The following is a 60430-nucleotide window of genomic DNA, read 5'->3' as shown; positions in this document are numbered from 1 at the left end:
TTAGCCGATTTCCCAAGCTCAACCGGAGCACTTCCAAATCACTTATCCACAAGCTCTCATGGCCACCTCCAAGAACAGATTTTTCACCACCAAATCCCTTTTTAAGCTTTTCAAAATCACCAATCAAGCTCCAATATTCACATATACACAACCTAAGCCACAATCATCATACCCATACACAACATCTCAATACCCAAACATCATAGAACAACAAAATTACACTAGGGCTGAGAATCTTACCACACCCAAGGTCCAAGGAGACAAGATTAACCTTCTCCTTCAAGAGAGTTGGGTCCTATAACATCAAAGAACCCAAAATCTCAACATTTTACCCATAAAACTCGAAAATAAGGGCTGGAATTTTGAACAGCAACACGTGGCTTACCTCAAGATTGATTGTATGGGTTTTGTAGAGCTCTCCGCGGTGAACGCGTGGCCACAAACGGAGCGGCAATCGGAGCTCTAGATCAAAAGTTATGGTGGTTTGAAGATCAAGTGAGAGAAAGAACTTGAGAGAGTGTTCTTCCCTCCATAGCCTCCATTTTCAGCATGTGAGTGTGTTTAGTGAGGAGAGAGAATGCTGAAAACTAGGGTTTTGGTTTAGTTATGTTGGGCTAAGGGCCCACTTTGGGTCCGGTTGGCCCGGTTTGGCCCGTTCGGTCCAATCTTGGTCCGATTTCTATAAAATTGGTACCGAAATTCTCGTCTCAATCTCCTCTATCACATTTAGCCATAAAAATAACATTTTTGGCTTTCTAGAATAAATTCTCATTTATGGGTTAATTAGCCGTTAATTAACCGGGTTTTACAACGATCTCCCCACACTTAAAAGTTTACACCGTCCTCGGTGCACTAAATGAGCAAGGGGGTACGGCGACTCTCTGAGTTGCCACCTTCATCTAGTAGGTCAACCGGTTGCTGCGAGTTCTTCCTCCCGCTTCCATTTTTGCTTATGGTGTATCGATCATGAAAAACAAAATAAACACCGTAAGATGAGAAAATACAAAAGCAAGGAAACGTGAATTGTTGGAATGAGGTAAGAACCACTAAAATGGAGTGAGTGAATTAGTATGACATTGATAAAAAATAAGTTTGTGGGTTCTAAAATTGCACGCGGTTTAGAATACACACACTAGTACAAAAAGTTATATCACAATTACACAAAAGAAAACATGCACTTCACTCATTCTAGTGTGCTTGAGATACTTCAAAAGACTTGTAGGCTAAAACAACCCAACAAGTAGTGAAGAGGCATAAAAGAATTCAAGCAAAAATCAAGCAATTGTGAAATTGGATAATGCATGGACATTGATTGATGTGTAAGTAAATTTGATGAACAAAATGGTATAGAGAGCTCACACATCAAACAATGACACATATTAAAGTTGTTGCAACACCTAAGTGACATAGAGGTGAAACACATGGATGCTATGGAACTTAGGACAAAGGATATAGAAGTCAAAAATCAATCACATAGCAAGCATGATCCACAAAGCTTGAAAAGCTAAAAAATACGTCACTAGGTAAGCTTTCGATCCAATTTCACAATTCCACAATCTCGATGCATGAAATAGGTGATGATCAATTAGAACAAGCTTCCTTAAAAAAATGTATTGATAATATACAATTGCCTAGCAATGGATGATGAATGCATGGTGGCCAAAACATGCAATTCAAAGAGTTAAGATGCATGAAGGCAATGTAACATGTACTTGGCGTTCACAAGCATTAAGCATGAAAAGTTCTGAACCAAGTATCCAAATACAATCCTCAAAAAAAAAAGAAATCCAACAATGACAATTAACAACAATGATGTTAAACAAACATCATATCAGTAATAAGCAGCAGTGAACAGTAAACAAGATTAGTAATCCAACACTTATAATGGAAAACAAAAATTAAACAAAAATTAAACTTAACTAACTAACTAAAAGGAAAATGGTGTTATATGATGTTTGGTAGTGTTGGATGATGTTTGAAGGGTGGAAAGAAAAGAAGAGAAGAGAGAAGAAGGAAAGAAAAGGAAAGAGGAGAAGAAAAGAAGATGAGTAAAACAGGGCAATCCACGCGTTCGCGTCATGTACGCGTAAGCGTGGATTGATGAAATGGCAACGACGCGTATGCGTGAGGTACGCGTACGCGTCGGTGGGTTATTTCGAGATCGACGCGTACGCGTGAGGTGCGCATACGTGTGCATAGCTTTACGCGAGAGGCACAAAACGCGCACAGTGCAAGCACAACTCTTGGGAAAAATGGCTGAGAAGTGGAAAAATTCAATCCACGCGTACGCGTGCATGACGTGTGCGCGCGCATGGCCGAAAATACTTAGGTCACGCGTACGCGTGAAGCATGCGTGCGCGTGGATGATGCTCTGTTTTTCAAAATTTTTCTATGTTTTTGTACCAATCCAAGCATTCCAAACCTCCAAACAGCTACCAAAATATCATAAAACCTTATTTAACCAACTAGACTCCTAATTAAACTCAACTAACTAGACAAAACATGAAATTAAACTAATTTTACCAATATTTACAAAAGAGAAAAGGGAAAGATTTTACCATGGTGGGGTGCCTCCCACCTAGCACTTTTGTTTATTGTCGTTAAGTTGGACTTATGGGGAGCTCCTCATCAAGGTGGCTTGTGCTTGAATCCATCCTTGAACATCCACCAATGCTTGGACTTCCATTGTGCTTCATCATTCAAAGTTAAGAACTTCAAACTTTGATGGAGTTCTTCACAAACCATTGGCTCCCAAAGTTGATCTTCCTTGTGCGATCCGGGATCCCACACTTTGTTTTCACACCTGTCCTTGAGTTGATCATGGTGATTTCCTCCGGGTGGCAAGAGAGATGAATTCTCATGGAAGCACCAAACTATTCTCTTAGACCCATTCAATTGAGCACTACACCAATCCATGCTCCTCAATTTTGAGCTTCCAACCATAATGAGCCTAGACTTACAACGCCAACCACTAAACATCCTCTTCTTACGCTTAATTCCACAAAGCGTCCTAAGTTGGTCATCCGTCTCAAGAAAACCATATTCAAATGGGATAATAAAGCTAAGAGTTAGAAGTTTTACCCACTCAAATGAAGGATTAGATGACAACCTAGGTGGAGGAGTTTCCAACGGTCTTGACAAAGCATGCTCCACTCCCGTCCACCCTCTTCTAGAGACATCCACCACTTGGCAAGGTTCTTCAAGCTCTACCTCTTGCCAAGCTTTCTCAAGTTCACATTCTTCTTCACCAAATTCTTCCATCTCTTCTCCATCACTCAAATCATAAATAGGAGGTTTAGTGAAATCTACTTCATCATCAATTCCAAGTCCAATGGGGAAGGATTCTTCAAACTCAAAAGGATCACATGTTGATGCGGAATCATTATAAATAGGAGGACCTATTTCTTGGGTCACTTCTTCCAATTCTTCAATCACATTATGCCTTGGAGGTTGTGCACTCTCCTCCTCAACATCAACTTCAAATTCTATGGAAGAAGGCTCTTCAACTTGTGATTCCTCTATGTACCCAACATATCCTAAGGTGTCAACCACTACTTCCTTTGGTTCAATCATCTCTACCTTCTCCTCTTGTTGCACTTTTTGCTTTGACTCCTCTTCTTCACCTTGGAGCTTCAAGTTCACTCCCTAACTAAGCTCTTTGGTTGCCTTTCCACATTCAACAATGGGAGTGCTTTGATCGCGCAAGCTTAGGCGGGATGAGACTATGTTGCTAATGGCTTCTACCATGATAACCATTTTTGCTCTTAACTCCGCAAACTTCTTTTCATCTTCCTCTTATCGCCTTAAGATATGAGATTCAAGATCTCTCAATTCCTGCATGGAGGTTTCATTGGAAGGTGATGGTGGAAGAGAGGGTTCATTGTTTGAGGGAAGGTTGTTGTAATTGGAAGGTGGTTCATATTGGTAAAATTCTTGAGGTGGTGTTTATGCACTTTATGGTTCATGGGAGTATTGGTATTGGAATGGTGGTGGTTCTAGAGATGGTTCATATGGTGGTTGGTATGGTGGATATGGGTTAGGATCATATGGAGGTGGATGATGGTATGAGGCTTGTGAGTATGGTGGAAGGCCATATTGGGGAAGGGGTTCATATGCATATAATGATTGTGGTTGACAACCACAATGAGGGTCATCACACACATTAGATTGGTATGCATTAGGATTTGGATTATACCCATAAGAGTTCGGAGAGTAATCATGTTGGGGTGGCGCTTGAACGGCTTCGATGGAATAAAATGCCTTTCGTTCCTCGCGCATCTCCGTGAGGAGAGTAGTCATGTCCCCAAGCACTCTTGTCAAACTCGATTCAGAAGGAGGTTGTTGCCAAGAAGGTTGTCCATAAGCCTGGGGCTCCTCCCTCCTTTGATCTCCAAATCCTTGATGCACATCCCTATTGAAGCTTCCATTTCCTACAATATAATTGTAACCATGCTCATAGCCAAAGGGTGAGAATTCATAGTGAAAGAGAAAATAAAACAAAAGCTAACAAGAAACAAAGAGAACAAAATCCTACAACTAGCAAAAACTAACAAACAAACAAAAAATCAAGCTATTTATAATATATACAATAGCCAATAACATAGCACCATTGCAATCCCCGGCAACGGCACCATTAATTTGATAGCGAGAATCGTGTTGGTTAGGAATTTCTCTTATAGAAAGAAGAATTTCGTTGTAAGCATAGCTCCAAACCAACAAACAACTCTCACATCAAATTAAATTTGGTTTTCTCACATGTACAAACCCCAATGAAAATTAACCGAAGTATTTAGACTCCGGGTCGTCTCACGAGGAATTGCAATGAAGTGTATACTTATTGGCTATGAAGGAACAAGGGGGTTTGATTTATAAGGGGCGGAAAATAAATGGCAAGAAAAGGTAAATCAAGCAAGCAATTAAAGAAAGCAAGGTAAAGAACTCTTGGCTAAGACATGGAAAATTGAGATTACCATCCTTGTCAACAATCAAATATTGATAGTTATGAGATGCCAAACCATTAGGTCTACTTCCCACAACCCTTAAGTACGTAAGCTCTACTCCTAAGCTTGAAGTACGTCAAATAGATTTGATCACATCAATCCATAAGTCCCAACATATCTACTAATTGACTTAGTAGTAGGTTAGTATCAATGGGTGTCAAATTGATCACCAAGGGTTCTCAAGTCACCAAATTCATTATACCCAATGACTCAAGTTTAGCCAATCCCCTTAACTTAGGCCAAGAGCAAAGAGAACTACTCAAAAACTAAAGAGAACATTTCATCCAATATGTAGAATGCAATAAAAGTAAACATCACAAATTGCAAGAGTAATAAAATCTATCAACTACCAATTGCAAGGAAGGTAAAATCTCAACTCAAATCAACAATAAAAGAACATCAAACATTAAATTGCATTAAAGAAAATATCCAAATCCAACAAGAGTTCATCATCACAAAAGATAGCAAAAAGGGGAATTAACATGAAAACTAAGAGGAATCAAGAATAGAAACATGAAATTGTAGAGAAAACAAGATGAGAACATGAAATTTGAACTAGATCTAAGATGAAATTAACCTAATCTACCCTAATTCTAGAGAGAAAAGGGAGCTTCTCTCTCTAGAAGCTACACTACATGATGCTAATGCTACAATCAATTGCTCTTCCCTTTGCTTGGGCTTCAATTCTGCATGAAATACATTCAGAAACAGGTTGGAATTGGGCCTGGGCTGCTCAGAAATTGCCCCCAGCATTTTGCCTTTAAGTGAGTCATGTGCGAGTATCGGCGCGTACGCGCCATGTGCACATGAGCGTCGATTGGCTATTTCTTCATCCGCGCAGACGCGTTATGTACGCGTGTGCGTCTCTATGCGAAATCACTTTTGCGCGTGCGCACCTTGTACGCGTGCGCGCCCATCGATGTATTCCCAATTCTTGTTTCCTCACGCATTCTCTACTTTGCATGCTTTTCTCCTCATTTTTTCCATCCAATACTTGCCTTATGAATCTGAAATCACTCAACAAACACATCAAGGCATCGAATGGAATTAAAGTGAGTTAAAATCACTAATTTAAGGGCCTAAAAAGCATGTTTTTACACTTAAGTACAATTCAAGGGAGAATTACAAAACCATGCTATTTTATTGAATAAATGTGGGAAAAGGTGAATAAATTCCCTAAAATAAGCATAAGATAAACCACAAAATCGGAGTTTATCAATGGTCCTAGAATCCTACCCCGCCTCGCCTAACTGCGGGCTGGCGGGCTAAGCCCGCCAAAGCTCCACTTTTTTTTTTTACTATTAACTACTAAATGATATATATAATTTCAAAATCATAGGAATAAATTTATAATTTTTAAAGGCATAAAAAATTATATTTTTTATATTCATAAATATTAAAATCTTTGTAATTATAAATATCTAATAAACATAATTATAAACTAAGTTTTTATCCAAAACATATGTATAAATATTCTCTCCAAAGCAAAATAAACATAATTTAAAACATAATTATAAATATTATCTCCAAAGTAACATAAACATAATCCAAACTACTCAATTTTTATCTTCATACTCTTGTAAATTAGGTTGGAGGAAGTTAGGTTTTGGCCAAAAAATTATAAAAATACCCCCTCACTAAAAAAACACTAAGCCCGGCGGGTAAGCCCGCCTCGTCCCGCCAAAGCCCACGGTTTAAGCAGTGCGGGTTAAGCGGGCTTTTGCTATTTGGCGGTCCCAATTTTCCGGTCCGACCTGCCTTTTTTGGTGGGTTACGCGGACCGACCCGGCGAGTTTTGGCCCGTTTGCCACCCCTACATTTTAGAATATAGTTATCCTAGAACAAGTAATAATAGGACCATTACTATGTTAGAAGAAGATAAGTTAAAAGAACATAACAACAAAGGGTATAACTTTATCTATATAGGATTAATACAAGTAGCAGTAAAACCCAATTTTAGAATAGGAATAAATGTTTCAATATTTTTAACATTAAGAGATACAAGATTTCCAAAATTTAATGACTCGTTAATAGGAGTATTAGAAAGTAACTGTCATGATGGACCAATTTTCTTTGATTATTATCCAAATTATGCTATGAATCTAAAAAATGAGTATACTTAGCATGCTTTAAAATTGCATATCCAATCTGATGAAAAAATTATAAATAAAAAATATGATCTATTTGAAATAATCTATAGAATATATTGTAAAATTACTAAGTTTAATTATAACTTTAAAGCATTAAGACAATCTTCAAAAGAAAACACAGTAATTATGCATGTAAATCTTAAGAGATCTAATATACAAACACCAAAAAAATTAAGGCTGGAAGAATTATTAAGAAAGATGTGTGAAGAATGGGTAATTTCTGATATTATTGAAGAACTACAAATAAAAAATATTGAATTAAGAGAAATTATAAAAGAAAGAATAGATATTAGGATCAGAATGAATAGATCACAGTCTATAAGAATTTCAAATATTAGAGAAACAATTAATCATAGAAATTCTATAAAAAATTCGTCTCTAGAAAATATAGAGAATATTATAGGGATCGACAGCACAAGACCATATATAGCTATTCCCAAATTTGAAATAGATTCTAATTATTCTCCAACTAGATCACAGATATTAGGAATAATCATTAAGGAAGAACCATTTGAAATTGATAAAAAAATGGATAAAATAAGATTTTATTGCTGAATAATTTTTTTTTTGGTGACTTAATGCTGAATATAATAAACCATGATATTTTACAAACCATTCGAAAAAAGAAGTTATTAACATCAGAGAAACCTTTTATTATTATACAAAAGAAAATAGAATTAACCTATATTTCTTTGATTGGTACATTAATTATTATTCTAAAAATAATAAGAAATTATGTCCATTAACAGAAATAACTGTTATATAGAAAATTAGTTCGAAATCAATAATAAAATCTGAATACCTTTCTAAAGAAACTATTAAAATACTAGTTAAAAAATATTTAGAAGTTGAAGCAACACCCTATAAAGATAATAACACAGAAGAAAACATAGAAAAAAGATATATTAAAAAATTACATCAACAGTTAAACTTTACCAATACCATATTAGATATAATGAAAAACCAATTAAGAAGAATGAAAAATATGAAAAAATCAATTAAAATAGAAAAACTTATATATAAATTACAAAGCTTAAATAATATTAGTTTAAAATCAAAAGTAGAAGCAGAAGATGATAAATTAAAAAAAAAACTTAGAAGTATTAGCCTAAAAAAAATAACAATTAATACATTAAAAATGGAAGAAGAATTAGAAATAAATAAAATTGACTCATAAAATAAATTATCCTAAAACTAAAAATTATTATTCCAGATCATCGCCAACAGATGTAGGCTTAGAAGAAAGAACACAATTAGTACAAAATAGTTTTTTTGGATTAGATTTAGTAAAATGGAACATAGATGGATTAAGTGAACAAGTCATTTTAGATCAAATATGTAGTATGACTATGACCACAACTGCTTTTAATATGAGAAAGTTTTCTGATAAAGAGACAGCAATTATGTTAACCCAAGGATTTACAGGTTAATTAAAAAAATGGTGGTGGGATAACTTTCTTAATATCCAAGAAAAAAATTAATTATTAATAGCATTAAACAAGAAGATCAGTTACAAGAAGCTACATTCACATTAATTTATGCCATTATTAAAAATTTTGTACGAGATCCAAGTACTTTCAAAGATAGGATAAGAACTCAATTAATGAATTTAAGATGTGCAACCATGTCAGATTATAAATGGTATAAAGATGTTATTATGTCAAAAATTATAAGAAGAGATGATGCACATGCACCTTTCTAGAAAGAAAGATTCATGACAGTTTTACCAAAATTATTCTCTAAAAATTTTTTACAAAAATTACAAACTCAGTTTGGAACACAAATTTCTTACAATTTATTAACTTTTGGACAACTACATAACATACTAGTACAAACAGGTATAAAAATATCTACAGATACTAAGATACAACAAAAAATGAAACAAAAAACTATTACAAGAAAAAGAGAACTAGAAACATTCTATTATCAATATGGAATAATTCCAAAAAAATATCCAGTAGTCAAAACAAAATTATAAAAATTTTTTTTATAAAAGACAAAATAAATATAAAACAGAAAAAACTCCCTATTACAAAAAGAAACATTATAAAAAATCTTATAAAAATCTTAAAGGAAAATTCAAATCCTTTAATAAGAAAAAACAAGTAACATGTTAAGAATATAAAAAAAAGGTCATTACACTAATAAATGTACGATAAAATAAAAAATAAACAAAATAGAAAATAAAAAATTAAACAAACTTTAATAGCCATATTAATTAATTTAGAATTAGAAGAAGAATCAATTTATGAGGACTCTTCTAAAATTGAAGATTATTTTATACAAAAATTAGACTTTAGGTCAAAAGATAAAACTTAAAAAGAAAATAGCGAAAATGATGAGCAAAATAATTGTTTAGGAATAGAATTATGTAATTGTAAAAATTTTGAAAAGACTATAAATGTTTTAACCAAGGATCAAACTTCTACCTTAATAAAAATAAGGTTTAATTATTCTATTGGTCCTTATAGTTTCGCAAAATTTTCAATTAAGTCCCTATACTTTTTTTCTTTTTAGTTGGGTCTCTATACTTTTTTTTCTTTTATTTAGGTCCCTATATCAATTCTTTTTTTTAGTTGGGTCCCTATAAAATTCAGCCAATTACTACTAAGAAGGACTTAATTGAAAAAAAATTTAGTGCAGGGACTCAATTAAAAAGAAAAAAAAAGTATAGAGACCTAATTGGAAATTTCACGAAATTATAGGGACCAACAGAGTAATTAAACTTAAAAATAATTAAGAAATTAAAAAATACACCTTTAAAAGATGAATTTATTAATCAACTGACAGAATTAGTTAAAAAAGAAGAAGAAAGTAATAAAGAAATAAGACCAGTAAAAATAAAAGAGATTTATAACCGTTTTAAAAACCCACAAGAAGAAATTTCCCTTAATTCACTTCGAGATGAAATAAAAATTTAAAAAAAAATTCAGAATTAAAGCAATAAAATATTAATATGGATTACAAATTATTAAAAATAGAAGGAGAAAATATAATAAAAATCTAAGAGAAAATTTCACAAAAAAGTACTAATAATATAGAGGGAAATAGTAATATAATAATTCTAGAAAATTATATTAACATGAGTCCAGAAAATTATATAGGTGTATTAACTCTATTAGTAAACTAGAAATGGTACACTACCATAACCATAATAATAGGAGAAAAAAAATATGATTTTATAGTCATGGTAGACTTAAGTGCTGATGTTAATTGTATATAAGAAAGACTAATACCTATAAAATATTATGAAAAAACTAAAGAAAAAGTTTATAAAGCTAAAAATGATAGAATGAATATAAACTATAAATTATCTAAAGCAAAAAACTGCAAAAATCGAGTATATTTTTTTAGTACATTTTTTTTAGCAAAGAACATATCTCATCAAGTCATATTAGAAAATTCATTTACATTATTATTATATCCCTTTAATGTCGATATTGATGGAATAACTTTTTTACGCATTTCAAATCATCCTATTCATTTTGAATTTATTAATAAGACAAAAACTTTTTATTACAAAAAATTACATGAGATATCTTTACCATATGAAAATGGATTCAATGAAAAAGATATACTAACAAAAACAAAATCTATACATATAAACAAAGAGTATCTATAATATTGTAAAAAAATATAAGAATATCTAGATAAGGGATTAATAAGGCCTTCAAAGTCACAAAGAGCTGTACAGCTTCTATGTGATGAAAGCATCTGAAATAGAAAGAGGTGCTCCAAAATTAGTTATCAATTATAAACCTCTTAATAAGGTACTGAAATGGATTAAGTATCATTTACCAAATAAAAGTGATTTAATTAAAAGATTAAATAAAGCAAATATCTTTTCAAAATTTGATCTAAATCAGGATTGTCAAATCATAGCAAAAGAGGAAAATAGATATAAAACAACTTTTATAGTACCCTTTGGCCATTACAAATGGAACGTAATACCTTAAAGATTAAAAAATGCTCAGAGTGAGTTTAAAAAAATAATGAATAATATATTTTATCCTCATATAGAATTTACTATAATATATCTTGATGATGTATTAGTATATTCAAAAAGAATAAATCAACATATATATTATCTAAAAAAATTTATAGATATTATGAAAGAACAGGGATTAGTTTTATCAAAAAAAAAATGAAAATTTTCATAACTAAAGTAAGATTTTTAGGATATGAAATGTATCAAATGATTATAGTGCCTATTAAAAGAGCCATTGAATTTGCAGATAAATTTTCAAATGAAATAACTGACAAAAAAATAATTACAAAGACTTTTAGGATGTTTAAATTATATAGCCAAACTATTACCAAGAATAAGAATCACATGTGAACCTCTTTATAAGAGATTAAGAAAAAATCCACCTCCATAAACAAATGAAATGACTTCCATAATAATAAAGATAAAAGATTTAGTAAAAAAAATTCCATGTACAAGCATATTAGATCCATTAGCATCCTTAATAGTAGAAATAGATGTCTCAGAACTAGGATATGGAGGAATTCTTAAATAAGTACCTCCTAATAGCTCAAAAGAACAAGTTGTAAAATATCACTTAGGTGTGTAGAATAATACACAAAAAAATTATGCAACCGTCACAAAAGAAATATTAGCTATTGTATTATGTGTCTAGGGGTGACAAGAGTACCTGAACCCATGGGTACCCAACCCGCCCCTACCCGATCGGGTTAAAGATTAGGGTTTTTAAGTGCCTCCACCAACCATCAGACCCCAACTCCAAATCGTATTCTTCTTCTTCATAGAACCAAAGTTCCTTGCTGCTTAGCTCAGCCTCTCATCCCCTCTCCGCAATTGCCTCGTCTCCACAGCTCGTTGACGTCACCGCAGCATGTTGCCGTTGCCGCAACTCCTTGGTGCCACCACTTAGTCCCGCTGCTCCTCGCCGTCGCTGCTCACCTCCCGCCAGCCTCGCTGCTCAGTCACACAACTCCTCATCGTCACTGCTCAGTCGCGCAACTCCTTGCCGTCGCTTATTAGCTCGCAGAGCTCTGTAAGTTCCTCTCTCTCTTGCTCTCTCTCGCGCTCTCTGTCTCTCCATCATTGTGAGATCTAAGTTCTTCTCTTGTTCTTCCACAGATTTATCGCTCGGTCGCCATTGCTGTGAGCTTGACCGTCGCCGTTGCATGTGAGCCTGTCACCGGAGCCATTTCTCGGTCTCTAACCACCGGTAAGTCTCTGAGCCCCTCTATCTTTGTAGATTTTCCATCCCACAAGCATGCTCTACCATCTTTGGTGAAAAATACAGGAAGCTCACTTTGAAATAACTATAAAATAAACTGGACTAAAAATTTTGACAAATAATGGCAAATAATGAACAACAACCTATAACCAAAAAAATCTGATCTATCAATTATTATTTGAAGAATATGCTTACATATTTATCATGTGAACACAATTGAATTAAGTGTATATATGGCATTTCATGATTTTGCTTTTGCTGTGAAACTAGTCTTATGCTGAAGATAATTTTTAATTAATTATTCTTGTGTGCATACTGTTATCAATTTAATTTGGCTACCATTAAAGAGTGCTTCTGTTGAGTTTCTTAAGTCTATTGCACCTTTTATTTTGATACGCATTGTTAATTACTTCTGTAGGATACACAATATTGATTAATTTAAGGATATGTGATTGGTTGAATTATTATTCTTTGCATAATCTGATTTGTTGATTTGATGTACCAAGTGCAAACTATAGGAATGAGTTCTACAAAGAGTGTCTTAAAGCTTTAAAAGGTGGGTTAATATTGTTGAGAAAGATTTCAAAGCCATTAAAGAAGTATTAGAGGAAGTATTTGCCATAGTGATGTCAAGTTGTTGAAATGGTAAAGCAAATAAACTAGTCTACAAAGTAGGAAATCTACAAAATGTATCTAATTGAATTGGTTTCCATATTGGTATGATTCAATTGAAGGTTTAGACAATATTTCATTTTTTAAAGGCTTGAAATGAATTAGGCGCAACAGCAACTGCAGTGTTCATAAGGGACAATATGCTGCTCAATTCGCACATTGGTGACTCATTTGTGGTATGAACTATGTATTATCAATTTTTCAATAAGTTTTTAATGCAGAGTATTCTGTTTTTATTTTTGATATAGAACTTCTTAATTTGGTAACAATTAAATTGCTATCTCTTTTGATTTTCATGTTTGAATCTTACCTTTAAACCTTTAATGATGATGAAGATGTGAAAGGTGATCAAGAATAAGTATTGAAGACTTTTATATTTAATGATGCAATTTTTTTATTATGATGTTAATTTTTTAAGGATCAAACATTAACTTTTTTTATTTAAGTTATTTGATATTGTATGAATTTTATGTTTTTATTTTAATTTAGGTATGAATTTTAAATTTTTATCTTAATTTATATATGAATATGTAAAACTTAAAATGTTATTTATTTTTTATAGGGGCGGGTAGGGGCGGGGCGGGTACCCGTATGTGTCACCAACTTTCAAGAAGATTTATTCAATAAAACATTTATAATAAGAACAGATTGTAAAGCAGCTCCTAAAATTTTAAAAAATGATGTTAAAAATCTGGTTTCAAAACAAATATTTAGCAGATGGCAAGCTATTCTATCATGTTTTGATTTTACCATTAAACACATAAAAGGTAAATTAAATTCATTCCCTGACATTCTTACTAGAGAGTTTTTACAGGAAAAGAATGGATAAAAAATAGCCTCCAGTAAAGATTATGGTCAATTTTTTGATCAAATAAAAGAGAAAAAATTACCAATTACTCCTGTACCAGCAAAAACAATATCATTAAGACCTTTGATTATGTCACAGGTTGTAAAAACGTCATCATCATCATCATCATTACCTTTTAAGAGCTCTTTAATTACTACCAGCAATAAATTTACATTACTATAACCATCAGACCTTCAGAGTACTTAATCCTTAAAAGAAATATTTTTATATTATGAAAAATCAAACCCTACCAAAATATTAGCCATAAAAAAATAGTTCAAAAAGGATAGAAAAACACTATATAAAACCATTTTTCCAAACATTTTTTATTACATTTTTATAAACTTACAAAAAAACCCAAAAATTTTATGAATTTATATTAGTAGATACATGATCTATTAGACTAACCTATTATAGAGATCCTAATACTAAACAGCATGTTTTTTCAAAGATAAAAATTTTCAAAATACTATCTTTACAACACTAGGAACTACCCTCTTAGTCTAAAATTTTCTCATTAAAATTTGAACATCGAAATTATACTTATTATGATTACTAAGAAGCATAGAATCATATATTATTTCTAACACCAAGTCCCTATTTCTGGTTCATTTGGTTCTGGAAAAGGATATCATTATAATTTCTATAATGGTTCCAATCATGGTTCCAAACCTTTGGACCATTAGAAGCTTTCTTTTCGAAAGAAGCCAGCTTAACCTATGAATATTTTAAAAGTAAGTCATCATTTTTGCAAGAATATAAATTCATTTCGTTCATAGCAGTTACGAGAATAAATTGGATTATGACCTAAGAATATGATTTAGCAGCTTATGAATAATGTCCAAGTAAGAGTAATAAAAATAAAATAGTAGAATAAATACGATCTAAATTTACTAAAAAAAAAACAGCTATTGACCAATGGTTGATAGCATCACAAAAGCATCCAGCAATAACAGCCTCAAGTACTACTAATGAACAAATATCATATAAAAAAGAGACCCAATTTTTAGCTCAGAAGAGACAAATTATGGCTTCCCTAGTAGCAATAACATCAGAAGAAGATATCCAAAACTCATTACAAGCAATCCAGACCGTACCTCCTGGAGAAGATGAAGAAGTCCAATCTAGTCTGGCCTATTACGTTCAAGACTCTCAAGACCCATTTGAAATGTAATAGAATAGCAATAAGAACCGTATATGAAATCAATGTAAAAGGCCAATTACAAAGAAAATAATTTTTGTAAAAAAAAGAGCAAACAGTAAAAGTCGGTAAAATAGTAAAAGCAAACAGTACTGTCGGAAGTCGGCACAACAATAAAAGCAAATAATACTGTTGGCAAATAGTAAAAGGCTAGCAAAATAGTAATCACTTGAGACCTATAAATACTGAAGGTCTCATTCATTTTAAGACATCAAAAACTTTAAAACTCAAAATATCTCTCTACTCTCATACACTCTTACTCAAAAAACTCTCTAAAATACACTCTTACTCAAAAAACTCTCTAAAATATTTATAATCATCTCCAAGATTGTATTATCCATACAACACATAATAATACAAGTCCATTTCTGTAAGTATTATACATCTCTTAAATTTCTTTATTATTTTAGTCTGTTATTTTTATAATATTATTATTATTATTATTATTATTATTATTTATTTTTTGAGAAAAAGACAAATAGGTCCCTGACTTTTCAAATTTTTGACAAATACATCCCTGACAAAATTTAAATACAAAAAAGTCCCTGACTTTAACAAACGAAGGACAATTTAGTCCTTCCGTCTATTTGCCTCTCATACACCTAACGGAACTGGCTGACGTGACTGAAACGGTGTCCAGGTGTCCGTTACGGTGCCACGTTGGAAGGGGAAAAAAGTTTGAAAGACAACTAAGTCCTTGACGTTATTTTACAAATAAAGTTCGAAGGACAAATAGGTCATTGAGAATTTTTTTTCAAAATTAATAAATTCATTTCCTAAATTCTCTCATCTACCTCTCTCCATTTTTATATTTCTCTCTACTATTTTTACTCTATATATAATTATATTTTATATTAGTAATTTGACAAATCAAAATATGTCATTCGATATTTTTTTACAATTAAAATATTTTAAATGTAAAATTATACACATTAAATTATTTTAAATTTTAGATAACGAATGTTAAAATTAATTACTAATAAAAAATTAGACTTTTTATATAAAAATAATAACTAAAAATCTTATTATTTAATTTTTTATCTGCAGATATCTTGGTCTTCTTAGTCAAAAACTTTTGTCAACTTACGACTTTTTTGTAAAAATAGTTTGATTTTATAAATTTTTTTGTGTCATGCATAATTTATACTGTTAGAACAAAGTGAACTATAATTAAAAAAATATATATTCTCGTAATGTTATTATGCATAAAAATACTAGTTCTAATATAATACACAAATGCACTAATGCTAACTTAATACATGAATGATGCACAAATGAACTAATGCTAACTTGATGCATAAATGAACTGATGCTAACTAATGCCACTGGTATGATGAAAACTGAACTAATGCAATTCAACAAATTCTAATATAATACACAAATGCACTAAAATTAAACTAATGCAATTTAAGAAAAAGAGTAGAAACATAACAAGCCCAATTTCTACAATTTTAATACAAATAATTTAAATTATAGAATAAAACAAGTTAACTAGATTTCAAAATACAAGCATAATTTTATCAGAAATTATTTTTAATATAGAAAGAAAATTGGTGTTTTAGTTGAATATTGACATTTGAAGTGTATTACAATATTGTGAAAATTATTCAACACGCCTCACGTGTTGGCCAGAATGATGCCACGTGTTCAACACGCCCCCCACGTGTTGGCCAGAATGATGCCACGTGTTCAACACGCCCCCCACGTGTTGGCCAGAATGATGCCACGTGTTGGCCAGAATGATGCCACGTGTTCAACACGCCCCCCACGTGTTGGCCAAAATGATGCCACGTGTTCACCACGCCCCCCACGTGTTGACTTCCCAGTGTTGACTTCCCACAAAAAAAATCCACCCATCTATAATTACACTACATTCTCCCATTTTCAACAAAAACACCAATATTTTTTTCATACAAAAAAAATTAGCCTAATTTTATAAACTAAATTCTCATAATAGAAGCATAATAGAAGTATAATGAAAAAAATTCTCAAGGATCTATTTGTCCTTCGAACTTTATTTGTAAAATGACGTCAAGGACTTATTTGTCCTTCGATCTTTTTTCCCCTTCCAACGTGGCACCGTAACAGACACCTGTACACCGTTTCAGCCACGTCAGCCAGTTCCGTTAAGTGTATGAGAGGCAAATAGACGGAAGGACTAAATTGTCCTCCGTTTGTTAAAGTCAAGGACTTTTTTGTATTTAAATTTTGTCAGAGATGTATTTGTCAAAAGTTTGAAAAGTCAGGGACCTATCTGTCTTTTTCCCTTATATTTTTAAGTTGTGTGTTTTTCCCCTTTGGTTTATTGCTTACTTAGTTACCACTTAGACCCAGTTTGGGTAACTAACTTAATTAAGCTCCTTTTGATAAAATAACTTAAACAATAAATAACTCTATTAAAAGTAACTTATAAATAAGTTATTTTATGTTTGGATTTTTAACTCTAAAAGTACTTATTTTATAGAAATGTAATGAAAAGTAGAAGTATTATGAGAGAAGTTATTTTTTTTAACTTCTCTATAAACTCCAAAATAGCTTCTTAGAAAATTGCAATTTGATTTTAAAAATTACACCAAATATTAATACTACTACTTTCCATAAGTTAAAAGTTAAAAAAAGTTACTTCTAGAGTTTTCCAAACGGGCCTTAGTCACTTACCGAACCCATCACGTGCTTTATCTGCGGAACGATACCGATAAAAAGGAAAAGACTTTCGTTTTCGCTTTCGTTTCTATGCGCGATCACTTTGAGACACTACACAGAATCTTTGGTGCCTTTTGACCTTAACTGAATTCCCATTTTGGTAAGTTAAGTAAATTCTCTGTGTGCTTGTGTTCCTTTCTGTGGTCCTTTGATCATGTATAATTTGACCAAGTTTTACTTTTGATTTCACGTCCTTAATTTACCACATGATGCATGATGTACTAAATTTGCTTGCTGCTTTCGTCGGGTGATGTTGTTAATGGTAGGATTAGTAAATTAATTGCGGATTATGCACTCATTCATAACCTTGACCTTGTTTTTTATTGGATTATTGTGGTGATTGTTTGGTAATTCAGAAACCCTTAACAAGCCATGTCAAGGTAGCTTATGTTCTTGAAATGGGGTGTGTGATTAGCCGAGAGGTGCAATCGGGGATTGTCTCTGAGGTGAAGGAGGAGAAGGGTTTGAGTGCTGAGTTGAGCAGGAAGGTTGGTGATGTGTCTACAAGCAATATTGATGTAGGCGAGGTGGAGATTCAGAATGGCGAGAAGCAGAGGGAAAAAGAAGAGAATGGTAGCAATGATGAGCAGCCTCGGAAAGCGAGGGGCGAAAGAAGAAGATCAAAGCCAAACCCAAGGATGAGTAATCCCCCTAAGAATTTGAGGGGGGAGCAAGTAGCAGCTGGGTGGCCACCGTGGCTTACGGCAGTTTGTGGGGAAGCACTCAGTGGCTGGATTCCTCGAAAGGCTGACACATTTGAGAAAATTGATAAGGTGGATTTGTTTACAAATTTACTTGGATTTTATTTTATTTTCTTATTTATTTATTGGTTTTTGAATTTTTGCTGTCTTCTTGGTGCATTCGTAGCATTAAACTTGATAGGAAATTCAGTTAATGAATCATGCCATATTAAGGATATATGGATGTGGCTTGAACTTCATTTGTTATGCAGATAATCATTGATGTTGTGAAATTGTGATATTGTTGTCTAGGATCTTCATGCATGATGGTTGCAAACATAGTGTTGAATCTCTTGTTTGCTTCTTCTAACTATAGTTCTTCTCTTCTCATACTTTCCCTTTTAATTTTCCCTTATATTAGATTGGTCAAGGAACATATAGTAATGTGTACAAAGCTAAGGACATGTTGACTGGTAAGATCGTTGCATTGAAGAAGGTCCGATTTGACAATTTGGAACCTGAGAGTGTCAAATTCATGGCAAGGGAGATTATTATTTTGCGAAGATTGGATCACCCCAACGTTGTAAAGCTAGAAGGTTTAGTTACATCAAGAATGTCCTTGAGTTTGTATCTCGTTTTTGATTACATGGTGCATGATTTAGCTGGTCTTGCTGCAAGCCCTGAAATAAAGTTTACAGAACCTCAGGTTAGACCAAGTTTATTTGAATAATTTAAAAAATCAAATAGATATTCATCGCTACATGTACTTTTCAAGTGGCTGCATTTGATGTTTTTAAGTACTTTGTGTCTCCTATGGCAGGTCAAATGTTACATGCATCAATTGTTATCAGGTCTTGAGCACTGTCATAATCGAAATGTGCTTCACCGTGATATTAAAGGATCAAATCTACTTATCGACAATGATGGAGTACTTAAGATTGCTGATTTTGGTCTTGCATCATTCTTTGATCCGAACCGCAAGCAACCCATGACTAATCGTGTAGTAACCCTTTGGTATAGACCTCCGGAGTTGCTTCTTGGTGCCACAGATTATGGTGTGGGCATTGACCTTTGGAGTGCTGGTTGCATTCTAGGAGAGCTATTGGCTGGGAAACCTATTATGCCTGGTCGTACAGAGGTAAAACTTGAAATGCCTCACATTGATTTATTGGATTTTTTTTCGTTCCCTGACTGTCTTCCTAACTATTAAGATTGTATAATGTGATTTCATTCATGAGATTGAATTGAATATTTACATTGAGTTCTCTATTATGGAAGAGCTTATTGGCTGTTATTATATATCAGAAAGATGTTATTATTATCCAGTAGTCTAGAAAACAACCTAACTAACATTTTTGATCTAATAATTTATTTGTTTGAGTCTTCTTTGTAACTTGATCCTCAAACTATCTATTATGATGTTCCTTCATATTAACAGTTAATGTGGCAGAATTTTTCATTTCCTTGAATATCTTCCCCACATTTACTGTAGTATGACATCAGTGAGTTTTCTGTTCTAAAACACACAAAGCGAAGAATTAATGAAAGGTTGAGTTACTGCATGATTTGATAAACTATTTTACTACATAATACATGCACAACCATATATGCTTCTGTTGAGCTTCAGAACATTTTTGGTGACGGGAATAAATCTACTACTAGTTTAGATAATGTAAAAGTCAGAAGATGGAACGGGGTTTTAGTTTTTACTACTAGTAACATTTATAAGCTATCAAACCAATATGGTAATTGCTTTGTTTGTCCTTCTCAAAGAGTAATTGCTTTCCATTGTAGCATATGCAGTATTAGAGAAGTGATAGCTTTAGAGAATTCAGAGGGAAGAGATAGTGATCTGAATTGTGTAATGTGTATTATTACCAAGCTAAAATGATCAAATGGTATTAGAATTTCTTTGATCAAATGGTTTGGAGTTTGATCCTTGTCCCCGTACTAAAATAAAGAAGAATTTTATGTATAAAGCAAACAAAAAGAAATAAGATCTATGCACAATTCACGTCAACGCCAAAAGGAGACTTGCATGAAGGGGCGTGTTAGATATATAAACCAGTCATGTGCTTCTACCAAATAGCTTAAGCATTTGGGATAAATGGTTCCATGACATGAGGAAATTTGCATGCATTAAGAATTAGTTATTGATATCTATATTTATATTCAATGACCCTTTTCTTGAATACTTGTGTAGGTGGAACAATTGCATAAGATATACAAACTTTGCGGTTCACCTTCTGATGAGTATTGGAAGAAATCAAAGTTGCCTAATGCTACCTTGTTTAAACCTAGAGAGCCATATAGGAGATGCATAAGAGAGACATTTAAAGATTTTCCACCTTCTACACTAGCCCTTATTGACACTCTTCTTGCAATTGATCCCGCTGAACGGAAGACTGCCTCATATGCTTTAAGAAGTGAGGTGCGCTTTTTGAAACCCCTTTTCTTTATGTCATTAAAATGTTATGGTATCATTTTGATTCTGTACTGCCCTATTATTGAGATTACTGATTCATGCCAGTTACACTATCCTAATCTCTTGGTTCCTAATTTATTATTGCTTCAAAAGACTTTTCTCGTACACATACATTAGTCTCTCGTGAATATAGTAAATGATGTGGATTCTTCCAGTGCCTATTTTTATACGTAACTAGTTCTATTAGGGAGTAGTATGCTTAACTACAATGATTGCTGGTGGATGTTTTGATGTTGATAACTGATCTTCTAAGATTCTGGTTCTCCAGCGTCTTTTTTTAAGGAAATGATACTTTGTCATTTGAAATTTGTCCCGTTTGACAACTATTAGTTTGTAACTTGTACAATTAGTTTAAAACCTTGGTGTAAAATGTTTGAAAAAAAATCATCTAAAAAACGAGGAGATTGGTAAATTAATAGAGTGAGAGGTTAATCATCATTGAATTTGGAACTTTTATCATGTTTGAGACCCACTACTTTGATTTAAGGGTGATTAGAATTACCGACTTCCTCACTTTAGAAGATTTTGTTCCAGAAAGTTTATAACTTCTGAAAGAGTTTGCAAATTTTGAGGAAAAATAACAGAAACATAAATAGAAGAGATATGTGTGGGCTTGACTCCTTTAACACTCTCTATAAACGTAGTCCAATAACTCAGAAGTTGTTGATGTAGCATTCTTGTTTCTCTTAGATTTCTTGTCCAGAAAAGATAGCTTGAATGCTATAAATGCTTCTTTAGCAATAGGCCCTCAGATCTTGAATGCTTTCTGAGGAAAACTAGCCAGACGATGTCTCTCATTCTCTCTTGAACTTGGTCTTCCTCATCAGATATGTAGCCCTCCTTTGAATAGGATCAGGAAGTTTGACTTGATACAATATCATGGTTGCATGGCTTACCTTGGAAGTCAGTATGCTATGTCTTCTTCGCGTTGGAATAATATGTAAATAATGTCCCTAATCCTAAATGATTGGAATGAATAGCATGTTTTAAATAATCATGATAAATTACGTGGACCTTCCAAAATTAATGTATAAGTTTATAAATTATAAAACAAAATTTGTTTGATTTAAAGGTTATCTTTTTCAAATGTCAAAGTTAATTTTCATTTCTAAACCAAACCCTTTTATACTTCACTTTGCTTGTCTAACCTATCATTTCGCAGTTCTTTACCACAGAACCTTATGCTTGTGATCCTTCTTGTCTTCCAAAATATCCCCCGACCAAGGAAATGGATGCTAAACGACGGGATGATGAAGCAAGGAGGTATTTTTCTCTGTGCTCTAAGTTGGTCTTTTGGATACTAGAAGTGTGACATATTACTGCAAATATTTTAAAAGTTAACAGTTTTACTTTTTTAACGAAAAATGTGATTGTGGCAGAGAAAATGGGAGTTAGATAAGGGAAGTCATCTGAAACAACTATATTTTGGTGGATTCTTATGGTGTCAATTGTTAAGTGTTGCTAAAATTAAAATCACACTTTTTAACTCTGTTTTAATCTTGTGACCTGACATCACTAAATTTATGAGCAGACTCGGGCAATTCTGCTTCAACTTACGTGCACTGTCCCAAATACACATTGATGCATGCATTAACATTTATCCATCCTGCTATACATAACCAACACTGAATTACTTGTGAATATGAATGTTCAGATTAAGAGCTGCTGGAAAAGCTCATGGGGATGGTGCAAAGAAGCATCATCGTACACGTGAACGTACTGCAAGAGCTATTGCTGCTCCTGAAGCCAATGCCGAGCTTCAACCCAACATTGATGTATGTAAAACAAAAGTATATTACTTTTGTGGTTGGTTTTTCTCCGGAGGAGGATCTAATTGTATCGTCGCATTTCATTTTCATATTCAAAGACTGAAGCTCTGCTTCCTTTAACTGAAAGTAAAAGCTAATGTTGATTAAAGTTTCGTCTATGTTTTCACGTGTTAACAGCGAAGGCGTCTCATCACTCATGCGAATGCTAAGAGCAAGAGTGAAAAGTTCCCTCCACCTCATGAAGACGGGCAACTTGGATACCCGTTGGGATCTTCAAACCATATTGATCCAGACACTCTCCCTCCTGATGTCTCTTTTGTTTCAACCACATACAACTACACAAAGGAACCATTCCAGGCATGGTCTGGTCCGATCGGTGTGCCAAAGCAGAAGAAACACAATAATGCAGGTGATGCATTGGATTTATCCAAACCACATAAAAGTGCCCTCAAGGACAAGGTTAAAGGAAAGAAAATCATAGTTTAGATTATATTATTTCATACATTCTTATACAAGTCAAATTTAAGAATATGTTCCCTGGTGCCTCAATTTTTTAGTGGATCATAAATTGCTTATCATGGGATGAAATATTTTTTCTCCATTCTCTTTTTCATAGTTTTTTTTATTGCTTTCATTGAGGTAAAGTGTCATTTTTCCTGATTATTCTGTTTGTATGATAAGAAAATTAATATGATGTATATCGTGATTTTGTTTATTTTTCTTTTATTTACAGAAAAAAAGAAAAGAAAACCTCTCTCTTGTTAATATCCGAACTCTGTTGAGAATTGTTGTGTCTTCATTAGGGGGTCAAGGTGTTTGCACTTTTAGTTGTACCAAAATCCAGAAAAATGATTACTCTACTTGTGTCTATTTTGTTCTTGTTTTCATATTAATATTGCTCAATAAAGTTGTTTTATCCTCTCTGATTGTTCTCGCTTCGTAGTTATTTAAACGAGGGGTGAAATTTTTCAGTGAAGAACTAGAAATATGTAATGTATAGAAAGGAGAGTGGTACCATTGTACCAAACTACATTGCAGAGAATATTACCAAACTAAAATTAAGTACTTAAATTATTCTCCAAATGGATCAATATATCATAATTTTGTACTTAAATTTTTTTTCCAAGTATGTTCCTATTATATCATAGGAAGGTTATCAGGTGTACTGAGAACACCGGTGTTCTAGTTGTTTTAACCGTTGATCTGAATTAAAAAAAAATATATAATATATATTAATTAAAATCAACGGTTAAAATAACTGGAACACCGATGTTCCCGGGTACACCTGATAATTTTCTTATATCATAATCGGTAATAAAGATGGTTAACATGTTAGTGACATATATTTATATACTAGTAAGATGTACCACCCTTATTATCAGAATGTCAAGCTTCTGGCTGTGTCAGTCTAATAGTAAAAGGTATGATGACAACTTCATATATTTAATAATAAATTAGGAGTCTTTGACTTGAAATCATATCGCTGTTTTAAAAAAAAAAAAACGAAAATACTTTTTCTTGAAAACAAACAAGCATATACATATATACAAAACTTCTTACTCAAACAATTTACAAATATTATATACATACATGTCATTACAGTCAGGCTCCTATCCCTCTTATAAGAATATAATAATAAAGGCGAGGAAAATCTATAACATATGTATACAAACAAAAATAACATATCTAAGAAATTAACAAAAACTCCGCAAACTTTCTCGTTCGTCCTGAAAAGAGAAGTCTATAGGAGGTGAGAACATCATCCTTGCTGGTTCTCAGTAGAGAATTTTTAAGAATTGTCGTAAGAAGATATTTTAAATAAAACTATTTTCAATTGCAGTGATTGTCAGTTCATTATCCAAATTTAAAACTCATATTTTTCTTGTAAAAGTTTCATGTAAATAACATTCCATACATTTCATTACTTACTAAGAAATTATTTAAATCAAAACATACCACTGATCCAACCAACCACGACTTCTGACCCAAATCACATCAACTTAGCCTCCGACTCAAATTAAATCAACTCTCGGCCTCCGACCCAACAAAATCCATCACCGCTATCAACAATCCACCACCAGATACTCAAAACAGAAATCAACCACAAGCACAAACAAATACAAGGCAAACATATTTAAAGAACAAGTTACAGCAAGTATCACAGTTACCAGTTAAACAGAATTCATCAGATAGACAATCTAAAACACTTAAGCACACCTAAACAAAGCAAACAAACGCAACATGATTTATTCCTGTCCTACTGACCTTGAGCTTACGTGTCGGTTACTTTGTCAAAACCCGACACATCCGGTAGCTACTCCGGATATCGTCCTCTTGAAAACCGGTTGGTAGTACACCACCACAATCCCCACCTGGTGAGCAGTACGCCACCACAATTTTCGCCATTGTGAGCGGTACTGATGAATCCACATTTCATGATATTTATTTTCTCTATTTGGGTGGATTTCATCAACTTTGCTCGCACTTATCCATTGAAATAGCATAGTTTCATGATTTCTTCCTAAATTTGCTTGAAAGTGAAAACATGCTTTTTAGACCTTTTAATTGCTAAATTTTATTCACTTTAATCCCATTCGGTGCCTTGATGTATTTGTTAAGTGATTTCAGGTTTCCAAGGCAAGTATGGGTTGAAGAAGTGAGAAAAAGAGCTTGCAAAAGAGAAGAAACCATGAAGAAATAGAGTTTAGAAGATTCAGCAGCCGTGCGTATGCACAGTGATGCGTGCGTATGCTCAGGTGTGAGCTCATGGCGACGCGTACGCGTGACCCATGCATATGCGTGAACCTTGTCACGTGAGCTCATTATTTGCAAATCGTTGGGGGCGAATTCTGGGCCTCCAAAATCCAGTCTAACTCATTTTTGAACCTATTTCAAGCCAAAGTAAAGAGGAATGAAGGGGGGGGGGCTAGAAATTAAGGTTATTATATTAATTTTTTTGTAATTTTTCTTTTTAATTCTTGTTTTCATCTAGTTTCTTTTACCTCTCTTTGTTCTATTGTCTTAATTTCCTTAATTTATCTTGTCATTTTCTCAGTTTTGCCACTTTTATGTATTTGCACTCTTTGTTAATTTTAATTTCTATTAATGCAATTTATGTTTTATGTTCATTTAATGCTTGTTTGAGTTATTGTTATTATTTTCTTGCTTTTGATAGTTAGATTTTATTTTTAATGTAATTTAATATTATTTTATTTTAATGCACACCAAATATTTGATAAAATGCTTGGCTTAGTATTTACCTAGTTTTTCTTCACTCTTGGCTTGGAATTGAGGACTTTGGTGACCCTTGAGTCATTGAGGTCCATTCTTGATTGATATATTAGAGTAGTTAGTTGATTTGGTTTCCACTAACTCTATGTCTTCCATTAATAGAGTTGACTAGGACTTGTAGATTGAAATCAATTATGCCTATTTGATTTATTCTCGATGTAGGGTTGACTAAGTAGGATTAACTCTTCATAATCATCTTGTGTTGTGGTCAATGGCTAGGATAGGTAACCTTAGCTCTCAATCCTTGCCAAGAGGTTTCTTAGCACTTGAATTCCCCTTTCTCTTGATCAATTGCCTTTGATTGCTTTTGATATTTAGTTATTGTTTGCTCATTTACTTTCTTGCTATTTACAATTCTTGCTTCTCTTGCCATTAACCCCCATTTCCCTCGTAGCGAATAATTGAACATTTTATTTGCAACTCCTAGGGAAGATGACCCGGGACTTAAAACTCCCGGTTTATATTTGTTTTGAATTGTGACATCTTTGAATTAAAATTTGATTGATGGTCGACTGTCGGGTTGGGACTATACTTGCAACAGCAATCTTATTTTGAGAAAAATTCCAAACCCGCTTTAGGCCATTACCAAATTTTTGGTGTCGTTGCCGGGGAGTTGCAATAGTGTTATGTTATTGGCTATTGTAAATATGTTAATATGTAAATAGCTTGCTTTTTGGTTGTCTTTTGTTTTTGTTAATGGTTAGGATTGGGATCCTGGAGGACATTGAAAATTCAAGCACTGGTGGGGAAGTCAAGCACAAGCCACCATAGCAAGGGCTCTCCCAATTGTCTAACTTAAAGACAATAAATAAAAGTGTTAGGTGGGAGACACCCCACCTTAGTAACATCTTTCTAACTCTCCCTCTCCTTTAGCATTTGTTCGTTAAATTTTTTCTTCTTTTAGTTAGCTTAGTTTGGTAGAATTTTTGTGTTGATCTTGTACTTTTAAGGTAGAATAAGTTTTAGGGTTGGAAAAGCTATTTTGTATGTCATGTTTGGTGCCTTAGAGCACTAAAAATTTTTTAGAAAAAGAAAGCATGTGCGCGTGCATACACCTGTGCGTACGCACACCTCCCAAAATCTGCATTCTATGCACACGCACCCACCTATACGTACGCACACTCATTAACACTCCCTCTGCTGGGAGCACTCGCACACCTTGTGCATCCGCATTCCCCCACTATTTTCGTTCTTGTGCGTACGCACGGACCTGTGTTCGTACGCACAGATGTCAATCTGGTCGTTAAATTTTGACGTTTCATTTTCCCAAGAAAAAAAATATTTTGCCTTTTTGTGCGTGGGCACAGGCTTGTGCATGGGCACACTTCAAATCAAGGCCCCTACCCGTGGCGTTCGCACACATAGTGTGAACGCATAATCTCTACAATTTTGCCCATCACGTGTACGCGTCCCTCACGTGTACGCGTCACCTTCCATTTTCTCCCTTTCACGTGTACGCCTGCCCCATGCATACGTGTCGATCCCCATTTTTGCAAGCACCATGCACACGTGTCCCCCATGCGTATGCGTGACCCTCCTCCCCTGTTTCACACTATTCTTTTCTCTTCTTCTCTCTACTTCTTTTTTTTGCCTTTTCTCTTCCCCTCTCTTCTTTCTCTTCTTTAATCCCCACCTATCATACTCTCCTTTAGTTGGTTATTTAGTTAGTTAGTTAGTTAGTTAGTTATTTGTTCAATTAGTTAGTTTAATTTTTTGTTTTGGTGCTAAGTTCTGGAATATTGCTTTGATTTGCTGATTCTATTGAGATATTGCTGCTGCTTACTGATAGGATGCTATTTTAGCATCATTGTGTGAATATTCATTGTTGGATTCCTTTATTGAGGTTATAAATTATTGCTTGATATTGAGTTCTTCATGGTTAATTTTGTGCATACCAAGTACTCATAACATTGCCTTTGAGAATGTCTTTGGATTTCTAAATTGCATGTTGTAGCTACCATGTAATTTGACTTCATTATCTATCATTAAGCAATTTGTATGTAGTTGATATATTTTTTTATTAGGTGATGCTTGCTTATGATTGATTTTTATTTAAGTCACCTGTTTGATGCATTAACATTAAGAATTGTGAAATTGGATCATAAGCTTACCTAATGACACTTTTTGAGCTTTTTAAGGTTTGTGGACTATGCTTGACATGTTTTCCACTTCATGTCAATTAAGTGTTGCAAACAAACTTTCTTCTATCATCCAATTCACAATTCCTTGGTTATTGCTTGAATACTTTTATGCTCCTTTATTACTTGTTTATTTATCTTAACCTACAAGTTTTCTTTTTAAAGTATTTCAAGCACACTAGAATGAGTGAAGTGCATACTTCATTGGTGTAATTGGGACATAGCTTTCTTTGCTAGTGTGTGTTCTAAACTACGCAACTTAGAATTCACACACTTGTTTTCATCAATGTCATAAACTAACTCAGTAACTCATTTTTGTGATTCACCACCTCATTCCAACAATCTAAGCTTCCTTATTTTTGCATTTACTCATCTTACGTTGTTATTTTCTATTTTTCATGTATGATTCATCATAAGTAACAAGCAAAGCGGGAAAAGAGCACGCAGCAACCGGTTGATCCACCAGCTGAAGGTGGGAACCCATGAAGTCACCGTACCCTCCTTGCTCACCTTTGGATGCACCACAGATGGTGCAAACTTTTAAGTGTGGGGAGGCTGTCACCGATCAGCAATCTTGAGTGACAATTTCTAATTCCAAACACTTTCACATTTTATTTTTCTTGGTTTGTATATATTTTAGAGCTTTAATTACATTCTTTCTTAGTTTATTGCATGTCTTTGCATACATATAATAAGCTTAATTAAAATAATAAAATTTTCCAAGAAAAACATTCTTGATATGGCAGTGACATCCTAATTGATTTGAGTCGGTATTTGTTTGATTGAAACATGCTTGAAATATATTGTGGAACATGTTTTTTTTAGCTAAGAACACATAAGCATGTGAGTTTTGAGCCTAATTGTGTGGTTACATCATATAACCACTATTTTCATTCTTGTGTGTGTTATTCTCTTTTTATGATTGCAATCTTTGATTTGTTTGATCCTTTATGTCTATTATTAGATGTGTTTATGCATTTATATGATTGAGGCCTTCATTTCAATTAGCTCACTTACCCAAATAGCCTACCCTTTTATCTTCCTTTGTTAACCAACTTTGAGCCTATGTTAATCCCCTTTTTGTTCTTAATTTTAGCACATTACTAGCCTTAAAGCAAAAAACAATAAATGTCCTTCATTTGGATCTTTGATTAGCTTAGGCTAGTGAGAGTGTGTATCATCTAAGTGTGGGAAAGTTTGGGAACTTTGGTTGAGATAAAAGTGAATTTTTGTATTTTTGTTGAAAATCTTGGGAATTGGGTACATACCCATGCATCAATTGCTTAAACCATATGTATTGACACTTTTGTGTATATATTTTAGTTTAAAAGAGAGAGAGAGAGAGAGAGAGAGAGAGAGAGAGAGAGAGAGAGAGAGAGAGAGAGAGAGAGAGAGAAAGAGAGAAAGAGAGAGAGAGAGAGAACAAAGAAAAAAAATTAGAAAAAGAAAAAGAGAAAAAGAAAGCAATAAAAAGGAGACAAAATGTCCCAAAGTAAAGTAACAATAACAATGCATATGAGTTGTGATTAAAAAGAAAATGCATGAGTGTGTAAAAAAAGTAAGGAATGGGTAGTTAGGTTTGCTTTGAGTTGTATAGGTTGTTATGTAGGTTAGGTGAGAGCTTAAATTAGTCAAAGATTCAAATTTTAAGCTCGCTTGACCATATATAACCTTACCTTGACTCTAGCCCCATTACAACCTATGGAAAAGCCCTAATGATATTTGTATGCATACATTGAATAAGTGTTGATTGTTAGATGAAAAACAAATCTTAAAAAGCTTGATTAAAAGAGAAATTCTTGAATTGACCCTATACACTTGAGTAGCTAGAGTGGATACACATCCAGTGAGGGTTCGATTCCTTAATTACATGTTTTCACCTATGATAATCAATTTTCTTGCAAGTTGTTAAACTCTTTTCAATAACTCAATTCAATTGTGGATTTGACTTAATTGAAATTACTTTATCACCTATGTTTATTATATATGTATTCTTGGAGTTTGATTATTTTGACTAAGTGGTTGCATTCATATAGGTAGATTGCATCTAGGTAGTTTTCTTGCTTTGAATAAATGTAATTCCCCTTCTTATTTTCTTTGGTATAGCATGAGGACATGCTATTGTTTAAGTGTAGGGATGTGATGAATCCACATTTCATGATATTTATTTGCTCTATTTGGGTGGATTTCATCAACTTTTCTCGCACTTATCCATTGAAATAGCATAGTTTCATGGTTTCTTTCTAAATTGTGCTTGAAAGTGAAAACATGCTTTTTAGGCCTTTTAATTGCTAAATTTTATTCACTTTAATCCCATTCGGTACCTTGATGTATTTGTTAAGTGATTTCAGGTTTCCAAGGCAAGTATGGGTTGAAGAAGTGAGAAAAAGAGCTTGCAAAAGAGAAGAAACCATGAAGAAATAGAGTTTGGAAGATTCAGTAGCCGTGCGTACGCACAGTGATGTGTGCGAACGCTCAGGTGTGAGCTCATGGCGACGCGTACACGTGACCGATGCGTATGCGTGAACCTTGTCATGTGAGCTCATTAATTGCAAATCGCTGGGGGCAAATTCTGGGCCTCTAAAACCCAGTCATACTAATTTCTGAAGCTATTTCAAGCCAAAGTGAAGAGGAATAAAGGGGGGAGCAATTAGGTTTAGCTTAGTATAATGTTATAGGTCATTCTAAAGAGAGAAGCTCCCCCTTCTCTTTAGAAATTAGAGTTATTAGTTTAATTTCTTTGTAATTTCTCTTTTTAATTCTTGTTTTCATCTAGTTTCTTTTACCTTTCTTTGTTCTATTGTCTTAATTTTCTTAGTTTATCTTGTCATTTTCTCAATTTTGGCACTTTTATGTATTTGCACTCTTTGTTAATTTTAATTTCTATTAATGCAATTTATGTTTTATGTTCATTTAATGCTTGTTTGAGTTATTGTTATTATTTTCTTACTTTTGGTAGTTAGTTTTTATTTTTTATGTAATTTAATATTATTTTATTTTCATACACACCAAGTGTTTGATAAAATGCTTTGCTTAGTATTTACCTAGTTTTTCTTCACTCTTGGCTTGGAATTGAGGACTTTGGTGACCCTTGAGTCATTGAGGTCCATTCTTGATTGATATATTAGAGTAGTTAGTTGATTTGGTATCCACTAACTCTAAGTCTTCCATGAGTAGAGTTGACTAGGACTTGTGGATTAAAATCAATTATGCCTATTTGACTTATCCTCGATGTAGGGTTGATTGAGTAGGATTAACTCTTTATAATCATCATGTGTTTGTGGTCAATGACTAGGATAGGTAACCTTAGCTCTCAATCCTTGCCAAGAGGTTTTCTTAGCACTTGAATTCCCCTTTCTCTTGATCAATTGCATTTGATTGATTTTGATATTTAGTTATTGTTTGCTCATTTACTTTTTTGCTATTTGCAATTCTTGCTTCTCTAGCCATCAACTCCCATCCCCTCATAGCCAATAATTGTGAATTTCATTTGCAACTCCTAGGGAAGACGTTCGGGGACTTAAAGCTCCCAGTTTATATTTGTTTTGAATTGTGACATCTTTGAATTAAGATTTGATTGCTGGTCGATTGTCGGGTTGAGACTATACTTACAATACCAATCTTATTTTGAGAAAAATTCCAAACCCGCTTTAGGCCATTACCAGGTACGTCACTAGGATCCTCGCTAGATTTTCAATTGGAAAACACACCCCTGTAGGCGATAAATAACCACGATCCTCACAAACATTTTCAAAACCTGTGGGCCGTAAATAACCACGATCTCTCTTGTCTAGTGTCGCGATGGACGTGGGGATCGTGGTTGTTTACTGCCCATGGGTTGTGAAATTGTTTGTGGGGATCGTGGTTATTTACCACCCACGAGTGTGTGTTTTTTAATTGAAAATCTTGCGAAGATTGTGGTGGTGTACTGCTCGCAATGGTGGGGATCGTGGTGGTGTACCTCTCACCAGGTTAGCATTGCAGTGGAGTATCACCTACCGGTTTTCAAGAGGATGATATCCGTGGTAGCTACCAGATGTGTCGGGTTCTGACAAAGTAACCGTCATGTTAGCTCATGGCCAGTAGGACAGGCATGCATCATGTTGCATTTGTTTGCTTTGTTTGGGTGTGCTTAAGTGTTTTGGTTTATCTATTTGATGAATTCTCTTTAATTGGTAACTGTGATACTTGCTGTAACTATTTTTTAAATGTATTTGCCTTGTATTTGTTTGTGCTTGTGATTGATTTCTGTTTTGAGTATCTGGTGTTGGATTGATGATAGCGGTGATTGATTTTGTGGGGCCGAAGGCCGAGAGTTGATTTAATTTGGGCTAGAGACTGAGTTGATTTGATTTGGACTGGAGGCCGTGATTGGTTAGATCAGTGGTAAGTTTTTATTAAAATGATTTCTTAGTAAGCGATGAAATGTATGGAATCTTATTTTGCATGAAACGTTTACAAGAAAAATATAAGTTCTAAATTTTGATAATGAACTGATGGTCACCGCGATTGAAAATAGTTTTATTTAAAATATCTTCTTATGACAATTTTTAAAATCCCGCAACTGAGAACCAGCGAGGACGATGCTCTCACCCCCTACAGGCTTCCCTTTTCAGGATGAACGAAGAAACTTGCAGAATTTTTGTTATGTTTTTAGATATATTATTTCTGTTTGTATACATATGTTATAGATTTTTCTCGTCTTTATTATTATATTCTTATAAGCGGGATAGGAGTCGTGACTGTAATGCCATGTACTATATAATATTTGTAAGTTGCTTGAGTAAGAAGTTTATATATATACTTGTCTGTTTTTAAGAAAAAAGTATTTCTATTTTGTTTTTAAAGAAAACAACGATATGGTTACGAGTCAAAGGCTCGTATTTTATTATTAAGTATATGAAGTCGTCGTAATACTTCTCGCTATTAGAGTGGCGCAACCAGAAGTGTGACATTCTGATAGTAAGGGTGTTACACAAGAGGCCCGTGCATACGCGTGGGTGAATGATTGAGTTTGTGCAATTAATAATAAAGATATGAGAGAAACAAATAAAAGTTGGATAATCATATGTTTTTCATATACATATATTGAGCTTAGAAATATTATCACAATGATGTAATTAATAATCTTGAATAATGTATTAAGTAAACATTCTTAATTAATATGAATACATGGCAAGAGAAGAAAGATTGGTTCTCGAAGAAAAAGTGTACATTTTCCATGCCAAAATTTGATAGTTGTGCTGCAATAAATTGAAAAATACCAAGTGAGTTTGCAAATTGATAATGTGTGTAGGATATAGATATAATGATAAGGATAAAGCATGGTTAAAATTTAAAAACAAAATGTTGAGACATAAATAAGGATGAAATAGTCAAAGAAAGAATTCAGAGGAACTTAGAATATGATCCTTACAAATTATGTGTGATACAATATACCAAAATCAACTATTTATGAAAACTTCATATAAACAACATTGTTGGTTTCAATGTAATTGTTTGAATCGTCATGAGAAATAACAATCTTCAATCTATATTTGTTAGTAATTTTGAGACTGCAATATATAGTTGGCCATGTGTGAATACTGGTTGTTTAAGGAGTAACCCAACATAATCAATTAATTATCCTTGACTTTTATTTGTAGTCATGGCATATGAGAGCATCAAAGAAAATTGCTCTTGTTGAAAATTAAAGGACAATTTTGTATTCGAAGGAGTTAATGTCATCTTAGGTATGAAAACTTTTTCACCAATGTTACATCCTGATAAAACTTCTGCTTCAATAACTTTGTTGCCAAGCCTTGTGATAACTATTCTAGTATCATTATAAAGATCTACTGAATGATCAACATTTCTAATAAGTATCATAGGACACCCTTGTTTAAAGTAAAGCTCATGATTTGAAAGTTTGGTGGATTTAATAGTTGCTAAAAATTTTGGAGTATGCATTAATGGCAGACTGCCTGTAGCTCCTTCTTTAAAGAAAAATGAATCTAAGATGAGATAAACTTCTTTTTTTCATTTTCATTTTCATTCAAAACTAGCATATAATCATATGAAGACCACTGATGACATTTTTTGTATATGAAGACCACTGATGAGGTCTTGGATTTGATAGAGATGGTGGCTAACAATCAGTACTTATATTCTTCAGAGAGAATCATGAAGAAAAGTGTCATGGAGTTGGATGTCTTAGATGCTATTTTGGCTTAGAACAAAGCTATGTCTCAGCAGATTAATGCCATCACTCAACATTTGGGAGGTATGCAAGTGTCATCTATTGCTACCCAAAATTCTTCTTTTGACATGAGTTGTGGGGTGTCTCAATTTGGAAGCTTTGGTTATGAGCAACCCCCTCTTGAGCAAGTTAATTACATGAGTAATTCTTCAAGATCGGCTAATAATGATCCCTTTTCCAAGACATATAATCAAAAATAGAGAAATCACCCAAACTTTGGCTAGGAACATTAGAGTAAGAGGCGATCCAACTTCAACGTCAACAATTCTCACCAAAATCATTTTAACCATCAATATCAACCCCCTCAATCTTACAACCCAATTCTGGTTCCTCAGAGGCCTTCAGAATTGGAAGCAGCCTTAGCAGAACTCTCCAAAAACACAAATAGTTTCATACAAAAAATCAGAGCTTCAATTAGAAATTTAGAGGTTCAGATGGGTTAGTTGAACAAGCAAGTTACTGAGAAGCCTACTCATATCCTCCCTAGTGATACAATTTCAAATCCAAGGGAGGAATGTAAGGGAATCAGTCTAAGGAGTGGCAAAGTGGTAGGCATAGAGACTAAGGGTAATAAGGAAGGCACTGAAGAGGCCATGAAGGAAGCCAATCCCTCTGAGAAACACGCCCTTGAGCACACCTCCTCTACCCCAGTTCACATTGAAGTTGAGCCACCTAAGGTGAAGATTTTTATACCCAAATACAAGCCCAAAATTTCATACCCTCAAAAGGCTCCAAAAGGCAATCCAGGATAAGTAGTTTTCAAAATTCTTGGAGATTTTTAAGAAATTACAAATCAATATCCCCTTTGCTGAGGCTCTGGATCAAATGCCTCGCTATTCCAAATTCATGAAGGAGCTCTTGACTAAGAAAAGGGATTCGAAGAAAAGTGAAACTATGGTGCTCACTAAAGAATGCAGTGTAATTATTCAGAAGAACCTCGCGGAAAAGATGAAAGATACGGGGAGCTTTTTAATCCTTTGCACCATTGGGGATGTCATTATAAAATATTAAAAGTTTTTTTCAGATAGTATGAATGAACAACCTATTCGAAGCATAGGTTCATTAAGTCTATGCTGAACCAGTTTGATTTTTCATACTTTACTAAACCACAAACACAAACCAATCATGGCCTCCGGCCCATCACATAATCAATCACGGCCTCATGCCCAAACAACTCAATCAACATCCAATTTATCACAATCCAACCAATTTCAGTCACAAACACAAGTAAAGAGGTTCAAACACAATCAAAGCAATTACATCAAGTATATCAATTAGCATTTAAACATAATTATTCATATAGACAAACCAATTACAATATGCACACCCAAATAATGTCACATAGATGCATATGATGAATGCCTGTCCTATTGGCTGTGATATCACATTGTTGGTTCAACTGCCAACCCGATACATTTCCATGGGAATCTTGCTTTTCGATCATGAATATAAATGGGAATCCCCAAGGATATCGTGTCCGGCACACGGTCCAAGGGATCTAGTGCCTGACACACTCTTGTGATTCTGAAAGGACGCGAATGAGATACTCTACCACGGAGCTCACATTCTTAGCGTAAGCGAGATTAACCACCACCCTTACTTTTACTAGACAACAACTCATCAAAATCGTTCTTGGCCCATTTACTTTCAATAACAAATTCTCAGTTCACATATTGCTAAGAATCACTTTCTTTAAAAATCAATTTCCTTTCAAAACCAAAACCGCTTTTGGTAACATTTTTCAAAAACTCAAACAACTTCAAAATCATATCAAATTGTAAACCTCTTTGAAGGGAATAAAAAATCCTTCACTCTTAAATCATTTGATTAACTTCTTTAAATCGGAGTTATCAATTAACTATCTCTGCAATGTCTCAAGACTTTAAGGGGGAATCTACCAAATCTCAATTTCTTAAATTCATTAAAGATCCTTAAAAGTCATTATTTTCTTAAATTGAATTAATCAAATAAAGTTTCTATATCAAATCAAAACCAAATTATATAAATTAGAAGTTTTAAACCGATTTCAAAACCAAAACCAATCTCAGTTTCATCCTTAAAACCAATTCTTTAACTTTTTCTAAAATATCGCAAAATGAAATCATTAAATCAAAATTCAATTACTTTTAAAATTCGCTATAACTACTCCGAATGAAATTTTTAAGTCAAATTCAAAACATAATCCCTTCTCATATTTAAATTAACCTTAAAATATAATACTTTTCTTAAATAATTTAAAATTGTAAAGTAAATCTTTTCTAAATAAATCGAACTCAAAACAGTATAATTCTTTCCTTACTAAATCAGCCTCAAAACATATACTTTTCTTAATTGCATTAAACTAGAAACATAACTATTTTCTTAATAAATTAAAAATCAAATAATACAATTTCTCAAATCCAATCTTTTTCTAAATAACATTTCAAACAAAGTCTTAAATTTTTATAACAAAATTTCGGCAGCATCTCCCCTAAAACTTGGACTTTGCCACCCTTTTCGAGTCCCAACCAAACCATTTTCCAAGGATTCAACTCATTTCCAAAACTAATTCAACTCATTTCCAAAATAAGTAATTCAATTATAATAAATAGTTATATTCATCCAAATCAGGCCAGACAACTATAAGATTTGCATAATCACCAAAATATGTTTCTCACATCAACATCCATTTATAAAAACTTCAAATTATAAAAATATAGTTTTTAGAAAAATCCCTTCCTCGAAAAGTGGAACCCATAAACCAAACGCATCACGAAAATCTTTTCTCTTAACCCGAAATCATCGAGAGCCGCAATTGTAAGTGCCAAGCTTAATTAATCATTTAATTAAGTAATTAATATTGCCCAAATTAGGTTCCAAGATTTTAGAGTGAGAATTTGAGGATTTAAATGTGATTTTTGGACTCACTAGGTTTTTCTGAGTTAGCAAATGTATTTTCTGTGAAAAATTGGGAAAATCACGAACCAGCAGTTGAACCGATTAAATCGGTTTAAGTCTGCCCGGTACTATGCGAGAAAAAGTGAAAACAATAAAAAAACCTTAGAAAAATATTAGAATTAGAAAACTGAGCGTTAATTTTAAAGGTTTGGCCCAAAGTTGGGCCAAACGAGCTAAAAACACTAACGGGTTGGACCGGGCCCAAGTTGGGCCCAAACCCAACATATATAAGCCAATTAATGAACCCACCAGCCATTAAACACACATACACCAGCTGAGAAGAGAAAGAGAAGAAACCCTCAATTAACACTATTCATCACCATCTTCTCAAGCTCATATCTTGAGCTACAGAGCTCCAATCACCGTACTGTTTGCGGCTACGCGTTCCTCGTGGAGAGCTCTACCAAACCCATCCAAGAAAGTAGTGAGGTAACCACGAAATCTTCTTAGTTCTTCTCTTCAAAAATTTTGAATCCTAGGATTTTTTATTAAGTGAGATTTTGTAATTTTGGGGGTTTAGGTTCACTCTAACTCTTGTTTAGCTTTGAATTTTGGCTAGCAAAACTGTTGGACAAGGTAAGAGGGATTGAACTCTTGTGAAATTTCAATTATGATGAGCCCTAGATTGATTAGTCATGATATATGTGTATTATAGCTTGAGGTTGTGATTGTTGGCAATTATTGGAGCTTGTTGATGCTTGTTGGAGTGGAATTGGTGGCTTGATTATGATTAAAAGCATAGCTTGTGCTCAAATTGGGTTTTTGGCATATAGGGGATCAGCCAAGGTATGATTTCGGTTTTCTCTATGTAGTATATAATATTTATGGACACTTAGGCTAGTGACCCATATGATAGGATTGGATTATACGGTTGTTGATGATGGTTGATGGATGATGTATATTGAATTGATATTGCTATGTTGAGAAATAATGATGTTGAGGTATGATGCTTGATGACTTTGAATGATTTTATATTGTTGGATATTGATAATAAGCATGAATGAGGTTGATGATGAGAATTGATAGTGATAAAATGATGATTGGTGAATGTGTTGGTGGAGAATTGACTTTAGTGTCATATATTTGATGTTTGATGGTTGGGAATGGTGAATTGTGACTCAAGAGGATAGATGGTGCTGCAAATGGAAGTTTGGTATTGTTTTGGTTGGATGTGGTTTGTGAAAGTTGGTTTTTGGTAAACTTTGTATGATCATAATTTATGCCTCAGTTTTCAAAATTAGTTGAAATTTATTTGAAATTAAAGCTTATTGAAAACTCTTCAAATCGATATAAAGTTTGTAAAATTTGGATTTTTGTAGAGGAACTTATGATCATTCAAAGTTTGGTGTTGAAAATCTGAAATTCTGCAAAGTTGCAGAATTTTGTGATTTCTAGTATGTGCGCACGCACAGCCTTGTGCGCACACACACCCCTGCAAAATTTTCAACCTGTGTGCACGCACAAACCTGTGCGTACGCACACATAGAGGCATGCAATCTGTTTAGAGCGCCAGCACATCTTGTGCGCGCATATACCCAATGAACGTTTACAACCTGTGCGCATGCACACGTTGGGAAGGGAAATTCATAGAGGGCGCGAGCACGCCTTGTGCAAGCGAACAGAATTACAAAATTTGGTACTTGTGCATACGCACACCTCTATGCGTACGCACACCTTTTAAAATTCTTTGGGCGTGCACACGCACACCCCTGTGCGTACACACACGCCCTATTTCTCAAATTTAAATTTTGTTTTCAACTATTTCACCTTCCCAACAAGATTGTAAGCTTCTGTGACACTACTTTAAGGCTCTTGGGCTTAATTTTGGGTATGAGAACATGGGAAAGAACCTAACAGTTTTAGTGATATTATTATGCAAAATTAGAAAACAGAGGCTTAGGTTTCGGGTGTACTGAGGATGGGTTTGATGGTATGTGAAGGTAGATTGGTATGTGAAATGAGAACTGATGAACTACTGAGTTCGGAATAAACATGTGAATTGACAGTAGTTGAGATGAGTCAAGGACTCGGAATGGAAATGTTGATTTGGCAGTGGTTGAGATGAGTCGAGGACTCGAATATGCAATGATGAATCATTGATGTATTGAGAATGTTTTCCGAAAAATCACTGAGCTACTGTTTTATATTGAGATTATGAGATGCCATGCGCCCGGCAGGGACGGTGGTTAATCCCACTTACGTTGAGATGTGAGGTCTGAGGCAAGAGTATCCCGCTCACATCTCTTCGGATCAACAGAGTGTGCAGGCACAAAATCTTGGAGGGTGATCCAAGAACCATATCTTGGGAGTTCCCAATGATGATTCCGAAGGGCAACATCTCCATGGAGGTGTGTCGGGTTGGCAGTTGAACCGACAATGTGATATCACAGCCAGTAGGTCAGGTATTCATCATGTGCATTTTCTATCTGTTTGTTTGCTTTGCCGACTTGTAATTACTTGCTTAATTGAATAACATGCCTAATTGCTTACTTGAATTACTTGCCATATATGCTTCTACTTGTGTTTTACTTGCATTGAATTATATGTGTTTTCTACTGGGATTGAGGAGGTTCGGAAGGCGATGGCGATAGGATCGCATGGAGGATAGGTTGGTAGAGGCTGTGGGATAGCGGTGGTTTGTTAGATTAGAAACTCCCTAAGATAGATTACCCTTTTATTGTATTATGGTTTTATATATATGCTCTACTGTTTTAGTATGCCTTAAGATTTAATCTTGTGATGGATATGAAGTCTAGGATTACCTTTGGCGTCCCGGGGTCTTATATCTTACATCACTGCGCACTGTTACCATACTGAGAACCTCCGGTTCTCATACCATATTTCTGTTGTTGCTTTTCAGATGTAGGTCGCAACCCACCTCGGTGAGTTGCTTGGATGGTGACAGAAGCGGAGGATCCTGTTACTCTTAGAGTCTTTTTAATTTATTTTGTGTATAGATCTCTCACTTTTGTATTTTGTTTTTGCCTAGAGGCTTGTATTTAAGAAAGAAAAACCTGTATGAGTTGTTTTAAACTGTTAGTTTCTGTATGGTTTATATATGGCTAGCCGGCTTAAACTCCGCGAGCCGAGGCTAGATATTTACACTATTATACTCTATTATTTTGCTATGTTACATCTATATCTTGTGCTTCAAGTTAGTAGCTTCGTTAGTACGTTTTGTGCTTTTTTTAAATCTTTTTTTTGAGTTATATCTTTCATCGGGCTTCTAGATTATATTATTTCTTCTATATATTATACGTATGAGCTTTAGAACTGTCGTAATCTTTGATTAACCTTTGCTTTACGACGCGAGTTAAAGCTTAGGCTAATTAGGGTGTTACAGCAACCATAGCTCCACTCACTTTTGCAACAGCAGATACAACTTTAATTGCAACATGCAACCTCGGTTATTAAATCCTAAAACATTAATATCGCGGAAAACCTTAAAACATATAACAGAATATTAATGGCGAGCATTCTGAGATAGAGATACTTACTGTGATAAAAGAACAACATAGCAGCAACTCTGAACTTACCCAGCAAAAACTCCGATAGCAGCCAGAAGCTCCGGTGGTTCAGTGATGAATGGATATTTTATACCCTTTTTGGTACTATTTTCTTAGTGTTTTTAGTTATTTTGTTAAGTTTTATTATGTTTTAGTGCAAAAATCACATTTTGGATGCTACTTTGAGTTTTTATAGTTTTTTTATGATTTTAGATGATTTTTGGGTGAAATTGGCAAGTTTTGGCAAAGTTTGGTTCAAAGGCAAAGAAAGGATAGCAGATGTTGTCAAATTCTGACCTCCATGAAATCAAATGAACATTTTTGGAGCTACAAAGGTCCAATTGACACTCTCTTAATGGCGTTGGAAGGCTAACTTTTAGGGCTTTCCAGTAATATATAATAGTCTATACATTTCTTTGGGAATGACTGCCCAAAATAGGCATTCAACGCCCCAGAAAGACCGAGGCCAGCGTTGAACGATGAAAACTGGCGTTCAACGCCACCAAGGGAGCATCAAGGCAGCGTAGACACCCTTTAGTGGGCGTTCAACACCCACTCATCCAAGTTAGACGCCAGCTCAACCTAAACACTCACCAAGTGGGCCCAGAAGTGGATTTTCGCACCTTTCTGCTTGGCTTATTTCATTTTTTATAATTTTTAATTATTAGATTAGTATATATAGGCGAAGATCACCCATGTTTAGGATCTTCAGCCTCTCAGAGCTTATCACACTTTATTTTCTGTAAAATATGAGCGGCTAAACCTCCTTGGTTAAAGATAGGAGCTTTGGTCTTTCCTATGGATTAATATCATTACTTTTCTACATTAATATATGTTTGACTTCATTCTATGATGTATTATCATTCTTTATCTTTTTGAATCTGGAATGGAACGAGAGTATGGCCCCTTATTCTACATGAGTTCTTTACGAGTCTTGACCAGGATAGTATTAAGCTGCAGCTTGAGAGTAGATCACGGGTTCCAATATGTTATTTGGGCTAATTGGGATATGTGACATGAAATCTCGTTTGTCATGGATAATTGAGGTCCCTGTGGTGTCAAGGCTAGAATACTAGAGCTTCATTCTCCGATTCGGAAGATCTGACCTTGTCTGTGGCGTTTTGAGTAGGATCATCATAGATGGAATTGTGTGAGCTTCACCCTCGTCCAGATTGACTGACCTATTCGGGCGTTTGGTTTGGATCAGAGGAGATTAATGACCACTACCCTAGCTTAATCACTTACAGCCTTGCCATTGAATGAATCACTCATCGTTAAAGTAGTCAGTAAGAAGTATCAATCGGAATCTCCGAGGCCTTAACTGATTTTTTACTATTGTTTATATGTCAATTCTTAATTGCTTTCATTATTGTTTCGTTTATGCGCCTACAACAACAACAATCAACTTTCAATTCACCTGACTAAGATCTGCAGGATAACCACAGCTTGCTCAATCCGACAATCCTTGTGGGATTGACCCTCACTTACCTGAGCTATTACTTGGACGATTCGGTACACTCGCCGGTTCAGTTGTGCAAGTTTTATTTTTGCGTACCAAGTTTTTGGCGCCATTACCGAGGATTGTTCGTGATTGACAACTTCCGGTTGTCTTGCTCCTTAGATCAGGAATTTTTATCAGTTTTTGACCATTTATTTCCTTTTGATTTTTCAATTTTGAGTCTTACTTATTTCTCTATTTTTTCAAAATTTTTCATTATTAATTTTCTCTTATTTGCAAAATTTTAAGTTTGATGTTTCATAGTATTTTTGGTTAATTATTTTTCTTTCTTCTTGATTTTTGAAAACTTTTCCTATTTTGATTTCTTGAACTTTTTCATTTCTATCTTGTTTTACCTGTTATTTTATTTCTTGTGATCGAAATCTTTTAGGTGTTTTCTTTTGTTTGATTTCAAAATTTTTAAGTGTGGTGTCCCTTTAGTTTGTTTCCTTTTCAAATTTCAAAAGTATTTTAAAACTCCTTTCCTTTTAAGTCTTAAAAATAAAAAATTTTAGATTGAGTCTCGTATTTCTATTTTAAATTCTTCATCTTTATTTTATCAATATTACTTTAATTTATTTCATATCTCCTCAGGACATCTCATTGGGAGCTCTCTATACTTTGACATAGAGGCCCCCACATTTTCTTTTCTTTGTTTCTTGTTTGTGTAAGCAAGAGCAGGAAGAATTTATTATGGATCCACTTGAGAATACACAACCAAGAATAACTTTGGGGTCTCATACAACCCCCACTCCTGACTTCTATGGAAGAAGTATTTACATACCACCTATTAAAGCAACTAATTTTGAGCTCAACCCACAGCTAATTACCCTAGTACAACAAAACTGCCAATTTCAGAAACTTCTGCAAGAAGAACCCATGGAATTCCTTGCAAACTTCCCACAGATTTCTGACACAGTACGAGTCAATGGAGTAAGCCAGGATGTCTACGAGCTGTTGCTCTTCCCATTTGCTATAAAAGACCAAGCAAAGAGGTGGTTGGATACTCAACGCAAATCGAGCTTGAAAACATGGGATAAGCTGGTGGACAAATTATTGAACCAATACTTTCCCCCAAGGAAGCTAACCCAACTAGACATTCAAGGCTTCAGACAAGAAGAGAATGAGTCTCTTCATGATGGTTGGGGGAGATACAGAATGATGCTTCAGAAATGCCCCAAGGAATTATTTTAAAAAATGGGTAAAACTGGATATTTTCTATTACGGACTCACAGATAGGGCTAAGATGTCCCTTGATCATTCTGCAGGTGGTTCGATACATATGAGAAAGACAATCGAAGAAGCTTAAGAACTCATTGAGATAGTCGCCAGCAACCAAGATCTCTACTCATTTGGTGAGACTGCAATAAAAGGAGAGGTCAAGGCAGTGTCCATTGATTCAGACCCTCCAAAATAAAGTGAATCATTGACCCAGCAGCTACACTCCCTCACACAATAGTTGCTAAGTTTGTAAGAAGTTTTGCAAGAAACCCATGCCTCCAACAAGAATATAGAGGCACGGTTGAACCAGACTGAACAGTATTTGTCCGAACAGATAAGAGAAGAGCATCAAGCCATCCAATTGAGGAGTGAAAGGTCCATAACCACCCAGTCTCAGAACAGTAAGAAGCAAGGGGAAGAAGAAATGTCAGAAGGTGGAAACACAGCAACCCAGGGCACTACCAAGGGTGCTCAACGCTCAGCAGGGGTCAACAAGGGAATCCAATTCCCAAAAGGGGGCAATGTTGGCGTTCAACACCAGGAAGGGATCAACATAAGCTTCAACGCCCAGATAGGGGAGGCCAAGCACGTTCTAGTTCAGGGAACATTCATCCGAAAGAAGCTGGTAATCCTTAGTCTGGAACCATGGACAGTCACCTTGCACCACTCAGCATACCTGAGTATAGGACCAAGATGCCATATCCTCAAAAACTCCATCAAACAGAAAAAGATAAGCAATTTGCTAGGTTTACGAATTACCTCAAGACACTGTAGATCAAGATCCCATTTGCAGAAGCCCTTGAACAAATACCCTCCTATGTCAAGTTCATGAAGGATATATTGAGCTACAAGAAGGATTGGAGGGAGGTAGAGACAGTTTTCCTCACTGAAGAGTGCAGTGTAGTCATCCAGAGGATCCTACCAAAGAAACTTCAAGACCTTGGAAGCTTTGTGATACCCTACACTCTCAGAGATGGTTGTACAAGGAAAGCCCTAGGTAGTCTTGGAACAAGCATCAATTTGATGCCTTCATCACCACTAAGGAAACTTGGGATCCAAGAAGTCAAGTTTACCCGCATCTGCCTTCAACTTGCTGATGGCTCCATCAAGTTTCCATCAGGAGTAGTTGAAGACGTGATTGTAAGGGTTAGACCCTTTGCGTTTTCCACAGACTTCGTGGTGTTGAATATGGAAGAATACAAGAATGTATCCATTATTCTAGGGAGACCCTTTCTGGCTATAGGAAGGACCCTCATTGATGTGCAAAAAAAGGAAGTGACACTAAGAGTCAATGAGGACAAATTCGTACTAAATGCTGTCAAGGCCATGCAGTACCTTGACACCCCAAAGGAATGTATGAGGATTGATATCATCGAACCCCTGGTGGAAGAGGTACATGTAGTTGAGAGACTTGAGGAGGAGCTGGATGACATCCTTGAAGATGCCAAGCCTGACATAGAGGCACCAGCAAAACATGAGGAGACATTAAAAACTCTTAAAGTAGAGGATGATCCTCCTAAACTTGAACTTAAGCCACTACCATCTTCCTTGAAATACGTGTTTCTAGGAGATGGAGACACACTGTAATCATAAGCTCTGCCTTAGAGCCACATAAAGAAAAAGCATTGATTTAGGTGCTAAAGGCACATAAAATAGCTCTTGGATGGACTATAAGTGACTTAAAGGCAATTAGCCCTACTGGATGCATGCATAAGATCAGGCTCAAAGAAGATGTTAAACCAGTGGTGCAACCACAGAGGCGACTGAATCCAGCTATGAAGAAAGTAGTTCAGAAAGAAGTCACAAAACTATGGGAGGCTGTGATTATTTACCTAATCTTAGATAGCCCCTGGGTAAGCCAAGAAAGGCAGGATGTCAGTAATCCACAATAAGAACGGACTGATTCCTATGAGAACAGTTACAGGATGTCATAAGTGTATTGATTATAGAAGACTCAACAACGCCACAAGAAAGGATCATTTCCCCTACCATTCATAGACCAGTACTGGAGAGACTGGCTGGGCATGTATTCTACTACTTCCTGAATGGCTATTCGGGCTACAATCAAATTACAGTAGACCCTCATGATCAAGGAAAAATAGCATTCAAATGCCCGTACGGGGTGTATGCTAACAGAAGAATGCCATTCGGCCTTTGTAATGCACCTATAACCTTTCAAAGGTGTATGCTCTCAATTTTTCAGACATGGTTGAAAAATTCCTTGAGGCATTCATGGATGACTTCTCTGTCTTTGGTGATTCCTTTGATTCCTGTCTTAACCATCTAGCCTTAGTTCTGAAATGATGCCAAGAAACAAAACTAATTTTAAACTGAAAAAAATATCACTTCATGGTGACTGAAGGAATTGTTCTTGGAAATTAGATTTCGAACAAAGGAATGGAGATCGATTAGGCCAAGGTGAAGTAATTGAACGATTACCACCACCCACTAATGTTAGAGCAATAAGAAGTTTCTTAGGACATGCAGGTTTCTACAGGAGGTTTATGAAAGATTTCTCCAAAATTGTAAAACCCTTGTGCAACCTCTTAGCCACTGACACTCCTTTTGTTTATAGCAAGGACTGCCTGCATGTCTTTGAAACTCTGGAAGCAAAGCTTATATCTACACATGGCATTTCTGCACCCAACTGGGACCTACCATTCGAACTGATGTGTGATGCCAATGATTATGCCATTGGCGCAGTCCTAGGACAGAGACATGATAAGCTTCTACACGTCATTTATTATGCCAGTCATGTTTTAAATGAAGCAAAAAAATGCTACACCACCACCGAGAAGGAGCTACTTTCGGTTGTCTATTCCATTGACAAGTTCAGATCCTATTTAATAGGCTCTAAGGTCATTATCTATACTGACCATGCTGCTCTCAAGTACCTTCTTTCCAAGCAGGACTCTAAACCAAGATTGATAAGATGAATATTACTCTTGCAAGAGTTTGACATAGAGATCAGGGACAGGAAAGGATTAGAAAATCAGGTGGCTGACCACTTGTCCCGGATTGAACCTACAGTAGGGACATCCCCTCCCACTACTGAGATATCCGATACCTTCCCGGATGAATAACTCTTTGTAATATGCAAGGCTCCTTGGTTTGTAGACATTGTAAATTACAAGGTGATGAAGTTCATTCCCAAGGAATACAATAGATAGCAAGTTCGAAAACTTATCCATGATGCTAAGTACTACTTGTGGAACGAACCATATATTTTCAAAAGGTGCTCGGACGGTATAATCCACCGTTGCATATCTGAGGAAGAATCACAACAAATCCTATGGCATTGCCATGGCTCAGATTATGGAGGTCATCTTGGAAGTGAGCGAACAGCCACCAAGGTCCTTCAGAGCGGCTTCTACTGGCCAACGCTCTTCAAGGACTCCCGGGAGTTTGTCTGCAACTGTGACAGTTGTCAACGGGCTGGAAATCTGCCTCACAATCACGAGATGCCTCAATAGGAAATCTTGGAAATAGAGGTATTTGATGTATGGGGCATATACTTCATAGGTCCGTTTCCACCCTCATTCTCAAACACCTACATCCTTGTGGCAGCAGACTATGTGTCTAAATGGGTTAAAGCAATCACATCTCCCACTAATGAGACTTGAGTGGTGATGAAATTCCTCCATAAATACATTTTCAGTGGATTCGGCATCCCAAGGACACTGATCAGTGATGGAGGCAGTCATTTCTATAATAAATAACTCGACTCCATCCTGCACCGTTATGGCGTTCGCCACAGAGTGGTAACTCCCTACCATCGACAGCAAATGGGCAGGCCGAAGTCTCCAACAGGGAGCTCAAAAATTCTAGAGAAAATAGTGAGTGCCTTCAGGAATGACTGGGCAAGAAAGCTTGACGATGCCCTTTGGGCGTATAGAACAACTTTCAAGACCCCTATTGGGATGTCGCCCTACCAGCGGGTCTATGGCAAAGCATGTCATTTACCAGTGAAACTAGAACACAGGGCCTACTGGGCAACCAGATTCCTTAACTTCGATGCCAAGGTTGCAGGAGAAAAAAGACTACTCCAGCTTAATGAGTTGGATGAATTCCGACAAGCTGCATTTAAGAATGCTAAAATTTACACGGAAAGGGTCAAGAAATGGCACGATAAAAAGATCTCTTCCAGAGTCTTCGATCCTGGCTAGATGGTTTTACTCTTCAATTCCAAACTCAAGCTCTTCCATGGAAAGCTAAAGTCAAGATAGACGGGACCTTTTGTGCTCACTGACGTATCACCTTATGGTCATTTAGAGCTCCAAGACAGACATTCTGATAAAAGATTTACAGTGAATGGACAGAGAGTCAAGCATTACCTAGGGGATAATCTAGAGCAAGAAAGCTCTACACTACTGCTAACATAACAGCAGTAAAGTCAAGCTAATGACGGTAAAGAAGCGCTTGTTAGGAGGCAACCCAACCATAAGTAGCATATTATCGTTTTCTTTCTTTTGTTTATTCTCATTTAAATTCATTTTTAGTTCATTTCCTATTAATTTTTATAGTTTTCTCTTCCTTTTTAATGTTTGTGATCATGTGCAGCACTTAGAATAAAAAACAGAGACTTTTAAAATCGAAAATAGAACACCTTGGGGAGAGCCCCTTGCTGGCGTTGAATGTTAGGTAAGGAGGAAGCTGGGCGTTCAATGCCCAATCAGGAGAGAAGGACTAGCATTGAATGCCAGAGAAGGAGTACTCTGGGTGTCCAACACCCACTAAGGGGCAATTGTTGGCATTGAACGCCAGACTTGGAGCAAGGCTAGGTGTTCAACTCCCCATACGGAGCTGAGGAGGACCATTTTCTGGTCCCCAATGGGCGTTCAATGCCCATTCCTGGAGTTGAACGCCCAATTCACTAAAAAAAAGAGAAGGAGATCCCCCGCTGGCGTTCAACACCAGACTTGGGCGTGAATGCCCAGGAGGGGGAGGGGCAATAATTCGAATGAGCAAAGAAGGAGAGGTTGACTTTTTCAAACCATATCTTTTCAAAATCTTATCTTTTCATCTATCATATCTCCACACCATATTTTATTTTATTTTAATTTGCATTTCAGAAAATTAAACCCATTTCGTTCATATCTTTTTCAACAATTTATTTTCCAATCTTATCTTTCCAAATTAAATCTCTTTTGTTTCAAATCTTTTCAATCCATATCTTATCATTTCAAACCTTTTCATGAATATCTTCTCTTTCCAGATGATCTTTTTCAAATTTTTTTCAAATCTTTTATAATTTAAAGAAGCTTCAACCATATCTTCCATATTTTTGAGTCTTATCTTTTCAATTTAAATTTGGCTATCTTCGCCTATCTCTTTTCAAATTAAACTTTCGAACACTCCACCCTCCCTTCCTCAACTTAAATATTCGCCCAATTCTCTCCCTCACACGCCCTTCTTCATCTAGCATACGCTTCTCTCTTCCTTTTTTTTTGCTCGGAACGAGAAAAATTTTTAAGTTTGGTGTGAAAAATGCTTTGCTCTGTCACTTTTTCATAATCCATGGCTACAAGGAGTGGAAGATCTACATCAAGAAATAAGAAAGAAAGTGCTCCACCAACAACTACCTATAAACCTTACAGATTCTATTCCAAGCTCCATGAGGACCACTACTATAATGTAGTGTGCAAGAAGACAGTGATTTCAAAAGTCAAGTTCGAATTAAAAAAAGATGAATACCCGGAAATCCAAGAGTGGATTCGAATGAAGGGTCGGAAAATTATGGCCAACCTTACAACCAATGTTGGAATAGTAATAATCCATGAAGTTTATGCAAATCTGTAGATGATAGATAAGCAAAAGAAAGAAGGATAGGGATTCCATACATGGCACAACATGGTTCGAGGAAGGACTCTGCATTTCAATCTGGATAAGGTGAGGGAGATTTTTAAATTTCCCCCGTAAAAGGATGACCCTGACTCCTTTAATAGGAGGGTACAAGCTAATTCGAGACTAGATCAAGTCCTTAAGGACATATGTTTGCCCGAAACCCATTGGATCAATGACAAGAAAGGTAAACCAAACCAACTGAGGAGAATGGATATCAAGCCACTTGCTACAGGATGGCTGGAATTCATTGGGTGTTCCATACTTCCCACTAGCAACCATTCTGAAGTTACTGTAAAGCGAGCGGTGATGATCCATTGCATCATGATGGGCAATGAAGTGGAAGTTCACCAACTAATCCCCTGTGAGATGTACAAATTCAAATTATTGGTTCTCAGAAAAATCCAAATTATATATTATTGAAGCAAAAGAAACAGCATTCAAATTTTTTTCCAAGAGGAAAACCAATAAAAGGATCCAAGACTTTTAGCATCAATGGTTAGGAGGGTCAAAAATTGGCCTAAAAAGCTTAAATGAGTCACTATCCTTAACTAAATGCTTGTGGTGTGAAGGTATCAAGTAAAAAGCTTGAGACTGAGCAGTTAAAGTCGTAATTCAAAGCTAAAGAGTATGCTTAAGAACTTTGGGAACCATTGTATGGGAATTTAAGCAAAGCTAAATTTGAATCCAAAGGGTTCCCCCAGTTAAGTGTCTGTAGCGTTTATGTATCCGGTTGTAATACTTGAAAACAAAACGCTTAGAGTCACGGCTAGGCTCAGAAGGTGCAAAGCACCAAAAGAAGATGTGTTCAAGAAACAAGAAGAGCTAAAAGAAGAGAATCAATAGTATCATCCAGATTCTAGTTCCAAGGGATGTCAATACTTCTGAGCTTCAAAGGAAAGTGAGATGCCAAAACTGTTCAGAAGTAAAGAGCTAATAGCCCCATTCAATTATTTAGAACTAAGCTTCATTAACAACCCTGAGATTTATTGTATCTTTCTCTTCTCTTTAGCCCTACTTTGTTTCTGGTTGCTTGAAGACAAGCAATAGTTTAAGTTTGGTGTTCTGATGAGTAGATATTTTATACCCTTTTTGGTACTATTTTCTTAGTGTTTTTAGTTATATTTTGTTAAGTTTCATTATGTTTTAGTAGGGTTTAGCGCAAAAATCACATTTTGGATGCTACTTTAAGTTTTTGTGGTTTTTCTATGATCTTAGGTGATTTTTGGGTGAAATTGGCAAGTTTTGGCAGAGTTTGGTTTAGAGGCAAAGAAAGGATAGCAGATGTTGTCAAATTCTGACCTCCATGCATTCAAACAAGTATTTCTAGAGCAAAAAAGGTCCAATTGAAATGTTCTCAATGTCGTTGGAAGGATAACTTCCAGGGCTTTCCAGTAATATATAATAGTCTATACCGTTTTTTTGGAAATGACTGCCCAAAATGGGCGTTGAACATCCAATTGACCACCTTTCTGGCGTTCAACGCCCTAAAAGGTCCAAGGCCAGCGTTGAACGCCCAAAACTGGCGTCCAACACCACCAAGGGAGAATCAAGGCAGCATAGACACCCCTTAGTGGGCATTCAATGCTCACTCATCTAAGTTAGATGCCAGCTCAGCCCAAACACTCACCAAGTGGGCCTAGAAGTATATTTTCGCACATTTCTGCTTTGCTTATTTCATTTTTTGTAATTTTTAATTTTTAGATTAGTATATATAGGCGATGATCACCCATGTTTAGGATCTTCAGCCTCTCAGAACTTATCACACATTATTTTCTGTAAAATATGAGTGGCTAAACCACTTGGTTAAGGATAGGAGCTCTGCTCATTCCTATGGATGAATATCATTACTTTTCTACTTTAATATATGTTTGATTTCATTCTATGATGTATTATTGTTCTTTATATTCATGAATCTGGGATGGAATGAGAGTTTGACCCCTTATTCTACATGAGTTCTTTATGAGTCCTGACACGGATAGTATTGAGCTGTAGCTTGAGAGTACATCACGGGTTCTATGGATTAATATCATTACTTTTCTTTTGCTTGTTTATTTGTTTTTGTTTTTTTATTTTTATTAGTTACTATGAGTTCTCACCCCCATGCTTTGAGTTTGGTTCTAATATTGTTGAAAGGAATGGAAGCTATAACAGGAATATGCATCAAGGTCAAAACAATCAAAGATGGACGAAGCCAGGAGGATCTGATCAACCCTTTAGGCAACAACACCTTCCAAACTACCATGGACGATGACCATTCTACAATTCATGTCAAGACAATAGTTATGGTGGACCCTCTCGTGACAACCAACACCCACCAAATTACTATGGTCAAGAGCCATTCCGAGGTGCGTACCAAGATGATAAATATGGTGGACCCCTTGTAGTTACCAACAAGCCCCATCATATGTCCATAACCTACCTCCTCAACATAATTTTGAACCACCACACTCACAAGCCCCTATCACCATTCACCCCCATATGACCCTAACCCCTATCCACCCCAATTCCAATCCAATTACTCCCAAGGACCACTATCTCCATATACACCACATCCATATCCATCAATCCAAGAGTCTTATGATCTTACTTATGATATCCGAGCAGAACAAGAGTCAAGAGATCGTCTTAAGAAATAATGGATCAATTACAAGCAACCCTGCGTCAATTGGACCGAGCGGTAAACCGAATAACACCCAAAGCTTTCATGGCTAAAGAATCTCAACTTGAGAACAAGGAATTGAAGTGTGCTGTGCAACAAGTAGAAAAGATGGAGAGTGATGAACCACCCTCTTATCATGAACCTTTCCTCCCAAGTAATGAGCCCTCATATCCACCTCAACCTTCAATGCATGACACTCTTGGTGTTCTTTTTCAAGGGCAAAGAGGGATGAAACGGGGAGTACTAGAATTCATGACAGCCTTGACCGAGGTAGTAAATCAATTAGCTTCCCAACATCTGAGCACTCAAAGTACTCCCATGGCTACATGTGGAGAATAAAAAAAAAGAGCGTAGCATGAAAGAGACACTAGAAACTCTGGTGGAAAATGAGGAACATGGCTTTGTATTGGAACAAGTGGAGGAAGCCATAATAGTTGAAGAGAAAGAAGTAGTTGAAGACTTAGGAGACGCTGAACCTCCATGGGAATCCAGAATTGTAGAGTATTCCTCCAAGAAGATTGAGATTGATGTCAAGGAGGCTAGTGCACACCCTCCATGGCATGTTCCCTATGAAGACTTGGATAGGATAGATCAAGAAGCAAGTTCCCTTGGTGATGAGGATCATGAATCAAGTCCTCCTAGAGATGAACCCACTGAATATGAAGATGCTTCTTCAATTGAATCCGAGAATAATGTGGGACTAGAAGTCCTTCAGGAAGGTTGGTCGGGAGTTTGAAATGCCTTGTCAAGGTCATTAGAGACCTCTCCACCTAGGTTGCCATCTACTCCTTCACTTGAGTGGGTAAAACTTATCTCTGTTCATCTTCCTATCCCACTTGAGTACAGTATTCTTGAAACGGACGGCCAACTCAGGAAGCTTTGTGGCATAAAGCGTAAGAGGAGACTGTTTAGTGGTTGGAGTTGCAAATCAAGGCTCATCGAGATTGATATTTCAAGAGCTAGATGTAAGGGCTTGGTGCGGTGATTTAAAACCCACAAACTAACCGGCAAGTGCACCGGGTCGTACCAAGTAATACCTTACGTGAGTAAGGGTCGATCCCACGAGGATTGATGGACTAAGCAACAATGGTTAAGTGATTGGCTTAGTTAGACAAACAGAAAAGATTGTTTTGGTATTCAAAGAGCATTAAACAGTAAATTAAGAATTTCAGAAAGCAAGCAGCAATGAGTTGGGAATAAAATATGGAGAAAACAGTTAAGGCTTCAGAGTTATCTATTTTCCGAATTGATTTTTTCTTACTAACTATTTTAATCATGCAAGATTTAGTTCATGGAAAACTATATGTGACTAGACCCTAATTCTTTAGACCTTCCTAGTCTCCTCTAAAATTCATTAACTGCCAATTCCTTGGTCAATTAATTCCAATTAGAAGGTGATGATCAAATTCCAGTTTATATGCCACAAGAATCTTAATTATCCAAAAATAGACTTGGCTCAATCCATGAGGAATCTTGGGGCATAATGGAGAACCAAGAATTGGTGGATGTTCCAAGATAGCTTCAAGCACAAGCCACCTTGAGAGGAGCTCCCCATAAGTCCAACTTAAGGACAATAAACAAAAGTGCTAGGTGGGAGACACCCCACCATGGTAACTTCTTTTCATTTTCTCTTTTTGTACATATTGGTAATTAGTTTAAATTCGTGTTTTGATTAGTTTGTTGAGTATAATTGGTAGTTTAGTATGTTAAATAAAGTGGTGTTTTGGTAGCTATTTGGAGGTTTGGAATGCTTGGATTGGAGCAAAAACATAGAAAAATTTTGAAAAACAAAGCAACATCCACGCGTACGCGCACTGTGTGCGTACGCATGCATCAAGCGTTTTGGACCATCCGCGCGCGCGCCATACACGTGGATTGCAAAATTTCATGCCTCCATACATTGACCCGAGAGTTATGCCCACACTGTGCCCAAGGCACAAACCAACTCGCGCGTACGCGCACTTGGCGTGTACGCGCCACTCTCGAAATAAGCCATCGACGCGGACGCACCATGTGCGCATACACGTCGCGTCCATTACACCACCATCCGCGCGTGCGTGCCGTGTGCGCGTACGTGTGGATGCCCTCCCTTCAATCCACTTCTTTTCTTCTCCTCTTTCCATTTCTTTCCTTCTCCTTTCTTCTTCCCTCCTTCTACCCCTCATCCAACACTTCCAAACACCATTGATAACCATTTATTTAGTTAGTTAATTAGTTAGTTGGTTAGTTAATTAGTTAGTTTTAGTTTAGTTTTCATTTTATTTTCTCTCTTTTCATTATAAGTGTTGGATTATTGACTTTGTTTACTAAGCATTGCAGCCCCCTTTATTGCCTAAATGCTATTTTAGCATGAATGTTTTTAGATAATCTTTGTTGGATTCTATGATTGAGGTTATATTTTGCTACATGGTTTTGAGTTTTTCATGCTTACCTTTTGAAAAATACCAAGTGATGAGAATTGCCTTCGAGCTTGTGACTCTTTTGAATTGCGTGTTGTAGCTAGCCACCATGTAATTTGAACCCTATTCTTTGATTAGGGAATCTCTTGACATTGAATGGTGTGCATTTACCTTAATGCATTGTATTTCAATATTAGATGCATCCATATGTTTATGGCTTGAATGCTTTCATGCTTCTTTAATGCTTGTTTCACCTTACAAGTTTACTTAAAGCATCTCAAGCACACTAGAATGAGTGAAGTGCGTGCTTCTTTTGTGACATTGCTTTTTATGCTAGTGTGTGTTCTAAACTGCGCAATTTAGAATTCACACACTTATTTGTCATTAATATCACATCAATTCACTCACTCAATTTTAGTGATTAGTACCTCATTCTAACAATGTATGCTTCCTTGCTTATGTATTTTCTCATCTTATGGTGTTATACTTTTGTTTTTCATGAATGATGCACCGCAAGCAAAAATGAAAACAGAAGCAAGATAAAGAACACGCAGCGACCGGTTGACCTACCAGCTGAAGGTAGCAATCTGGAGAGTCGCCGTACCCCCTTGCTCATCTTTGAGTGCACCGAGGACGGTGGAAACTTTTAAGTATGGGGAGGTTGTTCGACCGATCGGCGATTTTGGGTGACAAGTTTCTAATTCCAACACTTTTGCATTTTATTCTAGGATTTTAGGATTTTTACTTGTATTTTCTTATTTTTGCATATGTATACACAATAAGCTTAGTCAAAATAATGAAATTTTTTGAGAAAATTATCTATAGGGCACCAATTGATTTGAGTGAAAACTTTTCATTAAACTTGCTTGATATTGTGGATCATGTTTTTGAGCTAAGAACACAAGCAAGTGAGTTTTGAGCCTAATGGTGTGGTTATATCTTATAACCACTTATTTTTCCTTCTTGTGCGCATTATTCTCTTTCTATGATTGTAATCTTTGATTTGTTTGATTCTTTATTTCTATTATTTTGTGTATTCATGCATTTATATGATTGAGGCCATCGTTTCATTAGCTCACTTACCCAAATAGCCTACCTTTTATCTTCCATTGTTAACCAATTTTGAGCCTACACTTAACCCACTTGTTCTTAATTTAGCACATTACAAGCCTTAAAGCGAAAAACAATAAATGTCCTTATTTGAATCTTTGGTTAGCTTAGGCTAATGTGTGTGTAACATTCAAGTGTGGGAAATCTTGGGACATTGGGTGAATAAAAGGGTAGTTTTACATTGTTATTGAAAATATTGGGAATTGGGTACATACTCATGTATTGATTAAATGTATAGACCTTATGCATTGATGTTCTTATATGTAGCTTGAAAGAAAGAAAAAAATGAGAAAAAACAAAAGAAAAAGAATATAAATGTGAAAAAGAAAAAAAAAGAAAAAGAAAAATAATATGGAAAAGAAAAGAAAAAATAGAAAAAAAAGAAACAAAGAACAAGAAAGAAATAAAAAGGGGACAAAATGCCCCAAAGCAAAGTGAAGCTCAATAAAATCAATGCATATGTGTTGTGAAATGAAAAAAAAATACATGAGTATGTGAAAAAGTGAAAAATGGGTAGTTAGGTTAGAACTTAATTGTATAGGATGTCATAGGTTAGGTGGGAAGTTTAAACTTATCAAAGATTCAAATTTCAAGCTCACTTGACCATATATGCATCCTACCTTGACCCTAACCCCATTACAACCTAAAAGAAAAGACCTCATGATAGATGTATGCATGCATGAAATATATGTTGATTGTTAGAAGAAGAACAAATCTTGGAAAGCATGATTAGGGGAGGATTGAGTGAATCAACCCTAAACACTTGAGCGAATGGAGTGCAAACACATTCGGTGAGGGTTCGATTGCTCGATTACATGTTTCCACCTACACTCATCACTTTTCATGCAAGTTTGTAAAAATATTTAATAACTCAATCCAATTGTGGATTAGACTTGCTAGTCCTTAGCCCTAGTGCATATATGCTTCTTGGAAATTGATTTATTTTGACCAAGCAATTGCATTCATTTAGATAGTTGCATATAGGTAGATTGCATTTAGTTAGTTTTCATGGAATAAATGTCATACCCTTACTTAATTCTTTGTTTAAGCATGAGGACATGCTTGGTTTAAGTGTGGGGAGGTTGATAAACCCCATTTATAGGGTTTATCTTATGCTTCATTAAGGGATTTTATGACCTTTTACCCACATTTATTCAATGGAATGGAATGGTTTTGTGATTGTCTCCCAAATTTCGCTTAAGTGTGAAAACATACTTTCTAGACCTTATATTAGTTAATTTTAATTCACCTTTGATTCCACTAGATGTCTTGATTTGTTTGTAAAGTGATTTCAGGTTGAAAAGGCTAGGGATGAATCAAAAAAGTGAAAGCAAAGCATACAAAGTGGAGAAGATCATGAAAAGCCAAAGAATTGAACTCGCCCATGGACGCGCACGCGCACCAGGCGCTTACACGCACCTTGCGAAATGGCCCATGGATGCGTGCGCGTGCTGTGCGCGTACGCGTCGATGCTGATACTTGATTTTTAAGTGAATCCGCACTCAACGAATTCTCAAGGATTGTGGGGCCCAATCCCAACCAAATTTGGCGCCTAAACTGCTATTTAAAGCCAAAATTTAAGAGGAAAGGGGGATTCCATCATTCACACTCATTAGGATTAGTTTAGAGTTAGTTTTAGAGAGAGAAGCTCTCACTTCTCTCTAGGATTAGGATTAGGATTAGGTTTAGTTCTTAGATTAAGGTTTAATTCATGCTTTGATTTACTTTTCCTTTTGTAATTCTTCTTCTCCTACATCTCTTCTCTCTAGTTTAGCATTTAATTCTTGTAATTCTCTACTTTTATGTTGATGAACTTTTATTTATTCTATTTTCCTTTTATGAAATTTAAGGTAATTCATATAGACCTTGTTCATTTGATTTGTTGTTGTTTAATTCCTTGCAATTGAGTAGTGTAGATTTACTTTCCTTGCAATTTTACTATGCTTTCCTTTTATTGCCTTCCAAGTGTTTGATAAAATGTTTGGTTGGATTTTAGAGTAGAATTTTATGCTCTTGGCTTGGAAAGGTAACTTAAGACTTCTTGGGTTGCTAATGTCCAACTAATTGATGATTGGGATCCATTGACTCTAGTTCTCACTAATTGAATTAGTGGAGAGTTAGGACTTATGGACTAGGATTGATATAGCTCATTTGACTTTCCTTTATAGTTCGAGGATGACTTAATGGGATTAATCCTTACCAATTCTCATATTGTGGTTAGTGATTAGGATAGAGATCCTTGACCACCAACCCTTGCCAAGACCTTTTAGCTATTAGTTTACTTCCTTGCCCTTTATCTTTCATGCCTCTTATCAAAACCCCAAAAATAACTCATAACGAATAACAAGACACTTTATTGTAATTCCTAGGGAGAACGACCCGAGGTTTAAATACTTCAGTTTATAGATTTTAGGGGTTTGTACTAGTGACAAAAAAAATTTGTATGAAATGATTATTGATTGGTTTAGAAACTATACTTGCAACGAGACTTCATTAGTGAAATTCTATACCATCAAAAAACCAATCATCAATGGAGAGATTAAAGTCTCTGTGGTAGAGGCTAGAACCAAAGGCGCAACTCAGATCCAAAAGATTCGATCTTGTCTGTGGCGTTTTAAGAAGGATCACCAAGGAGAATGAACTGCAGGAGCTTCACCTTCAATTAGACTGGATCCGCACTAACCCTGGGGTTCAGATTTGGAGGAGTATTAGCAATCTCTTAAAAAGAAAGACCGAAGTCAACCCGCTACTTGAATGAGATGGATTCGCAGGATATGCGTATTTCACATCGGTGTACTATATGTGGTCGGGAGGGACATAGCCATAGCCAATGTCCTCAGCCCGCAATTCGAAGCTCTATCGGAGGTCAATAGTGGTTTAAGCTTTTCATGTGTTTACGCATTTTAAACTAGTCAGTAACCTTATATGTAACTTTTTATGTACCTTTTTATGTAACTTCATTACCTATTTTAAACTAGTGTGTAAGCTTTTTGTTTATTTGGACAGTTTATTTATGTATGCGTTAAACACTGAATAATAAATACAAAGTTAGATAAAAAGTGCAACAGGCAAAACCCAAATAGAAAAATACGAGAACAAAGCTAAATATAAAATAATAAATACGAGAACACATAGAAACTTCTAAATATACAATACAAGATACAACACTGAATACAAGATACAACACTGAATACAAAGCTAAACTCAAACAGTATAAGATAAACTGCAACAACTTACTACCTCGGCGCCTTCTTTGAATACTGAAACAGGGCGTATTTATCCGGGGTCGCAGTCTGTGTCCGTAAATTATACGGATGACCTTGAGACGTACCCGCATCCAGACAACCACCAACGTCAGAAGCACCGACATCTGGCATGCTGGCTGATGAGAGAACTTTTGCGTGGTCCAGAATTCAGAATAAATTCCCGTTGCAAGTATAGCTTCTAAACCAACAAAAGTCCTTTCATACAAACGTTTTGGTTGTCACAAGTAACAAACCCCTTTTTAAAATTGATAATCGAGTATTTAAACCTCGGGTCGTCTTCTCAAGGAATTAAAGGGAGGTATGTTCTTATTATTGGTTATGAGTTTGTAAATTGGGGTTTTGGAGTTTGGGTAATGGGCACAGGTATATTTAAATGACAAGTAAAATAAATTAACAATAATAAAATTTCGTGGCAAGGTATGAAGAACTGGAAGTCCTATCCTAGTTATCCTTATCAATTATGATGAGAATTGGATTTTTCTCCTACTTTGTTAACCTCTAACTATGAAGGTAAGTTAAGTGGATGAATTAATTCGAATCCTCAAGTCCCAGTCTTTCCTTGGGAAAAGTTGGAGTCATTGGATCTCGAATTAATTCTTGAAGAATTCCAATTTTCAATTAACAATGAGTTTGATAACTCAAGAGTCACCAATTATTTAACCAAAGTCAAAAGGGAAAATATCTAAATTAAATTAAAAGCATTCATATAAATAAAACAATCATAAACTGAAATACCTCAAATAACATTAATTAAGAAAATCAATCCAAACATAAAGAGTTCATAAACTAAATTGGGAAAATATATAAAAAAAATATTGAACATGTGATTGAAGAAGACGAAATCCTAATCCTAAGAGAGAGGAGAGAACCTCTCTCCATAAAAACTACATCTAAAACTAAAATTATGAATTATGAGAGCATGATGATGAATGGATGCATTTCCCCACTTTATAGCCTCTAATCTGTGTTTTCTAGGCCGAAAACTGGGTCAAAAATAGCCCAGAAATCGCCCCCTGCGTATTCTGGTACGTTCAGGTCGCGGGCAAGTGACGCGGAGGCGTCGCCCACGCGGCCGCGCGGATTGAAGTTCACAGATGCGACGCGTCCGCGTGGATCACGCGTTCGCGTCACCTAGTGTCAAATCGAAGCCCCAGACGTTAGCTTTCCAATGCAACTGGAACTGCATCGTTTGGACCTCTGTAGCTAAAGTTATAGGCATTTGAGTGCGAAGAGGTCAGGCTGGACAGCTTAGCAGTTTCTCCAACTTCTTGTATTCCTTCCATTTTTGCATTCTTCCTTTCCATCCTCTGAGCCATTCCTGCCCTATAATATCTGAAAACACTTAACACACATATCAAGGTATCTAATGGTAATAAGAGAGGATTAAACATAGGGAACTTAAGGCCAAAGAAGCATGTTTTCAATCAAAGCACATAATTAGGAAGGCAAATGTAAAACCATGTAAATAGTATGAATAACTGGGTAAAGAGTTGATAAAACCCACTCAATTAAGCACAAGATAAACCATAAAATAGTGGTTTATCAACCTCCCCACACTTAAACAATAGCATGTCCTCATGCTAAGCTCAAGAGAAACTATAAAGATGAA

At 35.4% G+C, this 60430-nt stretch overlaps 3 protein-coding genes across 3 annotated transcripts; all 3 read left to right on the top strand.

The window, feature by feature from the left end:
• The first annotated feature begins 17740 nt into the window (after positions 1-17740).
• LOC107495192 (probable serine/threonine-protein kinase At1g54610) lies at positions 17741-23315 on the top strand. The gene is made up of 8 exons (XM_016116303.3): positions 17741-17880; positions 18137-18553; positions 18882-19166; positions 19281-19598; positions 20664-20891; positions 22108-22208; positions 22600-22720; positions 22892-23315. The coding sequence occupies exons 2-8, from the start codon at positions 18179-18181 to the stop codon at positions 23198-23200; spliced, it is 1737 nt and encodes a 578-aa protein (XP_015971789.1). The 5' UTR covers positions 17741-17880; positions 18137-18178; the 3' UTR covers positions 23201-23315.
• Positions 23316-43967: 20652 nt separating this feature from the next.
• LOC107495273 (uncharacterized) lies at positions 43968-45130 on the top strand. The gene is made up of 2 exons (XM_016116386.1): positions 43968-44168; positions 44318-45130. The coding sequence occupies exons 1-2, from the start codon at positions 43968-43970 to the stop codon at positions 45128-45130; spliced, it is 1014 nt and encodes a 337-aa protein (XP_015971872.1).
• Positions 45131-47328: 2198 nt separating this feature from the next.
• On the top strand, positions 47329-47709 carry LOC107495284 (uncharacterized). The gene has a single exon (XM_016116396.1). It carries the CDS (start codon positions 47329-47331, stop codon positions 47707-47709), a length of 381 nt encoding a protein of 126 aa, XP_015971882.1.
• The last annotated feature ends 12721 nt before the right edge of the window (positions 47710-60430 follow it).

Source organism: Arachis duranensis, chromosome 9, assembly GCF_000817695.3.
Source record: "Arachis duranensis cultivar V14167 chromosome 9, aradu.V14167.gnm2.J7QH, whole genome shotgun sequence".
Classification (NCBI taxonomy): domain Eukaryota; kingdom Viridiplantae; phylum Streptophyta; class Magnoliopsida; order Fabales; family Fabaceae; genus Arachis; species Arachis duranensis.
The sequence above is the reverse complement of the archived record's forward strand: the minus strand, read 5'-3'. Positions and strand labels throughout refer to the sequence as shown.

What these genes read in the sequence shown, in the direction of transcription:
- LOC107495284 (XM_016116396.1), top strand. Translation starts at nt 47,329, where the DNA reads ATGGGCAGGCCGAAGTCTCCAACAGGGAGCTCAAAAATTCTAGAGAAA.
- LOC107495192 (XM_016116303.3), top strand. Translation starts at nt 18,179, where the DNA reads ATGGGGTGTGTGATTAGCCGAGAGGTGCAATCGGGGATTGTCTCTGAG. An exon ending in CGGGATGATGAAGCAAGGAG is followed by an intron (nt 22,209 to 22,599) that starts GTATTTTTCTCT and finishes ATGAATGTTCAG; the next exon opens with ATTAAGAGCTGCTGGAAAAG. An exon ending in AGCTTCAACCCAACATTGAT is followed by an intron (nt 22,721 to 22,891) that starts GTATGTAAAACA and finishes ACGTGTTAACAG; the next exon opens with CGAAGGCGTCTCATCACTCA.
- LOC107495273 (XM_016116386.1), top strand. Translation starts at nt 43,968, where the DNA reads ATGTCAGAAGGTGGAAACACAGCAACCCAGGGCACTACCAAGGGTGCT. An exon ending in CATTCATCCGAAAGAAGCTG is followed by an intron (nt 44,169 to 44,317) that starts GTAATCCTTAGT and finishes AAGACACTGTAG; the next exon opens with ATCAAGATCCCATTTGCAGA.